Raw genomic sequence first — 72,089 nt, forward strand, 5'->3', positions numbered from 1 at the left:
CCTACCACACAGCCAAACACTGTAGCAGACACACGAATCTCTTAAACCAAACTGACTACTACCTTTCACACCCGTATCTCTTACACCCAACTCAATACTGTCTCTCACATCTGTATCTCTACCACACAGCCCATTACTGTACAAGACACACGAATCTGTTAAGCCCAACTGACTACTACCTCTCACACCCGAATCTCTTACACCCAACTCAATACTGTCTCTCACATTTGTATCTCTACCATACGGCCCGTTACTGTACCAGACACACGAATCTTTTAAACCCAACTGACTACTACCTCTCACACTTGTATGTGTTAAACCCAAACCAGTACTATCCCTCACAGCACAAATCGCGTCGCGGTGCCCGACTACTTCTGCACTGTGTCCTCGATATCCAAACGGTGCCCCGTGACTTCCAAACGGTGGCCCACGATACCTGAACAATGCCCACGATACCCAAACAGTGCTCCACGATACCCAAATGGTGCCCCGTGATACCAAAACGGTGTCACTCGATATCCACGACATCTAAACAGTGCCCACGATACCCTAACAGTGCCATGATGCCCAGACGGAGCCCCACGACACCCAGTCGGAGCCCCTCGATACCTACACGGTGCCCCACGACTATCATAACTCAAAAGGTGTCCCTCGATACTCAAACGGTGTCCCAGGATAAACGAACAATGCCTCAGAGCGGACAAACACACTGTATCGTACCCTTTAACAATGAATAATGCGACCAAGCCATTACCTGGAATAAAAGCAGTCGAACAGGTTTCAGGCTCATCTGGAATCATGGATACTTCATTTCCGAGCTGAACAGTAAATGTGACAGTGATATTACTATCTTGTCATTCAAAGTCATATTCACATTCCAGTCTAATCGTCAACCCAGATAAACCTGCTGTAACTTGACTATGTTCACTTGCTGGAAGTAACACAACACTGAAGTTTCTCGAGTACTTTATACGTATGGCATTTGGTTTGTCATAGGTCTATCCATCCTGCCGTTGTTTATTTGATGCTTGTTTTCATAACGCCCCCACAGGTAGTCTAGTTGGGTCTTGTGTGATCGCTGATATTGAGTGAATACTGAGTGTTGAATATCTTAAGTCATGTAAACACAATGTAAACACGTGACGTACTGATAGACAATGTATTACTCATTTATCGCTGCCTAGCAACATTCAAGTACGGCTGGTCATTGAGTAGCAAGGATGCTATTCACATTTGGGGGTGGGTGTATACTATTGAATAATATATTTTTCATTCGCCATAGTTGAATCCAGTGCTCAGGCAAAACAGCCTGGTGCATGGGAGACAAGCATTGTGCTGGAGTGTTTCGGTACCCTTCTTTTGACAATGTTTTATTTCACCCATACTAAACGAATATTGAATTAACTACGTCACTGCATATTCTGACGTCGATTAAATTGCCCATTTAGCACACAAAAAGTTGTATCTACTCTCCCCACCCCCCACCCCAGGGGTGTTCCCATACTTTTTGTTTGTAGTATATGTCTTAGATATAGGATTGCATTAGATTTTAACAAAATGTACATAAAACCATACTACCATGATGCCCTGTATTTGGTGCGAGTGGTAACTCGTGTCATGGGTAATGTCGGCTTGCATGACGACAAGTCTTACTCACGGACACGCCAGCATCCAGGAGACGAGTAACCGTCTCTGTAAGTCCATCTCGGGTAGCCTCATGTAACTGCTCCTCCTTGCTGCTCCACAGCCCCATGCCCTGCCCACGGGCGGCTTGGCAGGGGGCAAGTCATACACACGTGCACCCGTTGCTTCACAACTCTATTCACGGTCGCTGGGGATTCGGTATCCAGTGTCCAAATGGAAGGCTCTGTTGCCGTGTTCGTGTGTCCTGAAACGAAACGTGCATGCAAGGCGTATTTGTTACCGAGTAAATGCTGTCAAGAAATGCTGAGTCAAAAAAGAAGCTTCACAAAATGTAATTATTTAAAAATAATGAATATTTTTTTCTGATGATACATCTATGTATCAGAAATGGGATCCCTATCTTTCGACTCTAGAAAAACGATAGCAAAACCCATTCAAACCCACCCATGCGTTGTGCAAATGACATTAGTGCCAAATCAAGTTTTGCACGTGCACTCGATCACGTGATCTTCGCATCGAAGTTTTCTTCATTTGCACGTGTTTGCATTGGCCTCAAGAGCTGAAAAAAACACTTTTAAGCCGCAGTTCAAATGGTAATTTAAATGATTGTCAAATGTGCAACGTGAACGTGTCGTTGGCATGTTGCAAGCGGGAAGATGTTATTGACGTCGCATGGGATGCAGCCGTCGTACTGTGTACGACTTGGAAGGCCGTCATCAACAAACTGGCACCACGTCTGATCGCCCAAGGTCGGGTTGTCCACGTGTGACGTCACGAGCAGAAGACCGTCAAATCGTCCTAAATCACCTTCGTGACAGATTTCTGCCGGCTACACGAACCAGGGCGGAGATGTTTATAGGTCGACTGTCCTCATAGACCATTCGAAATCGGTTGCGGGCTGCCAATCACCATTCTCGACGTTCATATCGTGGGCCAATATTGACGCTACGTCAACGTCTGCGGTGGGCCTAACGTCACATCCGATAGACCCAGAGAGATTGGAATTGAGTCGTCTTTAGCGATGAATCCAGGTTTACCCTCAGATTCGCGGACGGCAGGCAGAGAGTCTGCAGACGACGTCGTGAACGGTATGCCCAATGTTGTTTACAGAAAGTCGGCAGATTTGGGGGCGGAAGTTGCATGGTGTGGAGTGTTTTCTGTGGGAACAACCGTTGACGACTTCTGGTCTTCCGTGGAAACCTCACAGCTGCTGCTGACCGCGACCAGGTGCTCACCCCTGAACTCGTTCCTTTAATGGCGGCTCATGGCCCAAGTCTGCAGTTCCAGCATGATAATGCTCGGTCGCATACCGTCATGTTGTTACGCTTCAAAACGCTAGAATCAACGTCAAGGACTGACCAGACTTTGTAGGAACAACCACGTGTTCACAAGCATCAGGCAGTCGATGAGGAGACGGTGTTTGGCAGTGGTGAATAAGTGGGGCAATGTTAAACTGAGAAATTTCACATTTTCATTCTTTTGACTTGACATTCTGTATACTCATGTTTTGGAACTACGGCGTTGCCTAACGGAACTGATTGTGGCACTGTCAGTGTATCGAGTACATCACACCCGGGAGTGTATATAGAGATTATCCCTGATCACACAGACCTCAGAAATGAAATAATAACAATTTAACCACCCCTTGTGCCCTGAAGAAAGAATGTGAAGTTTCGTTTTTGACTCAGTATATAACAGTGTATTGAGTCTTTTTCTCCTTGTAAGCCGTTGCAGTTCAGTTGAGGCCACGTATTGTCAGGGGAATCAATCAGTTGACCTTCACGATACGAACTGGGTTCTGTGTTGTTCGCTCACTCGACACAAATGAGATATTGTGTTCTTTCATCCGAGGGACACTAACACAGAGGTGTGATCGACCGCTCTACCATTCGTGTGTATTCCTTGTAAGGAATCAAATATGAAATCATCCTATTATAAAACAAATTTACCTAAAATAGAGGAACATGACTGAATATCGATGTAATTATATACTATCTGCCAATAATTAAATAGTTTTACCAGCCAAGATAATGAATGTGGAACGATCATGACGACAGGTTGATCTGTGACTTGAAGGACACACACGGTAACTTGGATCCATGACAGGCAAGTTGCAGTGAGGATGATACTGACACCCACAAAAAATTGACTCTCAGATATCCCTGCTCCATCACAGGATCTCGCTGATTCTAGACCAAGTAGGGATGCGTTAGCTTGCAGTGACTGGGTTCGACTCCAAACGCGTAAAAGGTGGAATAGTTCTGGTGGTCTTCGAGGTTGACGGAAATTTGCGGCACATTCCAGACTCAATGGTAGAATCACATTAGGAAGAGACGTCATATAAACGCACGTAAATAGAGACAGTATATCAGAATATCTTAACAGAGACAACATGTGAATATACATTAATACACTAATAATATGTTAGTATATTAATACACCAATAATACATAAAAATATTTATATGCATACGCACATGGGGTAGTCACGATCGAAGTTAATGTTTGTGGCAGTGACAAGGGTATCTGGCAGAGAATTCATACGCTTCTCAGGCTGATAGTTTATATATACTTCAAAGCATGTTGACAAGCAGGCCACTTTGAACACGAAACGCAATCAGCCTACCAGAAATATGACGTGCATGAACACGTCAAGTGTATACCCTTGGATAGAGTATTTACCAACACAGATAAACGATCGTGAGGTCAAACCAGATAACGAATGGTTGACTGAAGAGAAATGAGGAGGTGAAATGTGGACCAGTGTAGACTACAAGGAGGAGCAGTGTGGTTACACACCGGACAGAATATGTATCCAACTTATCCTGAACGGATTTATACTTTCACAATAAACATGTAATACAACATTCAGGTGGTTCATATAACGACGTCCAATGTGTGCATGTAATGATATCAAATGAGAAGCAAGTTACGTGAAAATCTACATTCAGATGTATATCCCCCTTACTCCCAATCATTATCATCTTTCATTGTTGTCCAGATCCGAATGTATTAGTGTACACAAATAACATCTGCATGATACAACAAGCGTAGAGTAGTTACTTACACATGTACGAGGCTACCGATCACGTACAAATCCCCACATTTCCCGCTGCGGCCATCCGTCCCACTGTACATGCACATGTACTGGTGTCTGGTCACCCGCTGTCTAATCCCAATAATCGTTTGTCCGTCGCGGTATGTTTATAAACAAAGCCTGGAGTGACCACAAACAAGTTTAAAACTCGCACTCGAGTCACGTAACATGTTGTACGTGACAACTCAGCACCAAGCGTTTTCAGGCGACTGAGATATACAGAGTTGGGGCCTGTCAGTGGAAAGGCGTGACCCTTTTCCAGCACGTACAGAGAGCTATCTTTAAGTAGGTCGACGTTATTCATGCGCGGTCTGGGCAAGCATTTGTGGGTGAATCAGCCCCTACTGTGAATATGTATCAGTGCAACATTTAGATGTGTGTGCTTATGTTCGTTAAGGGCTCGTTATTAATAATACATGCCCTTCATCGTGGACAGAAACAAAATGATTAAGTTCAACATGACCAACGAGTTATGAATAACGATTTCTGCCTTTCATTGTTGAACGTGTGGCAATTGGAAACAACAATGTTCTTAATCAATAAAAGGAAGAAGTCTCTCTCTGTCTGTATCGATTCAGCGAAGGTGGTGTTTGCGGTTGATTCAAACAATAATATTTGTATTCAACTATTACGGGTGGCGGACTAGCCCAGTGCTGAAAGCACTCACTCGTCACGCTGAAGACTCCGCGCAATTCGATTGATAGCATGATTGCAAAGTGTGAAGCCCATTCTGGAACCTACTGATATTGCTGGAATATTGCTATAAGGGGCGGCGTAAAACTAAATCCAGTCAGCCTCTCGACTACATTATTACACGTTGTGTTGTGAAGTAAGACTCACTTTTCATTCTGAACAGTACTTTAGATACAACACAGCAAAAGTACTTTTGTTACAGCACAGTAACAGTACTTAAGATACAGCACAAGAACAGTACTTTAGATACAGCAAGGCAACAGTACTTTAGTTACAACACAGCAACAGTACTTTAGATACAGCACAGAAACAGTACTTTAGATACAGCACAGCAACAGTACTTTAGATACAGCATGGCAACAGTACTTCAGATACAGCACAGCAACAGTACTTTAGATACTGCACAGCAACAGTACTTTAGCTACAGCACGACAAAAGTACTTTAAATTTAGTTACAGCACGGCAACGGTACTTTAGTTACAGCATGGCAACAGTACTTTAGATACAACGCAGCAAAAGTACTTTTATTACAGCACAGTAACAGTACTTTAGATACAGCACAAGAACAGTACTTTAGATACAGCACGGCAACAGTACTTTAGATACAGCACGACAACAGTACTTTAGCTGCAGCACGACAAAAGTACTTTAAATTTAGTTACAGCACGGCAACGGTACTTTAGATACAGCACAAGAACAGTACTTTAGATACAGCACGACAAAAGTACTTTAGATACAGCACGGCAACAGTACTTTAGATACAGCATGGCAACAGTACTTTAGATACAGCACGACAACAGTACTTTAGCTACAGCACGACAAAAGTACTTTAAATTTAGTTACAGCACGGCAACGGTACTTTAGTTACAGCATGGCAACAGTACTTTAGATACAGCACAAGAACAGTACTTTAGATACAGCACGACAAAAGTACTTTAGATACAGCACGGCAACAGTACTTTAGATACAGCACGACAACAGTACTTTAGCTACAGCACGACAAAAGTACTTTAAATTTAGTTACAGCACGGCAACGGTACTTTAGTTACAGCATGGCAACAGTACTTTAGATACAGCACAAGAACAGTACTTTAGATACAGCACGACAAAAGTACTTTAGATACAGCACGACAAAAGTACTTTAGATACAGCACGACAACAGTACTTTAGCTACAGCACGACAAAAGTACTTTAAATTTAGTTACAGCACGGCAACGGTACTTTAGTTACAGCATGGCAACAGTACTTTAGATACAACGCAGCAAAAGTACTTTTATTACAGCACAGTAACAGTACTTTAGATACAGCACAAGAACAGTACTTTAGATACAGCACGGCAACAGTACTTTAGATACAGCACAAGAACAGTACTTTAGATACAGCACGACAAAAGTACTTTAGATACAGCACAAGAACAGTACTTTAGATACAGCACGACAACAGTACTTTAGCTACAGCACGACAAAAGTACTTTAAATTCAGTTACAGCACGGCAACGGTACTTTAGTTACAGCATGGCAACAGTACTTTAGATACAGCACAAGAACAGTACTTTAGATACAGCACGACAAAAGTACTTTAGATACAGCACAAGAACAGTACTTTAGATACAGCACGACAACAGTACTTTAGCTACAGCACGACAAAAGTACTTTAAATTTAGTTACAGCACGGCAACGGTACTTTAGTTACAGCATGGCAACAGTACTTTAGATACAGCACAAGAACAGTACTTTAGATACAGCACGACAAAAGTACTTTAGATACAGCACAAGAACAGTACTTTAGATACAGCACGACAACAGTACTTTAGCTACAGCACGACAAAAGTACTTTAAATTTAGTTACAGCACGGCAACGGTACTTTAGTTACAGCATGGCAACAGTACTTTAGATACAGCACGGCAACAGTACTTTAGATACAGCACGATAAAAGTACTTTAGATACAGCACGGCAACAGTACTTTAGATACAGCACGGCAACAGTACTTTAGCTACAGCACGACAAAAGTACTTTAAATTTAGTTACAGCACGGCAACGGTACTTTAGTTACAGCATGGCAACAGTACTTTAGATACAGCACGACAAAAGTACTTTAGCTACAGCACGGCAACAGTACTTTAGATACAGCACGGCAACAGTACATTAGCTACAACACGGCAACAGTACTTTAGTTACAGCACTGCAACAGTACTTTAGATACAGCACGGCAACAGTACTTTATTTAAAGCACTGCAACTGTACTTTAGTTACAGCACGACAAAAGTACTTTAAATTTAGTTACAGCACGGCAACGGTACTTTAGTTACAGCATGGCAACAGTACTTTAGATACAGCACAACAAAAGTACTTTAGATACAGCACGGCAACAGTATATTAGCTACAGCACGGCAACAGTACATTAGCTACAGCACGGCAACAGTACATTAGCTACAGCATGGCAACAGTACTTTAGTTACAGCACGACAAAAGTACTTTAAATTTAGTCACAGCACGGCAACGGTACTTTAGTTACAGCATGGCAACAGTACTTTAGATACAGCACGACAAAAGTACTTTAGCTACAGCACGACAACAGTACTTTAGATACAGCACGGCAACAGTACATTAGCTACAGCACGGCAACAGTACATTAGCTACAGCATGGCAACAGTACTTTAGTTACAGCACTGCAACTGTACTTTAGGTACAGCACGGCAACAGTACTTTAGATACAACACGGCAACAGTACTTTAGTTACAACACAGCAACAGTACTTTAGTTACAGCACTGCAACTGTACTTTAGATACAGCACGGCAACAGTACTTTAGTTACAGCACGGCAACTGTACTTTAGCTACAGCACGGCAACAGTACTTTAGATACAACACGGCAACAGTACTTTAGTTACAACACAGCAACAGTACTTTAGTTACAGCACGGCAACAGTACTTTAGATACAGCACGGCAACAGTACTTTAGATACAGCACGGCAACAGTACATTAGCTACAGCACAGCAACAGTACATTAGCTACAGCACAGCAACAGTACATTAGCTACAGCACGGCAATAGTACATTAGCTACAGCATGGCAACAGTACTTTAGTTACAGCACTGCAACTGTACTTTAGGTACAGCACGGCAACAGTACTTTAGATACAACACGGCAACAGTGCTTTAGTTACAACACAGCAACAGTACTTTAGCTACAGCACTGCAACTGTACTTTAGATACAGCACGGCAACAGTACTTTAGTTACAGCACGGCAACAGTACATTAGCTACAGCACAGCAACAGTACATTAGCTACAGCACGGCAACAGTACATTAGCTACAGCACAGCAACAGTACATTAGCTACAGCACAGCAACAGTACATTAGCTACAGCACAGCAACAGTACATTAGCTACAGCACAGCAACAGTACATTAACTACAGCACGGCAACAATACTATAGATACAGCACGGCAACAGTAGTATAGAGTACTTTAGTCACAGCACAGGAACAGTCCTTTAGCTAGAACATAGCAGCACTGCTTTAGTTACAGCACAGCAAGGTCACAACGTGTCGGATTTATGTTTTGTGGCAGTGTTCCTGATTGTGTATAACGATGTTCCCAGTGTAATCATTGTAATGTGGATCCTCACTGACATTTTTTGGCTATATTGATTTTGGTTATAAATCATTGTTTGTTTCACGCCTAGTTCCGATTGATTCCGCGTCATCTGTTTATTTTCAGTCTAAGCCATCTTTCAACAGGGACGAAATGCTACAGCCCGTATAATGTGTTGACAACGCTGAAGCCTGTTAGTGTGTCGTATTCACTTAGTCCTAAGCAAAAGCATATGGCGCGAGAGCGTGTTGGGCACACTGTCTGTGGCGCCAAGATTGACCGTCTCAATAGTCCATTAAATTCTATCTCCTAACAAGTTTCAGTTTAATCGTAAATTCAAGTTTACTAACACTTCAAATTCAAATCGTAGCCTAACTCGTTGTTATAATGGTTAAGGCTGTGGATTTGTAATCATAAACTTACAGGTTCAAACCCCACTTACAACAGCCAAAAGTGTTTTAACTATTTTAGCTAGCATTCATAATGTATCAAAATTAGCCTCATTTCTAATTTATCACATGGCATCCCTTAGGAAGCACATGGTCTAAAAAAGCATGCACTTCCGTCTGTACCTGACCATCAGGAAAGTTGCCTTACCTCACTGTCTGCTAATTACTGTATGTTAAGGAGCAAATATAAGTTACTTTGAACTCATATTACTTCTACCTTTATCCCTTTATTAGTTGTAGCAAAAATGAATTATATATAATTACTGGTAAACAATTTTTGAAAAGTTCAGTGAAATGTTGTTCAAATCAGAGCTGAACAGATTTCTTCCGTGGTCATCAGTCGTGAAAGGGTCTTCATCTAAGCTAATGTATTGTTCAAGTATTCATCTGTCTGTCAACGTTTCACGGAAGGCTCATGTTTCACAGATATGTTTTTACTAAATATGAATATAAAGAAGTCTGATGCGAGTATGGAATATCTTGTTCTTGCATCTAAAATGCTAATAGTCCAGCCAGCGAGTGTAACATTCTTGCTTTATGTGATACTCTTGCAGTGATGTCACAACCCCTGGTGTACAGTTCAAAACCCTTTGCACTTTAAAGAACTCACGAATCCGTTGACCAGATGGTGGCCACATGAATATGTGCCAGCACACCGTTGCGCGTACAGCAACGTGCAGTAAACAAAGTACCTTGACTGCTCACCTAGCTGTGAATGCCATATGAACTCGGTGCGCCTATACAACTGCATTCAAGTGTAAACTTTTTTTAGTTTGAATGTAGGCACTGGGCTCTGGAAAAAGCATGTATTGTCAAGCACAAGTATTTTTAAATTATATGTCCCTTTTATCGTTCTTCTTTGAATACGTCGACGGTATAGAAATCGGCTGCTGTCACAGGTGGTCCGAATAATGTCCTAGTTGGTTGCTGTTTGGAAGTAACAAGGAAATGAAAGCAGTGGTTATGTATCTTGAACTACATTATGAAATCGCTGTAGGGCACAACAAATATTTGTTGGGAGAAGGAAGTTGTTTGACAAATCGATATTGATTACCTTTCGGGATAGACAAAATTCCGATTTCCCCTTTAGCAGTCGTTCAACACGTAGGACAATCCATTTGTGGTGAAAATGTTCAGGTGTGAGAAATGTTCCCCTCACCGTTCTACTAACCGATCTTATCTTAGATCAATCTTAACCAGTTACGCCAATTTTACAATCGACTTTTACAATCGAAGTAAGCCTGTTCCACTAACCGATCATGGTCGGTCCCGATCTTACGACCCGATCCAAATTTAGGTCCAGACTCTTTCGTGCGAGAGATAGAGAAATGCGAAGCACGACTTACCTCCCTTATCTCCTGCATCGTCTGTATTTTACAGCAGACGATGGAAGTAGTTTAGGAACCAGTTATTGTAAACGTGGAGGAAAAAACTCTAGCAAAACATGAGGGTAGTGAGCACCTTGGCTTCAGGGGCAAGTGCGTTTGAACACTTGGTATCAGGTGTAATGTGAGATGTTAACTTGTTGAAATGAGTTTGAGAGTTATACAAGAGTTGTCTCCACTAGACCGCGCTGTCTCTCGTTCGTTTGCTGAAATGCCTTTCGCATTACCCCCTTCTTCGGAGGGGACGCTGTACGTAATTATTCATGTCGACGCTAGAGCTCGCACGCAGTTTGTGAGATAGACCAACCACTCGCAGAGTGTTATTATTTGTTTGTGGTAGATGAAAATGTTTTCGCAGTTGTGCTTACATATTCTACGTTTGAGTGTATGCAATGTTTTTGGGAGGCTGAAATAATATATTTTTTATGCGAGTCAATGCACTATCATAATTGTGTTATGGAAAATGCAGTTTGCCTTCAGCCCAAGATTTGTAAATAAAGTTCCAGTTATTGTTGCTATTTTCTTGTATAGTTTAGTTTAAAATGTGAATCTGTTGGTGGTATTGAAAAAAGAATGAGGCCTGCCCTTAGAATCCCCCACCAAATAAGTGCGCTTAAAATAAAAAATATAGCAGAACTCCATCAACTAGAAAATAATAACAATGCAAAGGAATTCTGGAAGAAGACTTTTATTGCAAGTGAAAGATTCCTATGGAAGTGGACGGTGCTGATGGTGAAGTCATAACTGACCACAAAACTGTACTATATACCTGGTATAACAACTACAGCAACTTATATAACACGGCTGATGGCAAGTTTGATGAACATAATGGAATAGTATATCTCTGGGGGTACGGGTTCGAATCCCGGATGGTACTCAACCGAAAAAGTACTAGAATTTGTATTTTACTAAGAAAGTGAAATCCCAAATATGACATATATTGAAGTTTGATGAGGACTTTCACAGACATGTAGTGGAGGAAGTATCCAACTCAGAGAGTGTGTGGCAGAGTCAACTTTGTATAGAGTTACTGCTGTAGATATAATAAACATGTGGATCTTTTAAAGTATTGTGTCCTGATATTATTTTGATGAGATATGCTATCTCATTGAATAGCTTAAATCTACCTAAATGTATCAGTTGGTTTATGTTCAACGTTTTACATCTTAACCCTAGCTCTCTAAACACCAATCTAGTCTCAGTGTAATCTATTTCAGTAATAATCATGTGCACTGCATGCTTTTCTCCTCTCAGTCCCTCTTAAAACATGTCTATAGCTCAGGCTAGATTTAGGTTTGACTCACAGTACAGTGAGTTGTGTAATTGTTATGTTATCTATATCATAGTATGGCACATAGTCATTAGTTTCTATTCCACTTAAGTAAAATATGTAGCAACAATCGTCCAATCTTCCTACTATGTTACCACCCCCATCCTTACAATAAATGAATGCTTGTGTGGATTTTATGTGCGTGTGTGTGGTTAGATGTGGTTGTTTGTATTTTTACCGTAGTTGCTATTTTAGATAGTTTGTTATGCATATTATTATCTGCACATGGCATTTATTCATCCTACAGATAACGTGGGCAAGATGATGTAGATGTGTCATGTTGGCAGTAGTACAGGTGTCACCAGCCTGGTATGTCTTCGTTGTTTAAAGTACATTCTTTCTGTATATTCTTATGTCTACCATAAGTGTAATGTTTAGATTATCCGCGTCATGTGATGCAAATAATGTATTATAACGGTACTAATCATATGAATATCAGAAGTTGTCATGGTAATGTATTTATGTTTAGCAATGTATGTGCATGTGTGTGCTTACATTAGGTATTTGTAAATATGTTGTAATATATAGTAATGAGATGTGTTTTACCATGTTTCAGGCTAAATCGTCTTTATTACATTTATATAATAAAATATCCACCTCCTCACACCCCAGTGGCTTTGTGGTTTTGTCTGCATCCTAACGCTACTACAAGAGTATTAAACCCTGTCCAGCCCCAGAAGTTAACAATATGAACACAGGTATTAATTATGAAGAGGTGGAAGGTGCTGGAATGAGATTGAAGAAAGGTAAATCGTTCGTATTGATGATATACCATCAGAGGTAATTCGAAACCCCTCTGCATTATTTTTTTTACACAGAATTGTATCACACTGGTTTTAGCAATTTTGTATCACCGAAATTATGGAATGAGTGAGTGAGGGAGTTAATATTTAACGTCACATTGGCAATATTTCAGCCATATCGTGACGAGACTATTTTTTATACTGAAATGATATATGTATACATTATAAAAACCTGTCGTCAAAGGACAGTAAGACCACTAGGATATCACATTTAGAATTAAAACTAGTGAGGAGAGTTAAACCAAATACCACTATTTGGACAATACAACATAAAATACGGGCTGTAGATCGCCAAGAACTGAAGGTAGATCACCATACTAGGGACCATGGGGACTTACAGTACCTTTGCTACCTGCATGGACCCCAGATGGATTTACACAATCCCCTCAGCCATTGGCGATTATACTGAAAGTTAGCCATAATTAAAAACAACAAATATACTACGAGTAAAAGTTTGGTCGTACTAAATTTACATAGAATGTTTTGGACTTACGTACCCTCTCAGGAGGACAATAGTTTTACAATACTTCAACCCCTCTCAAGGGCACAGCCACTAACAATCTAAGTTATTAATCTAGACTACCAATAGTAAAATATTTAAGTATTTACAATTCTGATAACAAATGTATTTCTTTTAAAAATGCAATAATTAAATGAGAGCTGGTATCACCGAAATTATGGAGTTATGGTCTTATAGAACCTATTCCAAAACCCATTGCGGATGTACGTGAGCCCATGAGCTACGGCGGTATCACTATTACTTCAGGCCCCTGCAAGATATATGGGGATGTTCTAAACCAAAGGATACAGCAATGAATGCAAGATAACAAAGTTCTTGTTCACCAGCAAACTATAGGGACAGACTATTGGAGCACACTATTTCGATAACTATTGCAGTAGTTCTACTCTTACAGGTTTTATATATACACATATGCATTTCCTGTAAATGTAAGTTTCTTTTTATTGAATGGGCTTCACTGGGGAACATGTCGATAGTTCTGTCACCTTTAACGATTCCAAAGTGTTCCCAAACTCTAGATTTCCCGTTGGGATTTAAAACGATGTGGAAAGCAAGATCAAGACATTTATTACCGTATCTACAGGGGTAGATAACTAAAAACCCAAGTGGTTAATTGTCTTACTTGCACTGCGCATATTTTGACGGAGACAATCGCCTTACTATCGATGGTCATAGTAACATTCGATTTATTGACAGTAATTCACATTTTCAGTGGATTAATTGCTATTGAGACATGTGTTTGGGAGGGAGAAGAATGAAGTGTTCTCACCACTTGGTTGTCTCCCTTTAGCCGTACAAAAATGGCCTTATACCACGCCACCCATTCCGCTGGAAAATAGACACGCTGTCATAATACAAATACCACTGAAGTCGAAGGTCACTTTTTAGTGAATTGTGAATTTTGTTCAGGCCTGAAGTTTGACCTGTGGAAAGAAGCAATGGCAAAAATCCCATCTTATACAGATCATAATGAAGACATGAAGTTTACTTTCTTTATGAAATGCATTATTTTACTGCCTCGTTATTTTGCCTAAATCTGGATATATTTTCTGTACATTTTAATGTGTGTGTTTTAACATTGTCTTATACACATGCGTGACACAGAGTAAACTATTTTCTCTTTCCCTCAAACTTTCAGAACATTGCTCACTTCACGACCCGTCCACATTCTTAACCACGACGTTGATACATTGACTCCCTCGACTACGTTGAGGACAGTGGTCACACTGGCCTCACATTTCTAAGTCTTCAGTGCCGTATTTCTTTACATCAGAGAAATAAACAAATTCATTACATGGGGGCTCTAGGGATCAAAAGACATATTTTGATTTCTCTGCGATTGAGCTTCCTGATCCTAAGCTGGTCATGAGCAGCTTACACTCTGGATCTTAGCTTTGCGATCGTACATGGGTAAGATTGATTTGTGGAACGGTATGCCGACTGGAACGGTATGCCGACTGGAACGCCACGCTAAGGTTTACGATTGCTGTTGGGCTAAGGTCAGCTAATGGAGCAGCGCCCCACACAGATTAACCGGCAAGTTTCCATCTCCAGGTTTGGACAATACGGTTTTTTTTCATATTAAGTTACTTTCAAATACAATATTATGCTACATTTGGTATATTTTTGGACATTCGCATGTTACCTAATGGTTCTCTCCCCCACCCGTATATCATGAAGCTGAGTGCTGGAGATTTGAACTAAGAGGCGAAGTGGTACATGCTATATAATAATGTCAATGATGGTCCATTTATACTGCGCATTTGTCCATGCACATTTCTTGCACAAAGCGCTGACTGATCTTGGTCAACGAGTACAGAACACTCCCTGTGGCGAATACAACCGCTCGCCTTTCAGCTGCTCAAGGTTGAAATTCATCTTCCATCGTATCATACCAGGTGCCCAATTGTACTGCCGGGTGGGCAGAGGCAATTGTGAACAAACGCCCTTGCCAAGATCACATGCGTGGCATGTAATTCGTTATGGGGCAGGAATGAAGTCTTAGAAACTCTCATGAGCCACCCATCAACTGAATCTCCGTCCACAACGTTGTTTAACTTCAATTGTCACCTGAGGTCTGAGAGTGAGTGAGTGAGTTAATATTTAACATCACATCGGCAATATCTCATCCATATCGTGACGAGAACATTTAACATTTAAATGAAATATATGCATGTGGTAAAATCTGTCAACGAAGGACAGTAAAACAACTAGAATATCACAATTTGAATTAAAAGTAGCATGGGAAGTTAAAATTGATATCACTGTTTAGACAATGCAATGTAGTAACAGGCTATGGATTGCCAACAACAGAAGGTAGATCACCATACTAGGGACCATGGGGACTTACAGTACCTTTGCTACCTACATGGACCCCAATTGGATTTACACAATCTCTTCAGCTGCTGGCGATTATTAGAAAAGTTAGCGAAAATTAAAACAACATGAATTCTACGTTTAAAAAGCCTGGTAAGTTCACAGAGACCTGAACGTTTTTCGACTTACGTACCCTCTCAGGAGTATAATAATTTTACAATACTTCAACCCCCTTTGAGGATACAGCCACCAACAATTCAAGGTTACTAATCCAAAGTATCAACCATTAAAATACATCTATTTACAGAACATATCACTCATAATTCAACCAAGAAATCAATTTCCTTTAAAAAATCATTAATTAAATGAGAGCTAACAGTGTTAAAATGATCCTTAAAGTTTTTTACAGTAAAATACTTATCCCTTGTGATGGAGAATTCAACACTGTCAAGCAGGATAGAAAATGGAGGATCCTCACCAGGTATGCATGAGTATATCTAGTATGGCCAATACGACATCGTCGTAAAATACCTTTTTCAAATCTGGACTGACAGCCCAAGTAGGTGTAACCTATATTTGCTCTTATTGCTCAACACACCACTTCGGACCTTACTTCACCTAGACGGGTGGTAGAACTGGCCCAGTTCTATCAATCACCTGGTCACGCCAAGCCCTGAGCTACAACTATGTAATGCTCAAAATTTATAAAACTGTTCATTTGATTTTTCATGCTTGGCTATTTGGAGATTGTTATTTCAAAACCATCATTTTGTGTATGTTTTTGCCTAGACGGCGGTGGCTCATGGGCCAATCTGGTGGAACTATTAATCTTTTAATTTTTCTGCTGGAGTACATCATCCGGGTATCCTTGGTGCTGCAAGCTGGAGATCCGCTTGTTTTTAGCATTTTCCTTGTGATAATCCGTGGTGGGTGGGGAGCTCGGATGACGAATCATTACCACTTAGCATGGAATACCAAACCCCAAACAAAAAAAACGAAACGTCCACTTGACATTGATTATGATGAACAGCGACCTTCGAAATCTGTTGATTATTGGCCTCGTTTCCTACTCCTTGAGACTCTTGATCAAACTCCATTAAAGCTGAATCCGTTTGCTATATCAAAAGGTATCAACGGAATAGCAGGAGAAATTAAAGACGTGAAACGCTTGCGTTCAGGATCTCTGTTGCTTGAATGTAATAGAAAACAACAAGCAACCAATCTGCTGTCCACTGAAATGTTTGTTGGAGTTCCAGTTAAGGTGTCTGCACATAGAACTCTGAACACCAGTAAAGGTATTGTAAGAGATCGAGACCATATTTGCAGATATGACTGAGTTTGACATTGTATCGGAAATGAAGGGTCAAGGAGTGATAATTGTAAAAGGATTTTCAAGCCGGAAGAATAATGAGGCTGTTCCAACTAACACATACCTATTTTCGTTCTCTGCACCAAATGCGCACAAATCAATCAAGGCAGGTTACTGCAATGTTAACGTTGATTTGTACATCCCCAATCCTTTGCGGTGTTTTAAATGCCAGAAATATGGACACGGTGTAAACACTAGCACATTGTCTGTTGTGTGTGCTCACTGTGGTGAGAAAACACACGCAACAGAAGATTGTGACAGTGATTTTAAAAAATGCACCAACTGCTCAGGCGATCATTCGTCATTTTCTAAACAGTGTCCTATTTGGAAAGAGCAAATGGAGATAAACAGAATAAAGTTTACTCGAAATATCTCTTTTTCTGAGGCATAAAAACTGGTAAAGAGATCTGATCTTGGGTCAATTGCAACTCTCCACAGATGCTATACCCTGCTCCATCATCACAGACTGAGGAATCACTTCCTAGTACCTCACAGTCTTCTTCCGATCACAAATCAACATCATCTCAGTCACACTCAAAGTCTCAATCGACAGCTGATAGTCAACACACTGTTAAAAGTAAACCTAAGCCTAAGCCTGATGCTTCCAAACAACAAAGTGGCAGAGCTCCTAAAGGGTCACAAAATAAAATTCAATTGTCCAACAAATATGGATCTCTTGAAGACATGGACGTTTCTGAAAACGTCCATTCTAGGGCACATAGCTTGTCGCCCTCCAAAAGTGTGCGGGGTATATCCCCAATAAATCCCCCAAAAGATAGTTTATTCCAGTAATATTGTACAGTGGAAATGCAGAGGACTGAGGAATAACTTACATGAATTACAGCTGTTAATCAAAGATTTTACACCTTCAGCAATATGTCTGCAGGAGACGTATTTAAAACAGACAGTTACTTTTGACCTTCGTCATTACAAAGCATATCATTGCTTTTCACCTCCAGGTGATAAGGCCACGGGAGGATCTTCCATTCTAGTGAAAGAAAACATTATCCATAGCCCCGTTTCACTTAAGACTAATCTTCAGGCCGTTGCAGTGCGACTAACTTTGCACGTTGCATTTACATTATGCTCTCTTTATATCTCTCCGTCTTTGACGTTTGCCAAAACCGACCTTCAAACTCCCGAAGCCCTGTATTATAATGGGAGATCTGAATGGGAACAACCCACTCTGGGGTAGTGTAACTACAAACGCTAAAGGTAAATTGTTGGAGGACTTTTGTTCTGACAATGATTTATGTATTTATAATGATGGTTCCAACACATATTTACACCCGTGTACAGGGACTTATTCGGCTCTCGACTTGTCACTGACAAATTCAGACCTACTTCATGAATTTGAATGGTCAGTCCACGATGACATCTGTGGAAGTGACCATTTTCCCACTAAACTAAAATCTGTAACTCCAACTGATGTTCCTCCATCATCAAGGCGGAATTTTAAAAAGGCTAATTGGGCTTTATATGAAACACTGTGTGCTGAAACACTTAAACCCGAACGTTTTATTGACGTTCCTGATGCTATTAAATGTTTTTCTGATGAACTGAATTTTTATAGCTGATGAGGGTATACCAAAGTCCTCTGCAGTTCCACATATTCGAAAGCCATGGTTCAGCGATGAATGCAAACAAGCTAGGAAGGCAAGGAAAATAGCAGAACATTATTTCCGTCGCCATCCTATGGTGCATAATTGAAATAAATTTAAAATTTAAAATGCTAAAGCACGGCGTACTTTTAAACAGAACAAGCGCCAATCTTGGCAAAATTATGTATCTTAAATATATTCTCGAACACCCATGTCCAAGGTATGGAACATGGTCCACAAAATCAAAGGTAAGGGTACTAAATCTACTGTCCATCATCTTAAACATGGAGATCATTTACTTACTGATAAATCAGATATTGCGAATAAACTGGGCGAAACTCTTGCTAAACACTCTTCCTCTTCTAATTATATACCTAAATTTCAGCAATATCAAAAACAACAAGAAAAGAAAACTATTAATTTTGATTCTGATAATGGGGAAGATTATAATGAAACGTTTTCTAATCATGAACTCCATACTGCTCTTGATCAAGCTCATGACACTGCTACTGGAGCTGATAACATACATTATCAACTCCTGAAGCACTTTACCAGAATCCTGTTTAGAGACGCTCTTATCAATTTTGATGATATCTGGACTTCCGGGAAATTCCCTTCTTCATGGCGTGATGCTATAGTAGTACCAATACCTAAACCTGGACTTGATCATACCGATCCATCCAATTATAGGCCGATTTCATTAACTAGCTGTGTTTGCAAGACCATGGAACGCATGATCAATAATCGACTTGTTTGGTACTTGGAAACAAATAACCTTATCACAGATATACAATGTGGTTTCCGCAAAAACAGAAGTACTGTCGATCACTTAGTGCGTTTAGAATCATTTGTGAAAGACGCGCTGATTAATAAACAACATGCTGTGTCTATCTTTTTTATCTTGAGAAGGCATATGACACAACCTGGAAGTATAGCATTCTGAGAGATTTACATGATTTCGGTTTGCGAGGTCGTTTGCCTGAATTTGTAGCCAAATTTTTAAATAACAGACAATTTCAAGTCTGAGTGGGTTCTGCCCTGTCTGATCATTACAATCAGGATCAGGGTGTTCCACAAGGCAGTATTTTGTCAGTCACACTTTTTAGTATCAAGATAAATAGTTTATCAAAAGTTTTAAACGATTCCATTGATGGATCGTTATTTGTGGATGATTTTAATGTTTCTTGTCGTGGGAAAAATATGCGTACTATTGAACGGCAACTGCAGCTGTGTTTGAACAAAATAGATAAATGGTGTCTTGAGTGAGTGAGTGAGTGAGTTTAGTTTTACGTCGCACTTAGCAATATTCCAGCTATATGGCGACGGTCTGTAAATAATCGAGTCTGGACCAGACAATCCAGTGATCAACAACATGAGCATCGATCTGTGCAATTGGGAACCGATGACATGTGTCAACCAAGTCAGCTAGTCTGACCACCCGATCCCGTTAGTCGCCTCTTACGACAAGCATAGTCACCTTTTATGGCAAGCATGGGTTGCTGAAGGCCTATTCTACCCCGGGACCTTCACGGGTCAAATGGTGTCTTGAAAATGGCTTCAAATTTTCTAAATCAAAAACCAATTGCATACATTTCTGCCGTAAATATAAACCTCATAAAGACCCAGAACTATTTCTAAGTGGCACCCCTATCAAAGTTGTCAAGGAGGCTAAGTTCTTGGGAATTATTGTCGATTCACATTTGACCTTTTTGCCCCATATTAAATCCCTAAAAGCCAAATGCTTGAAGGCACTCGATTTATTAAAGGTTGTTTCTAATTCAACAGTGGGGAGGGGATCAGACTACCCTCCTTCCTTATATAGATCACTCATCCGCTCAAAACTTGACTATGGCTCAATCGTATATGGTGGAGCCTGCAAAAGCAACCTTAAACTACTAGATTCTGTCCATCACCAAGGTCTAAGACTTTGTCTTGGTTCCTTCAGAACTTCACCTATTGACAGTGTCTACGTTGAGGCCGATGAACCATCTCTTACACAAAGTCGTATTAAATTATCCTTACAATACATTACTAAATTACTAGCTAATGAATCTATCCCTGCATATAACTGTGTTTTCAATCCCCTTTATGAGGATTTGTACGACAAGAAGTCTTCTCTTGTTCCACCTCTAGGGCACCGAATTAAACCCTTTCTTTCTTTCTTGAGCTGAAAAACATAGCTCCCTCCCGTCTTCTTTCTTCTCCTCCTTGGCAATTGGTTAGGCCACAAGTTGACCTAACATTAACTACATTTAAAAAATCAGAAACGAATGAATTACAATATAAACAAGAATATAATCAACTAAAACATAAATATAGCAATTATAAATCCTTATTTACAGATGGATCCAAGGACGGTGGCGCCGTGGCTTGTGCCACTGTCATTGGATCCAGAACAATATCTTTTAGATTACCAGATAATAGCTCTATTTTTACAGCTGAAGCTAACGCCATATTAACAGCTCTTAAATATATTCAAAGACACCCTAAATGTAAACAATATATAATCTATTCAGACTCTCTTTCTTGCCTTCAGGCTATTAAACATTTATCATGTAAACATCCACTTTTAATTGACATTATTGAATTGTATAATAATCTTGCTACTGGCCAATACGACATCGTCTTCTGTTGGTTACCCAGCCATGTAGGCATTTCAGTTAACAAACTGGCCGATCCTGCTGCCAAGGCAGCTCTCAACAAATCTGTGACACCACTTCTTATACCATACTCTGATTATAAAGCGAGCATTAGATCTTTTATCCGTGATCTGATGCAGAAGAAGTGGGACACCCAGGTAGGCATCAATAAATTACATGAAATAAAACCTTACATTGGTTATTCCTACTTGGGTTGTCAGTCCAGATTTGAGGAGGTAATCATGCGGCGATGTCGTATTGGCCATACTAGATATACTCATTCTTACCTATTGAAAGGTGAGGATCCTCCGTTTTGCATCCCTTGTGATGAGAGAACCACGGTGAAGCATATCCTGCTTGACTGTGTTGAATTCTTCATCACAAGGGATAAATATTTCAATGTCAAAACAATTAAGGACCTTTTTAACACCGTAAGTTCTCATTTAATTCTTGGATTTTTAAAAGAAATTGATTTCATCTTTGAATTTTGATTATTATGTTCTGTAGATAGCTGCATTTTAAATCATGGTAGTTTAGATTAGTAACTTGAACTGTTAGTGGCTGTACCCTCAAAGGGGGTTGAAGTACCGTAAAATTATTGTCCTCCTGAGAGGGTACGTAAGTCCCAAAACATTTCCTGTACGTTTAGACTTCCAGTGGTTTTAATCGTAGTATATGTCTATTTTTAATTTTTGGCTAGATGTGACTAAATTGCTAACAGCTGAGGGGATGATGTAAATCCAATTAGGGTCCATGCAGGTAGCAAAAGTAATGTAAGTCCCCATGAACCCTAGTATGGTGATCTACCTTCAGTTGTTGTCAATCTATAGCTTGATTTTATGTTGTATTGTCCGAACAGTGATATTAGTTTTAACTTTCCACACTAGTTTTAATCCCAATTGTGATATTCTAGTTGTTTTACTGTCCCTCGTTGACAGGTTTTTATAGTATCCATATATTTCATTTCAGTATTTAACGTTCTCGTCACGATATGGCTGAGATATTCCCGATGTGACGTTAAATATTAACTCACTCACTCACTCACTGAACCAAGTTCCATACCTTGGACATGCGTGTCCGGGAATTTATTTTGGACACATAATTTTGACAAGATCGGCGTTTGTTTTGTTTAAAGGTGCGCCTTGCTTTAGCATTTAAAATTTAAAATTTATTTCAATTATGCACCATAGGATGGCGACGGAAATAATGTTCTGCTTTTTTTTCTTGCCTTCCTAACTTGTTTGCATTCATCGTTGAACCATGGTTTTCGAATATGTGGAACTGCAGAGGACTTTGGTATACACTCATCAGCTATGGAATTCAATTCATCGGAAAAGCATTTAATGGCATCAAGAACGTCAATACAATGTTCAGATGTAAGTTTCGTAGCATACAATGTTTCATATAAAGCCCGGTTAGCCTTTTTAAAATTCCGCCTTGATGATGGCGGAACATCAGTTGGAGATACAGATTTTAGTGTAGTAGGAAAATGGTCACTTCCACAGATGTCATCGTGGACTGACCATTCAAATTCATTTAGTAGTTCAGAATTTGTGATTGACATGTCGAGAGCAGAATAGGTCGATGTACCAGGGTGTAAATATGTGCTGGAACCATCATTATAAACAGATAAATCAGTATCAGAACAAAAGTCCTCTAGTAACTTACCTTTACCGTTTGTAGTTACACTTCCCCAGAGTGGGTTGTGCCCATTCAGATCTGCAGGTATAATACAGGGTTTCGGGAGTTGGTCATACTGAGCTTGAAGATCGGTTTTGTGATACGTCAAAGACGGAGATATATAGAGAGAGCATAATGTAAATGCAATGTGCAAAGTTAGTCGTACTGCAACGGCCTGAAGATTAATCTTAAGTGAAACGGAGCTATGGATAATGTTTTCTTTCACTAGAATGGAAGATCTTCCCGTGGCCTTATCAGCTGGAGGTGAAAAGCAAGATATGCTTTGTAATGACGAAGGTCAAAAGTAACTGTTTTAAATACGTCTCCTGCAGACAGATCGCTGAAGGTGTAAAATCTTTGATTAACAGCTGTAATCATGTAAAGTAGTCCTCAGTCCTCTGCATTTCCACTGTACAATATTGTTGGAATAAACTATCTTTTGGGGGATTTATTGGGGATCTACCCCGCACTCTTTTGGAGGACGACAAGCTATGTGCCCTAGAATGGACGTTTTCAGACACGCCCATGTCCTGCAGAATTTGTTGTGTAGCTGAATTCTATTTTCCGACCCTTTCGGGGCTCTTTCACTTAGATTTTGTAGGCATCATGCTTCAGTTTAGTTTTGCCTGTAATAGCTGGCTGGGTATCAGATGACGATTGAGATTGTGAACGCGACTGAGAGGATGGCTTAGGATCATAAGATGACTCTGACTGCTTTTGTGACTTACTAGGAAGTGATTCCGTAGATTGAGATGATGTAGTAGGATATGAAATCTGAAAATCTGGGGAGAATCACATTTGACCCAAGCCAAGTTTGTTTGACAGCTTGTGGATGAGGTAGATATTTTATGGCTTGATTCAGTTGATGTTGTATTTATAGAAGCATAACTGTCTGGAAGTTCAGATCTCTTTACAAGGTTTTTGGTATCAGAAAAACTGATATTTTGGGTAAATTTGATCTTGTGAATTTCCATGTTTTCTTTCTAATCGGACACTCCTTCAAAAAATGGTTTCCTGAACAGTTGGTGCAGTTTTTAAAGGTACTTGTACAATCTTCTGTTGTGTGTCTTCTCACCACAGTGAGCACACACAATGGACATATTTATACCATGGCCTTACTTCTGGCATTTAAAACATCTGAGCGGGTTCGGAATGAAATGAACAGAACAGAGATGAAAAGAACAGATAAGTGTTGGTTGGAACACTTTCAATGTTTTTACGGGTTGAAAAACGTTTGACGTGGAGCACACCTTGATCTTGCATTTCGTAAACGATATCAATATCTGACATTTCAGCAAATAGTCGATCGCGGTCTCTTTGCTTGTATATAAGGTCTTGTGACAGGCACCCGGTGACATCTGGTGGAGAATCTGGGTACCTGTGTCATTGGGGAATTAGTTCGGTATTAGATGAACATTACGTTGAAGAAGACAAATGAATACGTTGGTGAAGACGAAGGCATAGTTTAGTTGTTCAAACTTCTTTAGTTGGTGTCACAAGACATGACAACCAAGTATACATGAATGAGGTTAGCGGACTTCCAGGGGATGACCAATAAAGGCCAAACATGTCACATACGGTAATTAATGGGAATGACAAAGAGGAACAAGGTACCTGACAAAACAATGTACTCTGCGGTAGTGATAAAGATCAAGATTGCAGATTGAATAATAATACCTAAATATCATATAGCCTGGCTACATAGTTTTTGGTCCGTAGAAATATTTGGACATGGCTGTCCTGAAGTAGACACTATAACATTTGCTTAGAGAGAGTATCATGGTAGGTCGGTAAACTCGTGTCGCAAATCTTCTAGTGATAAAGTCAATCCTCTAGTGATAAAGTCTTCTTCCTTCGTCTGCATCTGATGACGACAATGACCACAGTAATGAGACAGAAAAGTCCAGCAACTCCGACAACAGCGACGATGATGACACGTTTACTGGACCAAGCATCAGGGGGCTGTGGAGAAGGACGCACAGAACCAAACACAGCTGTATTACATGAATATACACACATAGTTATGTCAAATTCATCTTCATAAACATGTGTTTCAACCTGACTTTAGGACAAAGTATTGATACAAGTATCTCCTTCCGTCAATAATGGTCACTTTGGAGGGCATAAAACAATCTGATGGATTTACTTTCATTGATCAAATCAAACATGCTTGACGAACCTGATTTGTTGGTTTGCATGAGTGAAATGGCTTCGCCAGTCCAGGGGCGAGATCAAACACACACTGACCGGTGTTGCTGGCGAGGTCGACAGCGATGATGTATACAAGGGTCTTACAACAGTCGCTCCTGCAGGAAAACACACTTTTTTCAATATTTATGATTAAATCACTGTTACTGGCATTGATGACTAGTGACAGATAAAACCTACTTGAAAATATCTTTAATACTGTGAAACAATCAGGACTTAGAGATGTCTTTCTATCCAATATAAAGCAGGTTGGCTATTATTTGGATGGATTTGACATGCTTACGTGATTGTAGCAGATATGGTGTCGTTGCAACCAAGAGTGAAATTGTCGTGTTGGAACGATCCTGTTGTATTAAAAGAAGAGGTCACTTGGTAGAGTCCGAAACCATCGTCTTGGATTTCAGCAGTCCCTGACCACATGTACTGGCTACACACACAAGGGTCAAGCATTGTGACGTCACAAGTACCTGTCACCGTGGTGACGTTGCAGGACGGGGCGGTGTCATCTTCTTCCTGAAAATACAGGTATCTTTCTTCCCACAACCACAACCGACATACGTCATTATTCTGTTGCGCGTGCACTGATAGAAATCTGTGCATGTACTGACAGTGATCTGTTAGTGAGTGACAATTGTCCATAGGCCCTTGCACTAATAAACATCTGTTGGTCATGACGTATTCAAACCGTCCCTGTAGGTGTGACACTTACCCTGACCACACGCTCTTCTGTGGGGACAATTACAACGCCAAACTGGAACTCGTCCCCAGTAGCGGCAGATGCAGACGCAGAAACGGTCACAGTACTGGTGAGAGTGTGAGAAGCGACATTAGTACTGGACATGTTACTTCAAAGAATAAAAACCATAACTACGCCCTAACTGTGTAAATACTGAAGTGTAATTGCACGTCATATAAATGTTGACTATCAAGAAAAACACAATTCAGTTTCTTTACATTGAAACAAACACCACGTGAATCCCTCTGTCAAACAGGTTCATAGACATACGCTGCATATTTTTAATTTAATTGATGCTTTACATTTAACCTCACTGTTGACCTGCCATCTGGTTGTTGTGTTCTGATATTGTCACGTATTGTAGGACATTTACCTGATCAGACCTGCTACCGGCCCAGCTTGCAGTGTAAACTCTCCAGTTGCATTCTGACCAGGCTGGAGCATGTACTCCACTGATCTGTTTGTCGATGCAAAGTTCTGATCGTCTTTGACAGTGACAGTAACATTGGATGCAGCGTCACCCTTGTTGACAACCAGGAATGGTAGTGCCACCTGTTCGTTGATGTACAGACGTCCTGTAACAAGACGAAGAATCAGGTTGTTCAACTGATTATCAAAACAACAAACGTTCACTGAACGTGCATAAGCATGAAATACACCAATGGTGTCATGGTTATCAAAACATCTGTCCTTCCAAGGGACAATAACTGTCACAGGAGTGATCCATGTCACTAAATAGACATTCCACGCCTGTGGTGTAATGGTGAATAATGATCTCAAAACATCAAATTCATCGGACAAATTCAAATATAATTTCACGAAGACAAAAAAAAAGATTCCGATTCCTGAGCATTCTGATTCGGCAACATCGCTGACAAACATACTTTAAAGCTGTGCCATTTATTGTCTCTTACCATTGAGGGGAAAGATTGTCAGATCGATGCTGACAGGAACAATTTTTCTTGACCGAAGACGCAGAAATTGGTGTCCCTCCATGTCAGAGCCTTCTACTGCTATTTGGAATGCCTGCATCATAACAAAAGGAGCCAACATATTTGAGGTTAAACTGTGTTGGGGAATGCACATGCAATAATGCATATTTTATGGGGTCACCGTGGAGTGAGTTAGTGAGTGAGTTAATATTTAACGTCACATCGGCAATATTGCAGCCATATCGTGACGAGAACATACATGACAAAAAGGAATATATATGCATATTATGAACACCCTGTCTACGAAGGACAGTAAAACCACAAGACTATCACAGTTAATATTAAAACTAGTGTGGAAACTTATAAAAATATAACAGTAGCATTATTTGGACAATACAATATAAAAACAGGCCATAGATCGCCAACAACAGAGGGTAGATCACCATACCAGGGACCATGGGGACTTACAGTACCTCTGCTACCTGCATGGTCCCTGGCTGGATTTACACCATCCCCTCAGCTGTTGGCGACTGTATGCTAGATTAGCCACAAATTAAAATGACACATATTCTACGATTAAAAAAGTGAAAGATTGAATCTGACTTAAATCGTTTTGGGACTTACGTACCCTCTCAGGAGGACAATAATTTTACGGTACTTCAACCCCCTTCGAGGATACAGCCACTAACAATCTCAGTTGCTAATTCAACTTCCAATAATAAAATACTTATTTATTTCCATGTCAGTCAATAAATTCAATTCTTTTAAAAATGCAATAATTAAATGAGAACTTACATTACTAAAACGGTCCTTCATAGTTCTTGATTTAAAATAATTGTCCCTTGTGATGGAATATTCAACACAGTCAAGCAAGACATGCTTGACCGTGACTATTTCATCACAAGGGACGCAGAACGGAGGATCCTCACCTTTCAAAAGATATTCATGCGTATACCTAGTGTGGCCAATACGACATCGTCGTATAATGACCTCTTCAAATCTGGACCGACATCCCAAGTAGGTGTAACCAACAAATGGTTTTATTGCATGTAATTTATTGATACCTACTTGGGTGTCCCACTTCTTCTGCATGAGATCACGAATGTAAGATCTAATGGTGGCTTTATAATCACTGTAAGGAATAAGAAGTGGTGATACAGATTTGTTGAGCGCTGCTTTAGCAGCAAGGTCAGCCAATGTGTTACCAGAGATTCCAACATGGCTGGGTAACCAACAGAAGACGATGTCGTATTGGCCAGTTGCAAGATAATTATAAAGTTCAATAATTTCTATTAAAAGTGGATGTTTACATGCTAGGTTTTTAATAGCCTGAAGGCAAGAAAGAGAGTCTGAATAGATTATGTACTGTTTATGTTTAGGATGTCTTTGGATATATTTAAGGGCTGTTAATATGGCGTTAGCTTCAGCTGTAAAAATAGAACTATTGTCTGGTAATCTAGAAGATATTGTTCTGGATCCAATGACAGTAGCACAAGCCACTGCGCCACCGTCCTTGGATCCATCTGTAAATAAGGATTTATAACCGCAATATTTATGTTTCAACTGATTATATTCTTGTTTGTATAGTAGTTCGTTAGTTTCTGATTTTTTAAATGTACTTAATGTTAGGTCAACTTGTGGCCTAACCAATTGCCAAGGAGGAGAAGAAAGAAGACGGGAGGGAGCTATGTTTTCCAGCTCAATGCCGGCCGAAGAAAGAAAGGGTTTAATTCTGTGTCCGAGAGGTGGAACAAGAGAACACTTTTTGTTGTATAAATCCTCGTAGAGAGGATTGAAAACACAGTTATATGCCGGGTTAGATTTGTTAGAGTATAGTTTTGTAGCATATTGTAAAGATAATTTTATACGTCGCTGAGTGAGAGATGGCTCATCTGCCTCGACATAGAGACTGTCAACGGGAGAAGTTCGAAAAGATCCAAGACATAATCTTAGACCTTGATGATGGATGGAATCTAACATTTTGAGACTGCTTTTACAGGCTCCACCATATACAATGGAACCATAGTCAAGTTTGGAGCGAATGAGTGATCTGTATAAGTGAAGTAGGGTGGTTTGATCGCCTCCCCATTTTGAATTGGAAACAACTTTTAACAAGTCGAGTGCCTTCAAACATTTAACTTTAAGGGATTTAATATGTGGCAAGAACGTCAAGTGGGAGTCAAATATAAGACCCAGAAACTTGGCCTCTTTAACAACTTTAATAGGTGTGCCGTTTAGATACAGTTCAGGGTCCTTATGTGGTTTGTATTTACGGCAGAAATGTATACAGTTAGTTTTTGCCGTTTTCCAAACACCATTTATTTATCTTGTTCAGACACAACTGCATTTGCCGTTCAATAGTATGCATGTTTTTACCTCGACATGAAATGTTAAAATCATCCACAAAAAGTGATCCATCAATTGAATCGTTTAAAACCTTTGATAAACTGTTTATCTTGATGCTAAAAAGTGTAACAGACAAAATACTGCCTTGTGGTACACCCTGATCCTGACTGTAATGATCAGACAGGGTAGAACCCACACGGACTTGAAATTGTCTATCATTTAAAAAGTTGGCTATAAATTGAGGCAATCGGCCTCGCAATCCGAAGTCATGTAAATCTTTTAAAATCCCATGTTTCCAAGTGGTGTCATATGCTTTTTCTAGATCAAAAAAGATCGACACAGCGTGCTGTTTGTTAATTAATGCGTTTTTTACAAATGATTCCAAACGAACTAAGTGATCGACTGTACTTCTGTTTTTACGGAAACCACACTGTATATCTGTGATAAGGTTATTAGTTTCCAAGTACCAAACAAGTCGATTATTTATCATGCGTTCCATGGTCTTGCAAACACAGCTTGTCAATGAAATCGGACGATAATTGGACGGATCCGTATGATCACGTCCAGGTTTAGGTATGGGTACCACTATTGCATCACGCCATGAAGAAGGAAATTTCCCGGAAGTCCAAATATCATCAAATATATACAAGAGCGTCTCTAAACAGGATTCTGGTAAGTGCTTCAGAAGTTGATAATGTATGTTATCAGCTCCTGTAGCAGTGTCGTGAGCTTGATCAAGAGCAGTATGGAGTTCATGAATAGAAAATGTTTCATTATAATCTTCCCCATTATCAGAATTGAAATTAATAGTTTTCTTTTCTTCTTGTTTTTGATACTGCTGGAATTTAGGTAAATACTTGGAAGAGGAAGAGTGTTTAGCAAGGGTTTCACCCAGTTTATTTGCAATATCAGATTTATCCGTAAGTAACTGATCTCCATGTTTAAGATGATGGACAGTAGATTTAGTACCTTTACCTTTGATTTTGTGGACCATGTTCCATACCTTGGACATGGGTGTTCGAGAATATATTTTGGATACATAATTTTGCCAAGATTGGCGTTTGTTCTGTTTAAAAGTACGCCGTGCTTTAGCATTTTAAATTTTAAATTTATTTCAATTATGCACCATAGGATGGCGACGGAAATAATGTTCTGCTTTTTTCCTTGCCTTCCTAGCTTGTTTGCACTCATCGTTGAACCATGGCTTTCGAATATGTGGAACTGCAGAGGACTTTGGTATACCCTCATCAGCTATGGAATTCAGTTCATCAGAGAAGCATTTAATAGCATCGGGAACGTCAATAAAAAGCCCAGGTTGAAGTTTTTCAGCACACAGTGTTTCATATAAAGCCCAGTTAGCCCTTTTAAAATTTCGCCTTGATGATGGAGGAACATCGGATGGAGTTACAGCTTTTAATACAGTAGGAAAATGGTCACTTCCACAGAGGTCATCGTGGACTGACCATTCGAATTCATTTAGTAGTTCTGAATTTGTGAGTGACAAGTCGAGAGCAGAATAGGTCCCTGTACCAGGATGTAAATATGTGCTGGAACCATCATTATAAATACATAAATCATTGTCAGAACAAAAATCCTCCAATAACTTACCTTTAGTGTTTGTAGTTACACTACCCCAGAGTGGGTTGTGTCCATTTAAATCTCCCATTATAATACAGGGCTTCGGGAGCTGGTCATATAGAGCTTGAAGATCAGTTTTGGCAAACGTCGAAGACGGTGAAATATAAAGAGAGCATAGCGTTAACGCTACATGTAAAGTAATTCTCACTGCCACAGCCTGCATATTAGTATCAAGTGAAACATGGCTTTGAACAACGTTCCGTCTGACTAGAACGGATGATCCGCCAGTGGCCCTATCACCCGGAGGTGAAAAACAATGATATGCATTAAATTGACGAAGGTCAAATGTATCTGTTTGTTTTAAATACGTCTCTTGGAGACATATCGCTGAAGGTGTAAAATCTTGGACTAATAGCTGTAATTCATGTAAATTAGTCCTCAATCCTCTGCAGTTCCACTGTATAATATTATTAGAATAAACTATCTTTTGGGGGGATTTATTGGGGATCTACCCCGCACACTTTTGGAGGGCGACAAGCTATGTGCCCTAGAATGGACGTTTTCAGAAATGTCCATGTCTTCAAGAGACCCGTATTTATTAAACAGTTGAATTTTGTTCTGTGACCCTTTAGGAGCTCTGCCACTTTGTTGTTTGGAAGCATCAGGCTTAGGCTTAGGTTTACTTTTAACAGTGTGTTGACTATCAGCTGTCGATTGAGACTTTGAGTGTGACTGAGATGATGATTTGTGATCAGAAGAAGACTTTGAGGTACTAGGAAGTGATTCCTCAGTCTGAGATGATATGGCAGGGTACAAATGCTGTGGAGAATCACAATTTACCCAAGTCAAGGTAGTTTGGCAGCCTGTGGATGATTTTGTTATTTTAGGGGTAGACTCCAATGACGTTTTTGCCACTGTAGCATAACTTTCTGGAAGATCAGACCTCTTTACCATTTTTTTTGCCTCAGAAAAGGAGATATTTTGAGTAAACTTTATTCTGTTTATCTCCATTTGCTCTTTCCAAACAGGAAAATGAGGAGTGGTCGCCTGAGCAGTTGGTGCATTTTTTGACGTTACTGTCACAATCTTCTGTTGTGTGTGTCTTTTCACTGCAGTGAGCACACACAACAGACAATGTGCAAGTATTGACACCGTGGCCGAACTTTTGGCATTTGCAACACCGAAGGGGATTCGGAATGTACTTTTCCACACTGATATTACAGTATCCAGCTTTAAGTGATGTTGGAGCACTAGGTGATGAGAAAGAAAACAGATAGGTATTGGTTTGAATAGTTGTGTTGTTTTTACGGGCTGTGAAACGTTTGACATATAATACACCCTGATCTTTCATTTCGGAAGCGATATCAAGTTCAGACATGTCTGCCAGTAAGCGATCTCGATCACGTACGATTCCCTTGCTCGTGTTCAGTGTTTTGTGGGCCGTGACAGTAACCGGAGTGCCAACGAAAGTGTCAGTGTTCAAAAGGTTCGTTGACTGTTGCCTTTTGGCGCACTCGATCAACAGTGCACCAGAACGTAATTTTCTAATGTTCTTCACATCACCGGCAATGCCTTGAATACCTTTAGACACCGCAAAAGGGTTTAACTTTAAAGGTGCATTATCTTTGGTCTCAATGACAATAAAACGTGGCCAGTAGTCAATGTGTTTAGACGTTCTGAGGTCATCAACAGGGTCATTTTCAAGAGGACGTTTACTCTTTTTAGTGGGGGTTTCGTAAGCCATGGTGAGTTATTTAGGTTTCATCATCCGAGCTCCCCACCCACCACGGAGTATCACAAGGACAATGCTAAAGCAAGCGGGCCTCCAGCCTGCAGCACCAAGGATACCCGGATGATATACTCCAGCAGAAGAATTATGAATAATTGATCCACCAGATTGGCCCATGAGCCATCGCCTTCTGGGCATACGACTCTAGGCAAAGTTTTGAACGTCAGAATTCAAATCAAACATGTTTATAAAAATATAACCAAGACCAAAATTACATCCATTTCAAATTATACTTGTGCAATGATAAATATACATAGATTCCATGCACAGGGCTTGGCATGACCAGCCGATTGGTCGAACCGGGCCCATTCGACCACCCGTCTAGGCGAAGTCAGGGCCAAAGTGGTGTATTGAGCAACAGGAACACGGTTGCAAGCTCCTATTGCCCTCAACCACCAGGATCCCTTCCTCCGCCGACACGGGCCGCAACCCACGGCAAACGGGTTGGTGGACCAAATATCCCCCCGGGTCCACTACGGGGGTGTCGGCGAGCTCTTAGCGTGACCCAGCACCCACCACGAGGAGGTGGCTCGCCACGGGTGCCGGTCACCGTGGAAGCTGTAGATCTCGGTGGTAGTAGCAAATATTCATACCAACATTGATAGCACATATCATAAATCCATCAATCTTGAACCAGTACCGTGATTGAGGAGAAAGATGACAATATCTCATGACAAGACAGATACTAATAACCTGGTGTATGTTTACCATCTGAGTTAAGATGACCTGAAGAAACATTAAGGATATGTACACAGTGAGTGAGTGGGTTCGCTGGGTTTGAGGCGTGTCAGTTTAATTGGAAAAGAAAATTAGACATAATACAAGTCTCGAGCGTTTTTCAACTTCCTGCAACCCGAAAAACATGTGTTCGGTAGAACATGATTATAGGGATATACTCAAGGAATGATACTCTTCACGGCAAAGTGTGAAACGATGGACAACAGGATTAAGCATTCCAACACTGAACATATAGCCACCAAGCAGGAAATACTCCTTCCCAAGCTAATTATATGTATGTCATGATGTGTGCATACTGATCACATACAGGGGTCTCAGTGATAACAAAAATAATCATTTATCATTAAGTGGGAATGCAGGGAGGAGTGGCTGTCACAAGGACGCCGCAGTTGGAGGTGTACAATGTTCACCTTCACAGGCAGAGAGAACGTAGTCCTATAGATCAGTGAATCAGTTCGTGACGCCAACTGTATCAGTCCGCCATGTCTTGCCAGCTCAACTCCCTCAGTGTCAGTTAAGATAACCTCATCTACTGTGCCAACATCGTCTGACGATGGAATGCCAAGGATAACTGTGGCATTTTCACCTGGTAATAAAACAGAGTCTCCAGCCAACAGTACGAATGCAATTTAGTTAAAGTTGAATGTAAATATAAATGAAGATTACTTAAAAAACAAACATATTCTGTGTCAGCTTCCCTCAATGTTTACAGGACACTAAGATGCTGGTTAAACATTTTAAATTATACTGATTATATTACCTGCGTTGTACAGTGGGTAGGGTACAGGAGGTGTAATGGACGTGGGAGGGTTTAAGGAGATGTAGGGGAAATGGGTACAAACAGAAGTAGTGGACATGGGTGGTTAAAAGAGGTGTAGTCGACTTGGGGTGGGCACAAGGAGGAATAATCGACTACTAGGGGATTCCAAGAGGTGTAGCGGAGGGGTGGGGGTCTTCAAGGAGGATAAGACATGTATCTTGTCACAGTGGTGCTTGACCACTCACAGACCTGCTATGGGTCGTCCGCTGATCTCATACTCAAAGCCAGAGTTAGGGTCCAGCTTAACAAAGGTAACAGTTATGTCCAGGGTACTCTGACCAGTCACCTCCACCTCCAACGTGTTGGAACCCTGGCGGGCTAGTCTCCACACACCCGTTGATGGGTTCTGAAAACGTCAGTGTAACGATATTTCAATATTGTACAACTTCATCTACAATCCAGTGTCATCATGAGCCATATATTATCTATTGTTCCTGCCGATCTATCAAAAAAGTATATTTTTGAACCGTTGTGTGTGTAGTTTTACAGGTACAGTTTTCTCACTCGTCGTAAATGAAACCCGATGATGTACTAGTTGCTTCACAACCAAAACATATATGTTTCAAATGTAATATAGATTTGTTGTCAGATATATCATATATGTATACATTTTTGCAATACATCATGTTGGCATTACCTTATATTTTGACTCACTCACTCATTTTGGTTGATAGATAAGTTCAGTTATAATTCGTCCAATATTGAGCTGCTCGAAAACTTTACACACCTCAATCTTGACCAGAAGTATTCCATCTCCAAGATCGGACACAGTTACGTTGGACGTAGCCTCGGTGTCTGAAATGACAATGGAGGATATCCGGAGCAGTTTTGACAACAGTGACGTGTACATGTATTCTGACCTAAAACGATTCCATCACTCAACACATTCAAGTTCGCTGACATTTACGACCATTTCTCCATACTGGAACTTTGAATGATTGCTGGAAGTACGTGATCGTACCTGCCTAAATGTCTTTTAATATTTCAAGTTACAGAATATTGCTCTCTACTGGCCAGCCAGTAACCACCCATAGTGATATGTACCTCGCTCTCCGAGTTAATATCACGCGAGTCAGTTTGCGGTTACATGACAGAGCTGTTTATCACGCAAACATCAGCGGAATTACCCTGATAACCTCCACTTCATATGTAGCTTGTGTCAGTTTGCTGTATGAACATTCTTGTGCTATCCTCAACCTGCAGAAGCCTTTTGTTCTAATCGATGTGTAGGTGATTGGAACAAGAGCAGTTTTGAATTGTTACAGAAGACAGTTATCGGATAGCATAATATTAATCCAAAAGAGAAAATCACCACCGCACATGTAAGTCAATCCACACATGGTGTACCCCACAATAGGTGCTAAAACGTCTTGTACCACTGGTCAATCTTATCATTGCACGCGCATTCGACCGCACACGTTCCCATCAAATGTACAAAGTGAGAAAACACTTCAAAGCACTATTCAAAACAGTCAATTCTTTCGCTGCCTCTCAAATTTGCTGTTGGCATACTGGAAGCATGAACGTCAGAAACATTGCAAGGACCGTCGGATTGCTTATGAGTTAAAGGCTCGACATCAGTAAACATGACCCACTGCTGCTCCCCCAGGCTTAGAGGCTGACAGGTGCTAGTCTCCACAGCTTATCCCATTCATGGCAGCACATGGTCCAGGTCTGCATTTTCATTAAGACAATGTCAGACCCCACACAGTCATCTTGGTCAGGAACTAGCTGCAGAGTGCAGGAATCAACGTTCTTGAATAACCGTCAAGGTCACCTGGTCTTAATCCAATAGAGCACATCTGGGTGGCTCTTGGTTAACGTCTGCATTTTGGCCATACAAACTACTGAACATTTGAAACATCGAATTTAATTTCCTGTAACTTAAAGCTCAGGACCACATGCAGTGCAAAACACAACTTTGAAGATTCTAATAGCTTTCGGTATGGACTTACTGAACCAAATTATCAAAGTTGCATCTTCAGCTTCGAAAGTTGAAAAATAACGCCATGAAAAACCTAAACCGGGATGCCCCCAAAAGGGTACCCGTAGGATCAAGGATCATTGCTGTGGTCAAAGATGTTTCTAATGCTTACAAGCAGTTTCCATACCTTTCTAATTCGTTCCACATCTTGCTTTTGGGGTGGGTGAGTGAGTTAAGTTTTCGCCGCACTCAGCAATATTTCAGCTATATGGCGGCGGCCTGTAAATAGTCGAGTCTGGACCAGACAATCCAGTGATTAACAACATGAGCATCGATCTCCGCAAGTAAGAACCGATGACGTGTCAACCAAGTCAGCGAGCCTGACTACCCGATCCCGTTAGTCGCCTCTTCGCCTCTTACGACAAGCATGGGTTGCTGAAGGCATATATTTATATAATATACAATATATTTACAAGCCCCTAAGCACACCTGCAAACTAAGCAGCATATGAGAGTAGTAATGTTTAAGTCGTTAGAGGGTAGTTTTGCAGGATCCAGCCGGATCCAGCCGCAGCAGATGTTGATTGGCTTATTCAAGTCACGTAATCAGATAGCATAATAATGCATGAACAGGACGTCGTCGGCGAGGGAAGGGGAATGAAAGATGATTGTTTTAATGCAGTCATGCTGAAACCCTTCGTGACTCGAGAGTGAGTGAGTTTAGTTTTCGTCGCACTCGGAAATATTCCAGCTATATGGCGGCTGTCTGCACATAATCGCGTCTGGACCAGACATTCCAGTGATCAACAACATGAGCATCCATCTGCGCAGCTGGGAACCGATGACATGTGTCAATCAGGTCAGCGAGCCTGACCACCCGTTAGTCGCATCTTACGACAAGCATAGTCGCTTTTTATGGCATACATGTGTTGCGGAAAGCCCATTCTATCCCAGGACCTTTACGGGTTTCATGACTCGAGAAAACAAAAGTAAAGTGTAATGAATAAAATAGCACTGTCATGAACAGACAGCCTAGCTAGTTCAAACGGCGAGCACAATAACGATGCAATCATGGCACCTGTATTTTCTTTAACGGTGAATGCAGTCCGATTCAAATAACCAGCGCTCGACAGAACGTGCGACCTCTTTTCCAGCCCCTATTGAAACATCAATGGAGGATGCGACTTGAAACTATTGACATCAATGTGTAAAGGAAACATTCATTCAGTCCTTTATACTTTACACACTGTCACGTGATATTAGGAAGTCAGTTATATCAGTTGTTTCTTGAAACGGGTTGATGTTGGAAGAAGCTTTGATGCGAACAGCAGGGAAACTGGCGACAAGGAAGGAAACCACAACTAACCAACAAGATGACACTGAAGGCGATGAAGAGACAGGTAGTAGACAACGTGAAAACGGTCACAACCCAGAGCAACCAAAAGACAACACACAAACCCATGAAAATACAATATATGTGAGAGATGCAAACTGTTGTGTATCGGGCAAAATCTGCTTTGAAACGAGCGGAAGCTGACTAGAAACGTCATCAGTATAAAAGAAAGCTTGAACCCTTGAGGCACAATTGACGTGACTCTCTGTCTGGACTTTGGGAAGAGATTTACACGAAAGGATAATCTATAGAGACATTGGAAGCCGATGTACCTCATCCTCTGGATAACAACGCTCCTCGTATAGGCAGCGACCCTACCTCCTCCTTAAGAAAGACACCCTCCTCCACAAGAAAAATATGTTCCTGCCAAGAGGACCAGTACCAAGAACAGTTCAGGTTTCCGATTACCTCCAATGCACTTGTTGTGGGACCCAGTGGTTGTGGAAAGTCTGTGTTTAACTCTCATGTGCTCTGACATGGCCTGATCCGACTCACACTGTTTGGTTTTATACTCAATTATATCAGGACATCAGCGAGCAGGAGCCTCAGGTGACTTTTGTGAAAGGAATTCCTTACAACATCATGGCCGAGGATTACTTTGATGCTGACCAGTGGAACATGTTGGTCCTGGATGATTTCCTGGCAGAAGCAAAGCATGACAAGAATATCTCGCAGCTGGTAACTCAAACCTTTCCATCACAAGAATGTACTGAGTTTTCTCTTTGTACAAAATCTGTTTTTGAGATGTAAAGAATCGACAGACATTGCTTAGAATGGAGGATGAGCAAATCAACATCTTATCCGGCTGGATCCAGCAACACTACCTCTTGAAAACTTAAACATTACTACTTTTGAGTGCACGCCCAACAGCTCTGACTGGGTTCCCGGCTGCTTCGTCTCGAGGGTAGTAAACTCAAGTACAAACTACTGCACTTTTGATTTGCGATTATACGGTAATAAGTTTGTTTAATTGGTTTGGGGCTTTTTTTCATAATCGTACACTATGTGTAATGAATATATGATCATTGTGTTGCATGTGTAATTATGTTTGCTTTTCGGCGTTGCATGTACGTTTTAGCTCTTTAACCATATGAAAACAATTTTGGGCATTGTGATTATTCTCAGTTCATCCTATCGCGATAACCTTAACAAATAAATGATAACCTCTCTACCATATTCTCGTAGCTTTACTTTTGCATATTATTTAATATTTAAATATTTTAATATTTAATATGATTGTGAAGTATATTTTTTACGAACGTTTAGATTTCTCTTTTCAGAGAGGTTTGTGTAACGTAACCACGGTGGCCTCGATCATGTCACGGGTTCGGAACTTTCACTGTGAACAATGTCATATGACGTCACAGTATTAATGAAATCATGACTTCCATACAGGCTGACCAGTCAAGTGGAACAAAAATGTGATTGAGCTGTTCTTACTGTCAGGTGTGTATAGTTTATACACGGGCGTCGTTCTGTCCAGTGCTATGATCTTGATTGTTGCTTGGCGAATGGTCTGATCCACAGGAAAGGTGACGTTCTTGTCAGAAGCTGGTAGTGATGTTTTGACGACAGTGACAGATGATGTTTTAACAGATTCCTGAAACAATAGTTGAACTGACTGAACAAGGTTGGATTCTACTTGTTTGAGAGTTTAAAAAGAAGAAAAGATCATATCTTACATACAATAATATAGTATAGTTCGGTTGAATGTGTTAACAGTCACTTCTGGTTCACTGCAATTCAAACTTTAGCCAGTTTTTAACGAAGTGTCCTCTAAATTCCAACACCTGACTTGCCTTTGCATGTTTGTGTGAAATCCCACGTGTGAGAAATCATGGTCTCTGACCCTTGCATGGATTATTTGTCATTGTGGACAGGGTTTTGTCCCGTGTACGTTTACTCATCGTCCAAAATTCGTCCTTAACCCTAACGTCTGATTGTACCTTTATGATCTCAGCAACCTTGGCGATGCCTGCCTTGCTTGTGACATAGACGGAACCTCCAGTAGCTGTGGCAAGTCTCCTATATAAATCCATACCCTTTGTAGAACGCTTTATCCGTTGCGTTCTGTTATCACCACCTTCTGTAAGAGTTTCAGATAGACGAAGGCAAATCTTACGTGTTAAAACATTCCCTGATATAGCTTCTATTTGAACTGCCGTGTCAATGAAAAAGAGATGTCACATGGAATGTCTTTATTGACCAGGAATCAATATTACTTTCTGAGTCTTGATATAGTCGAAATCATGCAATGGCTTTCATGTTTAGTCACTTTTTTAAAGCTGTTGTGTACAGTTTGTGTTTAATATTCAGTATTACAACATAAAATATCTAAAATAACCATAAAGAACTACTAAGAGAGCGCCTGATACTGATAAAGTATAATACTGAGCACCTGTTGACCTCTTCCGCCGAGAACAATCACCGGTTAATACAAACTCCAGTTCAGCTCCTTTCAAGACAGCCAGCGACAATACTGTGACACCTAATTGTGCATCTTTAGCAGAGGCATCCGTGAAAGTGTATATTTCGGAGTTGTAATTGCAAATAGTCAGAGCTGAAAAAAACGTTTTCTTGAAATACTGAAATCCGAATTGTAAATGTTACAAATGTCCAACACTGCAGTATCAAACTAAACTACGTATGCCCACATTTCATGCAGGCAAACCACGCAGTTAAAACGTTTTTATCTGACAATTTAGCAATAACTAAATAGATCGGGTTTAGATTAGTTTACCAAATTGCAGACCTTGGCAGAACATTGGCACAACGCCATTACACGCTGCAACTTGCACAATGTTCCGTGAGACTGATTTTGAATCAGAATACCCGACGCATTGTTGATGCACTTAACCGATATTTCTAGGTATTAGACACTCCTGGCGCCGCTGATTATATGTGACATGTATTCCTGTTAGATTCAACATTCACTGACATGGACGTCAGTAAAATGGCAAACATTTTAATCTTTGAGTAACAAAACCATTTCACCCTAAAGTGTGGACATTCGTGTAGGCATTTGTTATCATCCTGACAGCGTTATGACCTCACCGTTTATGAGTCCACTCATAGCATATTCTGGACAATCGCCGCCACCAGAGACCGAGATCTCGTCCAGATATCGCAGGGCATCATTCCCGTCAGCAGTCGTGTAAATCATGTTTAATGACACTGTTCAATAAACACATGTTTATTATACATATTTATTCACAAAAGGTTCCACGTTAAATGTTTTAAATAATATTCACTGAATATGATGTTAGGATTTTGTGGAAATATAGAAACTCCTCATGCTTACCCGGGTCATTGAACAGGGAGAAAATGAAGTTTGCTGGTTCTTCTAATGTTCCAATCTTACTCAATATGATATCCCGAGTAACAGACTTAACTCCTGCAATGTCATTGCTCATGGAACCAGTATAGTCTATGACGAATACAAGCGAGGTTCCAGATTTCAGTTGCAGTAACTCGTTGAACTTTTTTGTCCCGATGATGCCTCTGATTCCGTATTCTGGGCAGAACCAAAGTGTCAAGGAATTATACATTTTTAGCATGGTGAAATTAAGACAACATAAAAGCGCCCCTGTTGCAAAGGTTTCTACAAATGAGCTGTTTTACCTTCATCACCAAAGAAGTAAGTGGTGTGTTCAATGGCTGCCTGTGCTGCCAGCTGGTGGAGGTGACTGTGGGGGGACAGGGACTCGAGGGTGGAGTCTTTGTTGATGCCCCCTAGGGCTGCCACTGATGAACTGCTCTCGTCCCACGGGCCACCATGACTGCACTTGCCCGTTCTGAAGACACTGGGGTCTTCTAAAAATATAGTTGTAATTTGAACTGTATTACTGAAAAGGGTGTATGAATATGCAAAAATTCCACATCGTATTTAAGTGTAGACACAGAAGTAACGTTTATTCACACGTGAAGTCCACATGCAGAATTAGTAATATAAGTAAGGGACTGGTCTGATAAACGTGTCCATGCACTTCAATACAACTTCATTGCTCAGCCTTGAACAGTGGGAATTTGTTGAAAATAACAAATGTAAAACTTACTGTAAGGTTTGGTGACATCTTGTCCGCTTCTATAACCACTTGTCAGAATGAAGCCGTTCACAATCATATTCTTTTCACACTTTATGTCCAGCTGCTCACTGTAACAAAGACACTTGATTTGTTAATGTGCGAACTTTGCTAATAGCCGATATTTACACGATTCTGATATTCTGAGCAGTGAGTCTAGACAACCTGTCACCGCTACTTTTATCTGTTTGATTGGCATGTAAGTTTAAGAAATTCATGAGTAATCAGAAAAGGTAAGTGAGGCAACAAAACCTTGCGTTGTCGTCTAGAACTGCGTTATGTACAAAAATAGACATGACGTTATTTTTAGAACAGACTCGTTAGTTTAGTTCCCTCATCTCATACTAATTACGTGTTCGTTGCCCCTTGTTTGTCGTTTTCTATTTTAACTTTTCTTCGTGTTTCGTTTATATTGTCCAACTTATGGAATGCCTTACAAAACGCCCAAGGAAGGTGTCGCAGTTGTTTGTGCCACTTTCATTGGATCCAGAACAGTAGTTTGTCGATTACCAAATGACAGCTTCACACCCCATCCTCATGATTACAAGACTGTAAATATACCTTATGATCTAATGCAAGAGACAGCGAGGTAACCAAGTAGGTATAAATATGTCAAATAGAACCAACTATTGGTTATACCTATGAGGCTTGTCAGTCATGATTTGAAAGTCATTATGCGAAGACACTGTGTATTCATGAGATAGGTATTAAAAGGTGAGTATATTCCATTTTGTGTCTCTTATATATATTACGATGAGAATCACATTCAAGGGAGTTCTGCTTGACAGTGTTGAGCGTATTGATTTTTCACACCAAGGGATACATATTTAAATGTAAAAACAGTGAGGGATATTTTATAAATGGTGGTTATCATTTCATAATCGGTATTTTAAAAGAATTGCATTTTTAGACAAAATATAAATACTATGTTTTGTAAATATGATCAGTGGTATTATATAATTGGTAGATTAAACGGGTAACTGAAATTGTTAATTGCCGTATCCTCAAAGGGAAGGAGATTAAAGTACTATTGGTATTAAGTGTGGTGATTTACCTTACGTTGTTGGGATTAACAACCTCTTTTAATATTGAATATAATGTGTTATCTTTCTGCTATATAGCATCTGTAGATATCGAGAATGGTTTAATTAGTGACAGATATTTCATTTTAACATGTTAATCATTCTTGTTACTGTATCGCTGAGGTGACGCGTGGTAAAGTTGTAGTGTGATTATCTGTCATACACCCCGTCCTGTCAACCTGTTTCCGGTGTGGAAGGCCCACCTAAAAATCATCAAAATTATTCCAAGACGACCCGTTTTCAAAACAAAGCATTCATAAAGTTTGCTTTGGTGCTGCATGAATTTTGTTTCTTTCCAAGCGTGAGTATCTGATAACTGTCTGGCATGTTTCATACGTACCCACATGATCGACAGGTGTCCATTGCCAGCGGTGCTTGACCGAGGAGAGGTTTGTTTTGTATTCCTGATAAAACAATAGCGATGATGACATTTCTGTACAATACTCTTCTTTGAGTAGCATTTTCGAAGCTGTGAAGTACAAAACTGACAAACTTCATGGATCATTCGAGATCAAGGATATTTCATTCCATCTGCTGATGATGCACTACTCCACACAGCCCAATCAGTGCTATAAACATTTCCGCCTTGTTAAAGCACTTACATTTTATACAATCCAGGCCTCTATGCCCTCCCCCATTGTCGACCCACTGGCTTAAACACCTTTATACCCATCCGATGTGAATTACCTTGTTATCTTGTTTTCTTTGTTACACTCAGTAAATCTGATTTGCCACCACTGCATGTTACCAAAATATCCGTCGAAACGCCGAAGGTCTTACCCATGTTATCATTGTGATGATTCCTTGTGAGAGAAAAACGAACACAATTCCATGCAGCTTCAGAAAACAAATAAGCGCTTCCAATGCCAGTCCCTAGATAATGACAGTACTGACGGAAAACATTTGCAGAGAAATCATAAAAACAACCTGAGAGCTGGTCAAGTAACAAGCTGACAGGCGGTCAATACAACCATGGAAAACACCAACTAAAGAACATGTAACGATGCATCGATGTGTGTGTTTTGCCAGTTGTTTCCCCTTCAATAATGACCCTTAACAAGGGAAACAATTACAGATTCAACTTGCGAAAACCTCTCGTTCTGAGCCCAGCATTGTGTTTACATTTAAGGTCATAGTCATTGAACTGAGTTAGTTGTAATGGAGGATACAATACGATCCAATGCTTTAAAGGTAGGTGATGTCCATAATGTATATGCGTGTAAACGGCATTCTTTAATGACTGTGAAATATACAAAACCTAAAAACAACTGGTATAGAGATGATCTGAGTGTTTTCAACATGCCTAGGTTATAACTATTGAGTATTTTAGCCCTGTGTTGAAATACGATGCTGTTATATTTCGGAAATAAAAAGTTGAATAATTGACATTGTCAGTAATGAGAAAAAAATTACCCTTTCATGTATTTTTTCAAACAGACCACAAGGTATTACTAATAAATGGGTTCGAAAAGTACAATAATGTTATGCAAAGTCCTGTTTGGGGTAACAAAATGAAAATTTGAAATTTTCAGAGAATAATTAACAAAATCTCATATTGAGACACAAACGTATTTTGTAGCCTTATTTTAACAAATAACATAAGGTACTTGTAAGAAATGTTCTGCAAAAGTCTAAAAACTGTGTGTTTAATCCTGTTTTTGGAGTTAAATGGTAAAAAGTTTAATTTTTCAAAGAATGTTTTTCAACATTTCATTCTGAGAAACATAGATAGCTTTTATGGATATGTTCAAAGAGAACACAGGATTCTACTAAGCCTACTCGGTAGGAAAAGTCAAATACTTTTATGCTAAATCTCATTATGGGGTAAAGATCTGTAGTCAAATGTACTTTCACACGTATATTTTGAAAAGGACAGAAGGAACTATTAATACTCTGGCTAGAAAAGTCATATAATTTTAACACAACTATCGATATACTCTCTATTTTCAAGGGCAAAATCAACACAACTTCAGGAACATGCAATATAGTTCCTTTTTTTGTCTCCACAATGTTATGTTATTCTGCAAGAGGACGATCCCACATCAATGTTTGCGGTAGGTTTTATACGAGTGCGTGCACAATTAATCCTATAAATGTGTAGTCCGAAACCTTTGCTCTTCAAATATGCAACCACACCGAATCAGGTTAAAAGGTCTAAATTTATATGTTGCTGTTTTAAGGTACTTCTTAAAATTAAGTAGATCCCTTTGTCTATGTTTATAAAAAATACATATTTGCGTGTTTTTGAGTGAAAACCGAAGGTTTCTGTGTCAACGTGAACACTGCCATATCAGTACTGATAATCTGTTCTATGTCTGTCTACATTGTATAGTGTTTGTGTGTAATCTACAGCTTGTGCGTATCCAAACGCAAGTCTGTAATAATTCAGAAATTGAAATCTTAATATTTTAGATATTTAAATATTTACCTTACCATAGGTCTTATTCATATTCCCTCAAGCTTCGATTAAAAGATTGATTCGCCGTCAACTTTGTGCCTAAATTCCCCTAACAGTTAGCTGTAACGAGTGTTATAACAGCATATCTCATTGAAATATATATACCTCTTTTGCATGCTAAAAGGGCGGTGTGCCACAGGTATGCTGCTTTTACATGAGAAATGTAAACATTCTGTGACTTGATATTACTAACCCAGGCATGTGTTACATGTATCATAAACGTGTTTATTTTCTTAGTCCATGTCCCTTCTTTGACTTTAGAAATAGTCCACGCACCTGTTTCATACCTCAACACATTTTCAGAGCATGTATGAATACATCTGTTACCAAACCTAATGAGCACATAGTGATCAAATGTCGGAATGACACGCGATGTTATAGATTAGGTGCGCCAAGTTTTAGTGTCCCAGTAACTGAGAATGAGACTTACCAAGAGAGTAGTATGGAACAGCTCCGTTGAACTCGACCCAGTTTGTATTACTGTAGAACATTTGCATGATGTGCAGAAACTGCCCTATCAAAATCCTGGCCATATCAAAGTCGATATTGTTTTGTGACAAAACTAATATGGCCTGCTCTCTTAGATTGGTCATCTTCATGTTTGCTGAAAAATAAAATTCGGAGGAAGAGAATCTGAACTAGGTTCGAACATGAGACGTAAAAGTCCTGGTTAAAGTCGTTGTCTTAAGTGGCATGAATCCCTGCAATTGCAGTTCGACAATTATACGGATCACTGAACAATATATTGTGAAATTCATTTCAAAATTCTGCAATTTTGCAAATTGTTGAACCAGCAAAATGGTGTTTGAACTTGAGATTTGTATTGTCCCCTGACTCTGAGACAATTAGTAAGTTCAGGAAATCAGATTTATAGCAAATTTCTTCACATCTCAAACTTGATGCCAAACCTGCAATGAGGAAATTTCAGATTTTGAAAATTGTTTTCAATCATTATGTAGATGAGGGAGTTTTTGAGAATGATGTTTTGGAAATGGTGCCAGAGGAAGGTTCAGACCAGTTGGAAATAGAATTCAAATGGATGAAATAGAAAAAGAAATGAAAAAGTTTGGAGAAGGAAATAGAAAAAGAAATAGAAAGAGACAGAAATAGAAAGGAATTAGAATTGAAGAAATTGCAAATTGACAAAGAAATTGCTCTGAAAAAACTTGAAAACCCATCTCTGTCCTTAGATTCTTCCACTTTTGACATTGCAAGGCATGCTAGGCTTGTACCCCCTTTTAATGAGAAAGAAGTAGACAAATACTTTCTACATTTTGAGAAAGTTGCTGAAAAATCTAAAGTGACCTAGGAGTAATGGACTATGTTATTGCAAACAGTTTTGAATTGTACAGCTCAGGATGCTTATACAGCAAAGCTCAGATTATGATCTTACGAAGAGTACACTTTTGAAAGCTTATGAGTTAAGGCTTATCATCAGAAATTCAGAAATGCTCACAAAAGGGACAATGAGACTTTTGTAGAGTTTGCTAGAGAAAAGGAAACATTCTTTGATGGGTGGTGTGGGTCTAAGGAGGTCACAGATTTTGATGGTTTGAGACAGTTAGTGTTGATGGAAGATTTCAAGCAGAGTGTTCATGCTGACCTTAAGACCTATTTGGATGAACAAAAGGTTGATGACTTACGTAAGGCAGCAATGTTGGCAGATGATTATTGTTTGACTCACAAGAGTTCTTTTAGGTCTCCGGGTAATACAAAGTTTCCCCGGTTAAGACTTCAGGACATGCAAGTTACAGTGGTGTTCAAATTCTAGTGGCAAACACTCACTGCCACGCTTGATAATCGAAACCCGTCAACGCCAGACCTACATTATCTGCTGTCGCACCGATCGCTGTGTTGAGATTCTACTATAGCTGTTTTCTCTCACACCAAAACTTTGATGAGTTTGCTATATTGCATTTTGTGACCCATTGACTTAGATTTTGTCTCTCTTGAATTGTAAATTCAAAAGCATAAATCTCGAATCCCGTCAGCGCACGTAAACTCTAACATACCTTCCCTGATTGTCTCCCCGTTACAGTGCCACGCAGCCGTCCCCAAGTGATTCAGGTTCACCTGGTTATTGGCACTAGTAATGCTGTTAATAGCATCCTGGAAACGTGATTCTGACACTCCTCCTGTAACCACAGAAACATCATCTTGTATCTAAATACTTTATGTGGAAGCAGTATTTGATATTAACAATTGGATAACTTATTAAATCCTGGTCACAATTCCATATTCCTCTATTGAACTTTAGCCACCAGTAGCTGTGTTAGCGACTTGTACAGGGTACTCATGTTAGCGATGTTAGCGACTAAAGGGTACTCATGTAAGCGATTGCAGGGTGCTCATGGTGTATTCTAAGAGGTGAACATGAAATACATTTACGCACCTAAATGTTGCATAAGGCAATAATGTAAAAAATCGTTATTGCCACATTATACCCGGTAGAGAAACGTATAATGGTAACACAAAATGGGCATAAAACGTTGAACACATTTTAATCCGGCCTGGTAATCGCAACACACATGAACAACTGGTTACAGGCACCATATATACTTCAATTAATCTTCGTATTAACCTCTGCTAAGATCAAAATTTAAAGTAAATCTGCTGATATGAAATGAATCGCTTATATAATACGTGCCAATTCACCATTTCTCAAGTAAGTACACAGCTGAATGTGGACAGCTGGGTAGTTTTGGTCTGCTTTACATTGAGGTTTAATGTGCAAAGCTTCAGATTTTATGACAAACAAGAATGAATTCGAAAGGTTGGAGAATATATGACTATAGCACGGGGTAAATTGAACAATAATTATTTCAGATGTGGCAGTTTCATCACTGCTCCGTGGTAGAGGTGCACAAGCGGTAACAGTATTTGTACATGACGTCATTTACTCGGGAATGGAATTGGGTAATGAAGGTTTTAGTATGGCACGTCACCTCCGTAGTAGGCTTGGAACAGCTTCCTCGTTGTCATGTCTTCCATTTGCGTCAGATCTCCAGCTGCAAGGGTGGTGTTGGGTCTCGGGTTGGCCTCAAAGTAGGCGGCTACAGCCTTCAGAATACCGGTCTCTGTAATGTCTGCATGCGTCCATGTTCCATCTCCTATGTCTACACTTGACAGTCTGCTTGGGAAGAATGAATATACTCTTTCAAAACTGAGAATCAACAAGAAGCTGGTTACGCAACGCATGATGAAAGAGCTGTTGCTGGCCAGACGGAGATTTCTTTATATATATTCACCCAACTTCCTGGTCCGCTCTTATCACCCAGTGATAGCGCTACTCTAAATCAGAAGGGTAAAAGTTCATCTAGCATGCATTGTACACTCACTTGAGATAGTAGTATCTGTACCTACCAAGCAAACGCAGGTCATATTTATCATTTATCGTTTAAAATGGGAGATTAAAATCCAAGCTGCCTATTGGTGACGTTTTAAGGTTTCAACAGCTACTTCGCCCGCTCATCCCTTCACCGGATACCCTACCGCATGTGAACAGAGACGTAAACCTTATGCTATTATAGCTAAACTACTGACCAAAATAAAGTGAGATATCATCTTAAAATTATTTTGCCGACAATCCATTGTAACGAGGGTCTTGCGTTTGTCGCAATTCATTACGAAAGGGTCAAGACAACAAATTGATAAATTACACAAATCAGAGTTCATTCAAACTGCGGAGAAGGCCACACAATAGGACAAGGAACTGGCCTCAAGAGCAAGTGTGACACACATTGCCTCATTAACGTCGTCAGTTGTCGGATGACATCTGCTGGAATCCTGCCCCATTTGAAGAGATTCGTTTCAAGCTCCTGTCGGAGGTGGCACACACTGTCTCAGCTGTTGATCCCAGAGGTGTTCGATGGAGTTGATTGCCTGAGGAACCCGCTGGCAAGGGCAATACGTTGACGTTAACGTTGTTTAGACATTCTGAAACAGTTTGGGCAAAATGACTCCTTTTGGTTGTTGTCATATATATATATATATATATATATATATATATATATATATATATAAAGTATCCGTACTTCATATGTGCATTGTTTGGCACTCGGATTGCCACCGACCTACATTTCGTGTCCACTGCAGTCTGCATTGATAACGTAGACGGGTCAAGGCCATTCAAGAGTAGGGGTAATCGACCTGTATACCAGTGGCACCACATCGTCGATGGACTGTTTCTCTGTTGATGGCGTGTCCTTGTGCTGTGGCGGTGACGAATGTGTTCTCCGCCTCTTACAACATCATCATAAAAAATGAGGAATCTCAGCAGTAGCTGAATTTCTTTGGTCATTAGCACCAACATTGAGATAGATATTCCTTATTTCCTCCGAAATCGAAGATACAGCAGATAGTAACATATGTATGTGTATTTACAGGTTATAGAGTGTCACAGACTCAATTAGCGCAGGTATTTTAGTTGATATAACCAGGGTTTCATAGAGTTTGATATTAGTTTCATACATTTGAACCATATTTCTTGTTCAAGCTCTTGGGCATATACATTCGGTAGACCACACAGCATAAATGAGAGAAAGATGTCGTCACTACATACACTGACAAAGATGTCAACATCTAGAATATCAACTAGTGACTCGATCATGGCGGTTCTACTACTTTGTTTGAGGGAACAGTGTAGAAATACATGTTTCACAATGTCATAGGCAACTATGCCACATTCACACCCAAGAGACTGAATGCTAAGTGTGCTGATACGTAGAAGTGCAGCAATATCACAGAAACATTCTGGCATTTTGTAGCTCGAAGACCACAGTCTGTGAACATCTTTAGGATATCTTAGTGAGTGAGTTAATATTCGGCAATTAGGATATCTTATGGTAAGATATCATTCAAGGTTAAGTCTCGACTTCATTACAGAAGCATTATGTGATTCATCAGCTTTAAGTATTCTTTCTATGACCAGTACAGTCCACTCAGTCTTCGTTAAGAAGGATCTTTGGTTTACATAGTTGTACAAATGTGTATCTAGGTCATACATAGTTACAAGATTAAACATATGGAATATTGGTGATGTCTTTCTTTTTCGTTCTTTCTCCAGTGATGACGTTTGTCTGTACTGACAAAATCTATGGAAAAGCACTTTCTTAAAAACAAATTCGACATCGCTGTTACATAGTTTACCAAAAAATAGCAAAGATTTCTGGTGCATATACCACTACAAAAATGACATGGTTTCCAGAAACCTGGAAACCATCCGAAATGTGGGTAATTGCGGAATCCAGTGGGTTTCCATTCCGTGAAACTCACTGAGTTTCCAACTAGATTCCATTTTGGAATCTGTGATTTTGGTATTTCTGTAAATGGAAACCAAAATGAAACTAAGTTCGGGGGTTTCTTGTTGGTTTCCATATCTGGAATTTGCAATTCTCAGATCTCACTAAATGGAAACCAACATAAAACCAGAAAATGTAGTTTCATGTTGGTTTCCATTGCGCTGTTTTGAACTAAGTAACATAAAATGTATAATTGTTTGCCATCCTGACATCCAGTTGGTATCCATTCAGTGAAACTGGGTGACCTAGTTTCCAAATAGAATCCATAATGGATACTCTAAGCTCCGGTGATGGAAACTGACACGAAGCTATGGTCATGTGTTGGTTTCCATTCCTGACTGAAACTTAGCTTTCGCGAGGTGTTATAATTCAATCTGAATGTGCCTGGGGAAGGAATAGCAGATTCGTATCATTCCTTAGATGAAAAAGACAACAAAAGTAAATTGATGACGCATCATTCGGTGGATATCACAATATTAAATGTGGCTTCAAACTGATGATACAAGAACAAACGATACACTTTGTTCCTTCACATTATTGTTTATTCATGATGTAATGAAGCATCATATTCCAACTACCATGCACACAAACTTCACAACAACCGTACTAAACATGCAAATGGTGAAAGGACGAATGGCTATAAATGGCCTTTGTCCAGCTATGTGCACGAGGCATACTTAGTCTGGTTTCTCTAGATTGGGATGAATGAGGCATGTCCAGGTTTATCTGCTTTGTCAAACTGAGGATCAGACGCTTTCTATATCTGAAAAGAAATAATAAAACAGTGATATCTATATACAAGAATAAAAGGTGAGCTGACTCTGCATAGGAACATTGCTCAAAGTTTTATTATATATTAATTATAACTTATTGGATCATTGAGTTGTGTACGGGCTTGTATTCCTTTCAATGAATATACTGTATAAAATAAGTAAAATTAAAGCCACTTCGGCAATAGTTCAGATATATATTAATAATTGAAAGGTAAATGATGCAATATACAAAAAAACAGGCTACAGACTGCCAACTCCCGGGAATGTGAAAGAGTATAAGCATTTAGGATGATTAGTATAAGTCATTAAAACAATTGTCAGTTCGGTACTTACATGATGATATTTCTCAGCATCCAGAATATACGAGAATTATACAATAAACTGAGGCAGCGCGGCAAAGTTTAGCATTAAAAGCATTTATAGTTAAGAAAACATGTCTTTTCACAATAACGGATAAATCGTAGATCTATACACATAATGTGTATTGTAAGTAACATTCAGAAAATATATTATGGCTTTCAAAGGAGAATTTCTTCATGTCTCTGCACTCTATAATATATCAATAAGCTGTTCTGCGATTGAAACTTTGGTCACTTTTGATGTCAAATGCTCAGTTTATACTTTTTGAGCTCTTCACTTATTGGACATGGGGTTCAGTGTATTTCACCTGAAGCAATGTTTTCTTTTCTCTAGCCATGGATATCGCTGACGAATGCTTGTTTGTACTGATAGTTTGTTTTCTAAATTTCAGAAGCTGAAAAGCAGGAAGGTTGTGAAGCGATTGACTGGCCGGAGCAGAAGAAGCACACAGTTCTTCCTCTCTTGGGGAAAGAGCTAACATTTTTCAAACTAGGAGGTCAAGTGATATGGGCTGATCTACATTGATGTGTTTAAGAAAAATATTCTACACTCACTGCTAGTTATTCCCTTGCTTTTGTTTCATTTACTAACTTGAATATTCCGAATATTATTTGTTTACAAACAAATTGTTGAATATAAATAAACTTTTAATGAATTTGTGTTTTATTCTGTTATTTGTCATCCTGAAGCCTTTTACCATTATGCAGTTGTATAAAATACCTGATTTGCTACATGTGAGACATGAAACAACATCTTTTCCGGGTAAAGGGTCGGCATGAGCAAGCTTCAGTTCATGGAAACTAGGTATTAAACTAGGTTGGAAACTACAACACGGAAACCGGGTTGAAACCTACAGGAAACTCATACATGGAAACCAGGTTGAAACCTACAATAAACGCATACATGGAAACCAGGTTGAAACCTACAATAAACTCGTACATGGAAACCAACTGGATCCCGCTTGGAGGAGTGGGTAATGAAACGAACTGGAAACCATCCTGAAATGGTGCAGTTTCGGTTGCATGGAAACCACAATGAAACTATAGGAAACTCCCTGGAAAGCAACTGGAAATGTTGGTGTCCATGACGTTTCTTCTCGGTTTCAGTGTTCCGGAAACCAGCTTATTTTTGCTGCGTACCTTCGTAGTGTAACCAGGGCGAGACTATCTTTGGCTATTGTAGATGATTCACATTTTGAGGGACCTTGGATACTTACAAAACTGGTTTTGAACAGTTTCCAGCACAGCATATTCCTCTTCAGGTAAACGAGTCCAAACATTACAAGAGTACAAACTGCATGGAAGAATATTTTTTCCCAGATACGGACACAACGAAGTGGGTTAAGTCCACCAAAACACAGGCCATGATTCTTATTGGCATTAAAGAGTATCATAAACCTTTCACATACAGTTTGCGTACGTTCTATAGTTCTGCCCGATGAATGGATTTGGAGACCAGCAAATTTTACATGTGTATTGGTAGGATGGACATTCCTTTTCTCATCTCCAAATACAAGAAATAGGTTCTTTGATGCATTACATGTGTGCGCATACTTGTGTATAACATCAAGCAGGCTTTGAAGTCCACCCGGGTATGCACTTAACAAAGACAGGTCGTTAGCTAACAGTGCCCCGGGTGGACATATGCCCAGCCCAGAGTCAGCAATACTTATATATAGCGTGAAGTGAGTGAGATAGTATTTAACGTCACATCGGCAATATTTCAGCCATGTCGTGACGGGAACATAGCACTGAAATGGACTATATGTGTATTATAAAAACTGTCGACAAAGGACAGTAAAACAACTAGAATATCACAGAAACGAATGTAAAACTAGTAATTATACTTAAAACTGTTTATCTATAGAGGGCAATACTTTATAAAAATGGGCTATAAATTGCTAACAACTGAGGGTAGATCACCATACTAGGGACCATAGGGACTTACAGTACGTTTGCTACCTGCATGGACCCTAGCTGGATTTACATCATCCCCTCAGCCGTCAACAGTTTAGGAAATCTAGCCATACAGTAAAAAGGCACCTATTCTACGGTTAAAACGTGGAAAGTTTGAATTTACTTTGAATGTTTGTGGACTTACGTACCCTCTCAGGACGACAATAGTTTTACGGTACTTCAGCCCCCTTTGAGGATACAGCCACTAACAAGCACAGTTACGAAGTTAAACTTCCAGTAAGATATTTATATATACTGAACATCATTGAAAACGCACCACCTGTAAATTTTGAAATAAGGCAATAGAATCTTTTGGAAATGGAAAATTAATGGTGGGAATTTTGATAATAACACACTAGATCGTAAATAACGCTCTACAGTAAAAAACGGATCGTTCGAACACATAATCGAACACATCACATGAAAACAACAAAATTCATGCACATCACACACGAAGGGCACAAATTGCATGCAGAAAGCATGCTGTTCAGGGGTATAAATGACCTTCGGCACAAAACCGTTCTCATTTTCGCAGTACTTTCGTAAGTAAAGTTTTTTCGCCATGCCAAGATTGTCACCAGAGGAACGAGAACAGGCCTTGGGTATGTTGCAGGTCGGCGCTTCAAGCAGAAACATTGCACGACGATTTGGGTGTCATCATTCGACCATTCTGAGGCTTGCTAACAGATACCAACAAACAGGAACCAGCAGGGACCGGCAACGCCCAGGTCAGGCACGTGTTACCACCCCTCGTCAAGATCGAGACATTGTACGGCGCCATATTCGGGATCGAACCTTGCCCGCTGCCAGAACCGCCAACGCTGTCCAGGGTCGACGTGGTTTGATCAGCGCTTCCACCGTCCGACGCCGTCTCCGTGCGGCAGGGTTACGTTGTCGACGCCCTTACGTTGGACCCATCCTGACTGACAGGCATCGCCGTGAACGCCGACAATGGGCTGAACAGCATCGTGTGTGGTTGTTACGACGTTGGCATGGTGTGGTGTTCTCCGACGAGTCGCGTTTTCACTTGCGAAATGCTGACGGGCGTCTATGGGTATGGCGTCGACGGGGTGAACGTTATCATCAGGATTGTGTTGTGCAAACCGATCGGTGGGTTGGAGGCAGCATTATGGTGTGGGGAGGGATAAGTTATCACCACAGAACCGCTCTGATTGTTTGTCGTGGCAGAGTGAATGCCGTTTACTACCGTGACAACATTCTTCAGAACAACGTCGTTCCCTTCTTTCACCAGCATCAAGATCTGCACACATTTCAACATGACAATGCACGAGCCCACACTGCACGTGTTTCGATACAGTATCTGGCTAACAACAACATTCCTCTACTTCATTGGCCTGCATTGTCACCAGATTTGTCACCCATCGAACACTTGTGGGATTACATCGGCCAACGCCTCGCACGTCGTCCGTAGATCAACAACCTTGGGGAACTCGACAATGCCTTGCAGCAAGAGTGGAATGCAGTGCCTCAAGACTTTATTCAGAGACTTATCCGTTCAATGAGGAGACGTTGCACAGCTTGTGTTGCTGCTAACGGGGGTCATACACGCTACTGACTTTCCATTTTGACCCCATCTTTATTTCATTGTCAGCTGCATTAAATCTTCACTGTTTTGCTTGATTGCTTTTTGCTTCTTTTCTTTATCAAACATTGGTCTACACAAATATGTAAAATTTACATAGATTGCTCACTTCTGCTCTTAGAAATCCACAATTTTAGGGGTGGTGCGTTTTCAATGATGTTCAGTATATTTACAATTCCGTTAATAAATCTAATTCTTTTAAAAATTCAATGATTAACTGAGAACTTGTTGTTATAATTACAATTTAAGAAGTCCCCTGAGAACCAGCAAAACAGAACAATGACAAGTCGTTTACGTTCAAATTCTGCAGGCACCCGTGGCGAGCCACCTCCTCGTGGTGGGTGCTGAGTAGTGCTAAGAGCTCACCGACCTGTGTCGGTGGAGGAGGGATCCTGGTGGTTGAGGGCATGGGAGCAGGACCAGTGTTCCTATTGCTCAACACACCACTTTGGCCCTGACTTCACCTAGACGGGTGGTAGGATGGGCCCGGTTCTACCAATCGGCTGGTCATGCCAAGCACTGTGCATAGTGGGTATTGTTGCACATATTTGATACGTTATTTTATCTTGGCTTTTAGAAACTCCAATTATTTCAAGATATTATATTGCCTAGAGTCCTATGCCAGCAGGCGGTGGCTCATGGGCCAATCTAGTGATTTTGACCGCTGAATTCTATATGTTTTTTGGCACCCATGAAGAGCCACCTCCTCGTGGTGGGTGCTGGGTAACGCTAAGTGCTCTTCTCCCGTGTGGACCCGGGGCAGAATGTGTCCACAGCACCCCATTGCTTGTCGTAAGAGGCGACTAAATTGGGCAACCTGTTTGCCGTGGGTTGCATCCCGTGTCGGTGGAGGACTGGATCCTGGTGGTTGAGGGCATTTGGACTTTTAACTGCGTTCCATTGCCCAACACACCACTTTGGCCCTTACTTCACCTAGACGGGTGGTTGAATTGACCCGATTCAACCAATCGGCTGGTCATGCCAAGCTCTGTGTATGGACTGTATATGTGTCATTGCACAAATTTGATTTGGAATTGTTTTGAATTTCGGCTTTGGTACTACTTGTGATCTTTAAGTTTTTGATTCTGAATTCTAATATGAACTTTGCCTAGAGTCTTATGCCAGAAGACGATGGCTCATGGGCCAATCTGGTAGTTTAATTATTTATAATTCTTCTACTGGAGTATATCATACGGGTATGCTTGGTGCTGCAAGTTGGAGGCCCGCTTGCTTTAGCATTTTCCTTGTGATACTCCGTGGTGGGTGGGGAGCTCGGATGATGAACCATATGACACCAATCATGGCTTATGAAATACCCCCCAAAAAACCAAACGTCCACTTGAAATTGATCCCGTTGATACTTCTCATAGACCGTCTCTATCGATAGAGTATTGGCCACGTTTCCTCGTTATTGAGACTGCTGACAAGACACCATTGAAGTTGAACCCTTTCGCAGTATCTAAGGGCATTCAAGGTATTGCTGGGGATGTTAAGAACATTAGACGCTTACGTTCGGGTGCACTGCTAATTGAGTGTGGCAAGAAACAGCAAGCAACCAATCTGATGAGCACTGAATCTTTTGTGGGCATTCCGGTCACGGTCTCTGCTCACAAGACCTTGAACACAAGTAAAGGTATCGTCAGAGATCGCGATCGGTTGTTTGCTGACATGTCCGAACTTGACATAGCATACGAAATGAAGGATCAAGGCGTGCTGTATGTGAAGCGCTTTTCAACCCGAAAAAACAAAGAAACATTCCAAACGAATACCTATCTGTTTTCTTTTTCATCGCCGAATGCTCCCAAATCAGTAAAGGCGGGTTACTGCAATATCCAAGTTGAAACCTACATCCCCAACCCGCTCAGGTGTTTTAAATGCCAGAAATAAGGACACGGTGTATCTACCTGCACAATGACAGTGACTTTAAAAAATGCACTAACTGCTCAGGCGACCATTCATCTTCGTCAAAACAGTGTCAACAGCTGATAGACAACAACTTGTTAAACCTAAACCCAAACCTAAGTCTGATGCTTCCAAACAACAAAGTGGCAGAGCTCCTAAGGGGTCACAAAATAAAATTCAACTGTTTAATAAATATGGGTCTCTTGAAGATATGGACGTTTCTGAAAACGTCCATTCTAGGGCACATAGCTTGTCGCCCTGCCAAAAAGTGCGGGGTAGATCCCCAATACATCCCCCCCAAAAGATAGTTTATTCCAGTAATATTGTAGAGTGGTACTGTAGAGGATTGAGGACTAATTTACATGAATTACAGCTATTAGTCCAAGATTTCACACCTTCAGCGTTATGTCTCCAAGAGACATATTTAAAACAAACAGATACATTTGACCTTCGTCATTTCAATGCATATCATTGTTTTTCACCTCCAGGTGATAGGGCCACTGGAGGATCATCCATTCTAGTCAAACAAAACGTTATTCAAAGCCCTGTTTCACTTAATACTAATTTGCAGGTTGTTGCAGTGAGAATTACTTTACTATGTAGCGTTTACGCTATGCTCTCTTTATATTTCACCGTCTTCGGCTTTTGCCAAAACCGATCTTCAAGCTCTATATGATCAGCTCCCGAAGCCCTGTATTATAATGGGAGATTTAAATGGGCACAACCCACTCTGGGGTAGTGTAAATACAAACACTAAATGTAAATAGTTGGAGGACTTTTGTTCTGACAATGATTTATGTATTTAAAATGATGGTTCCAACACATATTTACACCCTGGGACAGGGACCTATTCTGCTCTTGACTTGTCATTGACAAATTCAGAACTACTAAATGAATTCGAATGGTCAGTCCACGATGACCTGTGTGGAAGTGACCATTTTCCTACTGTATTAAAAGCTGTACATCCATCCGATGTTCCTCCATCATCAAGACGAAATTTTAAAAAGGCTAACTAGGCTTTATATGAAACACTGTGTTCTGAAAAACGTAAACATGAACGTTTTATTGACGTTCCTGATGCTATCAAATGCTTTTCTGATGAACTGAATTCAATAGCTGATGAGTGTATACCAAAATCTTCTGTAGTTCCACATATTCGAAAACCATGGTTCAGCGATGAGTGCAAACAAGCTAGGAATGCAAGGAAAAAAGCAGAACATTATTTCCGTCCGATGGTGCATAATTTAAATACATTTAAAATTTTAAATGCTAAAGCGAGGCGTACTTTTAAACAGAACAAACGCCAATCTTGGCAAAATTATGTATCCAAAATAAATTCTCGGACACCTATGTCCAAGGTATGGAACATGGTCCATAAAATCAAAGGTAAAGGTACTAAATCTACTGTCCATCATCTTAAACTTGGAGATCAATTGCTTACTGATAAGTCAGATATTGCAAATAAACTGGGCGAAACTCTCGCTAAACATTCTTCCTCTTCGAATTATACACCTAAATTTCAGCAGTATCAAAAACAACAAGAAAAGAAAACTATTAATTTCATTTCCCATAATGGGGAAGATTATACTGAAACGTTTTCTATTCATGAACTCCATACTGCTCTTGATCAAGCTCATGACACTGCTACAGGAGCTGATAACATACATTATCAACTCCTGAAACATTTACCAGAATCCTATCTTGAAACTCCCCTAAGTATTTTTGATGATATTTGGACATCGGGTAACTTTCCTCCGTCATGGCGTGATGCCATAGTGGTACCAATACCTAAACCTGGACGTGATCATACCGATCCTTCCAATTATCGGCCGATTTCGTTAACTAGCTGTGTTTCCAAGACCATGGAACGCATGATAAATAATCGACTTGTTTGGTACTTGGAAACAAAAAACCTTATAACTGATATACAATGTGGTTTCCGTAAAAACAGCAGTACTGTCGATCACATAGTGCGTTTAGAATCATTTGTTAAAAATGCACTAATTAATAAACAACATGCTGTGTCTATTTTTTTTGATCTCGAAAAAGCATATGACACAACCTGGAAATATGGTATTTTAAGAGACTTACACGGCTTTGGTTTGCGAGGTCGTTTACCTCAATTTATAGCCAACTTTTTAAATGACAGACAGTTTCAAGTTCGAGTGGGTTCTACCCTGTCTGATCATTACAATCAGGATCAGGGTGTTCCACAAGGCAGTATTTTGTCTGTCACACTTTTTAGCATAAAGATAAATAGTTTATCAAAAGTTTTAAACGATTCAATTGAAGTAGTATAGGGAATGACAGTCCGAAAACACTTTTCAAAAACCCCCTCTAAAAAGCCTCATTTACTAAATGAGGCTTTGGTGGGACTATTAGCTCTTGCTATTATTGCCCCTACTACAAAGCTACGCCATCACGTTTACCGTGACTTGGCAGGCGGTAACACTGTGCCGTACGGTACGATCAATAATTCTTCTCTTACAAACCCCCTACCCGGCCCATCCCTCAAGTAGTACAAGTTAGGTTCGTCGGCTTTCATATCCACTTTATCTATGTTGTAAGTTTTGACTGACCATATAGGATCGGTGGCTCGCTTACGGCTATCGCCCCTATGTTATGTTTATATCGATGAAACAGTTTAATGTGAACCGCCTACGATCTCTTTGGTGTTCATAATAAAGGCTTGCTGGGCTTTTTGTATTCCCTGTGCTATGTACTTTTTTTTCTCGTCCTCGCTGATAGCAGACTTACGAGACTTGGATCGAATATCTTGTTTCATTCCGTTATATTTTTTGAGTTCAGAGAGGATTGAACTAAACTCCTCTTCTGAGATCTTACTGTCAGAGAGTGCCGTGGAAATTCGCTCACTCACTGTGTTGAGTTTTGCTTCAGCCAGAACCCTGATCTCGTCGTGTTTCAATACCTTACGATTAAGTCTGCGTGATACTAACTTAAGCGCCAACCCTACCAACCCTGTCACCCCAGCCGTTATTTCAATACCTAGCACTATAGGTGCAGCCACGATGGTGGTTAACAACCCAACGCCTGCCGCCCCTAGTCCCATGCTGGTTGCCATAAGGGTAGTGTCAGCCCCATCCACGATATTGAAAGCTCTATTATATTTTTTACATAGTGCTTTCCGCGTGTCACGGTCTTGTTCTAGTTGGCGTTTCATATCACATAACTGCCTCAAGCGGAACCCATCTACGGTTTCCAGCGTCTTAGCTACTTCCTCTACGACTGGGTACAGACCCATCCTATAATATATATTATGAAAGATATTTTAATTGGGTTTCAGTTAACTTTCTCTTAATGTATTTAAGGCTTAGAAGGTTTATACCAATAGTCAGGGTAATAGGTGAGAGTTTAATAGTCTCTCCTATTATTTCAATAGAAACCCCACTGAGGCTTGTTAAGTGTTTTATAGGTTCCGGTTGGTATCCTCGTTGTATAATAATACGGCAATATTTGGATAGGTGTTTGTAATCCCATCTTATTATCAACCCGGGTAAAATTTGGGTTACTCTCATGGTGCCACCACTCGTAAAGAAGACTTCTATGATGATTGTTAAAGGGTAGTATGATAGCTCAATACTGCCCGGGAAAGGTATATTAGTGTTAAATGTTAATTTATTGATTGACCCAACAGACCTTAACCTATTTTTTATATTACCAAACCCTACTATGACTGCTACACCACCATCCGGAATGAACTCCCCGATCCAGTCACCGTTGTTTCTAATCTTAGTGATAAGATCATCTTCTTTTAGTGTGATATAAGGTGAGGCTAATGTTAAGTTGATCAACCATCTAGGCTCTTTTAAGTTTGATAACGACACTCGTCTGTACACGTTGTCTTTGAAGTGTAGGATATAAAATTCATCTTCCTCACCAGGCTCATCGAACCCCTCAGTATCTCCTAGGTCGTTAAGAGTAGTGTTGGGATGATAATTGGTCATTGTTATAATATTATGGTATAATTTCCAACTGGTTTTTTGGTACTAGTATAGGGAGGAACTTCATACCAATAAAGTGTATGTTGTTAGGTAGGAAGATCTTAGTTAGTGATATTTTGTTTTCCACGGTCACGTTGACACCCTGCAGACTGGTGTTGGAGCCGACACCAACCCGCACGTAAACGTGGCAAACTTGATCCTTGTGTCGTCTTTCCCACCCTAGTTTGACCCCTTTCACGATCTCGACGTCATCCCCCGATGGTTCCCCTAGGTAGACTTTGATGGCCAGTGTTACGTTTGATGGTATACCATCTAATAATTTGTCCACGCCTTCGAATTCAGTCACCAACTGTAATGCCACGTTTTGTATGTTCGGTTTTCTCGATAGCATGTGGAGTGGTGAATTGTTGATTTGGCTGATGACTACGCTACGTCTCTGAGTTGGAACGTAAGCCACGAGCAGGGTTCCATTGTTCACGACTTTGTTTAGGTAGTGGTCTTTGTTATCAGTGAACACGTAGGGGGAGAAGAGATCAATATTAAGAAACCAGGTTTCGTAATCGGGTAACAACACCCACTTGTCATCTTCGGTGAAGACGAGCCTATATGGCCGGTTTTTGACGACGGTAGTGCGCTCAACATCGTCCAAGTCGAACAGTTTACCCCCGAACGATGGGTATATTCTCCAGTTGTCATCACCGGTGTTGACGAGGGCGTACTTAGTGTTGACTGTTGCTCCTGTGGTATCTATCATATCACTTAGGGTTCCACCGGAGGAGACTTCAACGCGTTTGTAAATGTTGTTTTTCAGTTGCAAGGCATACGATTTACCATCTACTCCGGGAGCGTCGAAACCGCGTGTGTCTCCGAGGTCGGAGATCCCGATATTGACACATTTTTTCACTCCGGGCCCTTGTGCGCTGGTCATGTTACGTGAAGCGTTAAGCTGAGGTATCCTATATTTACAGGATTATGATTTATATCTAACACCGATATTGTCAGTTCAGGTATGTTGCCCTGGGTTAATCTCTTATACTGCCGTGGTGAAAACGACTCGGTTCTACCGTCGTTGAATTTCTCAGTTTTCACCGGCACTGCTCTCAATATAGTGGAAGGGTGACCTCCTTGAATGTTATACGTTGTGCTCACCTGACCGAGATGAATGTACAGCTCTCGGTACGGTACTAGGTCGGGTAACTTCGTACCTGTGACGGTTGTTGTTGGTTTTATCTCGTCAGGAGACATACCGAGCATCCTTGCTAATGGTCGGCCGAGCCTCAAAGGGTTTATTCCATTGTTGATTAACACCACTGTACCGTTTGAGTCGTTCATCTTGAGTTCGGCTCCCAGGGGTTTGAAGACCTCATCGTTTAGAGAGCACACGCTGTAGTAGCCGTCAGTTATCTGACTGCGAGTTCCACTGACGAACAGCTTATTGTTGTTGATATTAATGTTAGTCCATTGCGGTAGGTAGGTGATATCGCAGAGTGCGACTTCGAGTTGACCTGACGTGTTATCGATCGCGTGCGTCAGTTGAACGGCCTCACCGCTCGTTATTCCGGGAAGTGTTATGTACATATTATAATATATGAATTATAAATTATAATATGGATTTAGCACACTTGAAAATCGTGGTGAATGCAGATGGTACGGGGTTTAAAACAACCTTTATTGATATCTTTGAAAAGTATGTCGTGTCCGTTAATAACGCGCAGGCGGTGGTAAACTGGAATCAAAACCCAATGCAGTTTTGGCAGAACCAACTCAACTTTGCTGTGTGGTGTGCGACGACAGGGTCGGGTGTGAAACCAGACTACGGTATAGACGAACTGAGTAAGGCGGTTATTTTGTTTCATATTTATTATCAAACGAGACGAATATTGAAGGAAATAAGTGCTCCTCTTCCCCAAGATAAAGCGTGGAGTATGACGAATAACCCTTATGATAGACGCGCTTATGAACGTGTTTGTGGGGAGTTTGAGATTCCAACGAATAAAGACTTTCGCCTTCCTGGTGTGAACCATGGTCTCGGTATAGTTCTCGTGTACTTCTACAGGTCCGGAAAATATTATGCCGGTTCTAAAGATGGTTCATACAACCCAAACCGGCATACATTTACAGGCCCCACAACGAATGAAAAGATCCATGTCAGCTGTATAAAGCAAACCAGTCCTGATGCAGCCACAGCCTGGACTAAAATGATCTCAAAAACATCGAAAGGATTCACTCGTGCTGGTACAATACGCTTGAACGACTCGATTCGAACGTACGTGTGGGCGCTGTTGGGTGCGCAGTCGATGACGCGTTCTAACATCCTCGGTAAGGGAACTGCTTACGACGCTCAGACACAATTCGTTTCCAACGTTGAGGATGCTATCAATTCTCCAGTTGATCTCCCGAGGGCTATCGACCGTTACCAAAACGTGTTAGAATACGCCAGATCGAAAGTCAATTACGTGTTCGGCGTGGGGTTATACATGGCTCCGAGTGATATGCAACTGAGAATAAAAAAAGTGGTGGGTTATAACAACAAAATAGTCATAGCCACGGCGGACCAAAAGTTGGGTATCAACCCCGATATTAACACCCCACATATCCCACACATCCCACCACGTGAAAAGGGTATAGTTGCGCCACCCCCGGAGCCTAAAGTTCAACCAACACCACAGGAGGTGGCCCCTCATATGCAGGCCTCCTATCAGCAGCATATTGATAATAAAACAGCCTTAGTGGTTGGTGGGGTAACTTTGGGACTTATTTGGTTAAAGATTTCTTAGCCGCTACGTACACCAGACCCGCCACGGCGACGATGGCTGCCCACAGGTTTTGACTGAACCACATGGCAGTTTTAGACAGAGCGCTCAACAACCACGAGACGATGCTACCCAGTATGCCGGGAAGGGCTTCAGCGGTTTTACCAGCCAGTTTAGCTAGGCCTTCCCCGAGTTTTTTAATCCAGTCTTTAACACCCCCACCGCCACTTGGAGTTCCGCCGCCTCCTGTAGACCCAACAGGGGTACCTCCTGTTAGTGACACCACCAGGGTTGATATGATAAAACCCAATGCAGTCAGAATGCTGGCGATGGTGATCCCTTGCTCCCGGAACAATATCCTAATCCTGTCTGCTAACGTGGTGTCTCGGTGGAGGACTTGATTGATGGTGTCCCGTATACGGTTGACCTGGGATCTAAGCTTTTCTTTGTAGCCGGACGCTGTCTCCAACCAGGTCTGCCTTTCATCTTCCAAATTACGTATTCGTTCCTCAATGGTGGTTTTTATAGACTCATCCTCAGTTTCACTGAGTTTTTTCTTTTCATAGGCGATGTGGTCGTCTATCTCACTTATTTTGGCTGTGCTTTTCCAGAGCTGACCACGAATGGTTTGCATCAACAAGTCCAACCCCCGCAGTTCCCGAACGGTAAATTCGAGCCCTGGGAATGGTTTGTTCTCGTAGTCGGCCAACACCTTTTTAATATCATAAGTCATGTTTTGATCTGATGTGGCGTCCCTGATGCCTTCCAGGCCTTGAACTAACTTCGGAGGAATCTTAGGTCGCGCGCCACCGTAATCTGTGAAGCCTAGTTCATCTTGGACAAACTTACTTCCATGTTTACCGGCCAATGTTGATAAGGCAAGCGGTTTTCTCGTGTGTTGATGCATGAGATCGATATCCGGGTGAGCCTTCAAACGCAGCGTGCCATTGCTATCGAGGGTAAAATCGGAATAGTTCCTTCCCGACGACTTGAGTTTGGATTTATTTTCAACTACGTCGTAATAACCGTCGACGGCGCCTTTAAGGAGCTCGTCACCTTGCGAGAATGAGGTCTCCTGGTCATCATCGAATGCCTGGGCACTATCGCCCCGCATATCATCCATAGGTATGTCTTCATCCATTAGTATTAAAAATATATTTCATTTATATAACAATGTACGGTAGAAAATTAGATCCTTTCAGAAGATTGAGAGAGCCATTAGGTGCCAGAGCCGTGCGACAGTCGGTGACCATCACCAACAACCCCAGCAAGATAGACCAGAATCAAACTCTGCTGGTTAGATTTCCAAACCTTGGTGAGAATGACCTCATTGTACCAGGCACTGTTCGACTGGCGTTTAATATCACGTTGACCTCCGACAACGACAAACGCGAGCTAGTGCGGAACGTGGGTCGAGCTATCATCAAGAAAACGACCGTCAAGATCAGCGGTAACGAGGTACTGAGTATCGACGACAGCGACGTGTTTCACTGCTACAAGGATCTCTGGAAAAGCGAGAGAGAACGAGTCAATGATGTGTACCAGGGTATCAGCAAATCAACCCGGGCGCGCATAGGATACGTCTTCACGACAGACCAGCAAGACAAGCTATCGGACGGTGAAAAGGCCATCGCTCTAGCATACGGGAATCGATTCTGCGTGCCGCTCGACTTCGAGTTGCTCACGGGACACGCGCCGTTTTACCAGGCCGCGCTGGGTGATAGGCTAGAATACGAGCTCACGTTTAACGACTATAGCAAAGTAGTGCGTACACCGAACGGTGATGAGGCCAGTTATGCCATAGACAACATCTCTCTGGAGTTCGACATGGTCACTAGCCCGGAGCTGGCCAGGCAGGTTCGAAGTCAGTACTCTGGGAAGATGGCTATACTGTACGATCGCGTACTGAGGCATAGATCAGTCGTGCGAGATAAGAGCGACACTGTGTGGAATATCAACCTGAACGTGCCGGCGCGATCGATGAAAGGTATCCTGGTCGTCCCCGTGGAGGATTACGATCCATTCCGGAGGGACAGCGAGAAGTTTTTCAACCCCGAGATTGAAAAGGTGGAAGTTACCATCGAGGGCGTGCCCAACCAGCTGTTCAGTCATGGTATGAGGCCACACCAGCAGTGGGATGAGATAAAAAAGCTACCAGTGGGGGATTACATAACAAAGGACCTGGACCTCGGTTCCGTGCAGATCGGTGAATACCTGACCACCAAGTACGCCCTATGGTTGGACATGCGATCCACGGATGATGATAAACTGCACGGTAGCGGGCGCCGTATAGATAACGGCAGCGAAGGGATAACCATCCAGATTAATAAGAAGGCTCAAACCGCTGGTAAGTTGAAATTATATCTGTACGTTATTATGGACGCGCAACTTAATATAGACAATGGGAGATTCGTGCAAGCCATCTACTGATGGGGGAGACCCCCTGGGGTTACCCACTGACCCACACTGCGCTATCATATGCGGGCAGACTGGCTGTGGGAAGACCGTTTTCGTGTTGGATATGTTGGAGGGTTACTACAAGGATGTGTTCGATAACATCGTTATCATGTGCCCTACTCTGGGCATGAATAAAACGTACGCGCGACCTTGGGTAATGACGGACCCTGACGTACACAAAATCGACCCTGGAACACGCCTGCAGGACTGGTTGAAAGCTCTTCACGAGAAATTTAAAGGGGAACCGACGCTGTTTATACTGGACGACTGCAGCGCTAATCGCGAGATAACAAAAAAGAGAGACATGCTATCGTACCTGGCCTTCTCCGGCCGGCATGCAAATCACAGCGTCTGGGTGCTAACGCAGAAGTTCAACTCGGTGTTGAAAGACCTCAGGGAGCAGACGCGATGGGTGGCCTTATTTCACTGCAAGGATAGGGATTCGTTTGAGGAGTGTTTGAGAGAGAACGATGTGATGAGTAAATTAGAACGGGAACGGGTGAAGAAACAGCTCGCTGAAACTAAACACGCTAAGCTCGTTCTAAAGACCGATCAACCAGTAGCATATATAGTATACTAAGCAAAGCTAAGCTAAAGCTAAGCAAAGCTAAGCAAAGCTAAGCAAAGCTAAGCAAAGCTAAGCAAAGCTAAGCAAAAGCTATGATATTTGAAGTATTTGTCGTGTGCAACTTAACTTTCATTTCTCTGTGTTTTGTCTGCATCGGGTATTATATAGTTAAAACTAAATCTTACTTGTTATATTATAAGATGGAGTGTGAGGAATTGCTCGAACAATTGTCGCCCGCAGGCCCCACTGATGACAAGCGAGAGAAACTGGTGGCGTTGGCTGTTGGCGGCAAAGCCAAACATTACTTTGGAGACTACACCCCGGATAAAATTCACAAAATGTCAGCCGAAGAAATCGATAAGCTGTACGCTAGATACGAGTCCCGGCTCGGAGCAGAAATGACAAAGACAATAGGATCGGCTATGACCCAGATATACACCGGTATTGTATCACACTTCCTTCCCATTCCACCAGAGCGCCGACTTTACCTGTGGGAGGACCTCGAGAAAGACCCTTTTATCGAACACGCCGTGAGCTCTATCAGCTGCGGGTTGTACCACAAATATGGTATGTTGTTGGCTCCAGTGACGGCGGCGATTATCACGGCAAAACATTGCCAATTTGAGAGAAAGAATAATAATAATAGTATAGATGTCCGAGGTGACGGAACCAGTGAGTCCCGAGGTGACGGTGGAGACCCCAGTGGAGGAGACCCCACCCCCAACAGTGGAGACCACTTCAACAGTAACCAGACAGAAGAATCCTAAGAGAGTAGCTGCCGGTAAAAAACGGTGGTGTAACCAACATAAAGTGACCAACCCAACCCGACTGTTGTTGGCTGTAGGTGTAACTGCTGCCTTGGCTATCTCGTGGTTATATACACGTGAGGGAAACCCTAACCGTGAGGTGGATACCCCCACGCCGCCGGCAGGCCCCACTATTGATCCGCATATCATGTTATAATTTTAATATTTTATATCATATACATAATGTCTGAGGGGAAAACGTTCGTCAACGACGCATACCACGCCACAGTGGTCGCCAGTCTAGCCGTAGGGTACGCTCGGTTGACTAAAATGGTGCTTAAACAACCAACTATCAAGCTAGATTTCAACCTGCAGGATATGGGTATGCTCATAATGAACCTTGGTATGGCGATGGCTACAAAAGACATCCTAGTAAAACAAGGAATAATACCTGATAATATAATGAAATAAATATAGGGATGGCCACGATAGCTATGATGGTCGGTGGGGCGTTAGTGAATGCCCTGGCATTTTCCGGGAGTAATTACCTCTTCTCGAAACTACGAGATGATCACGCGGCTGAAATACAGGAAGAAAGGAAGCGACACGATCTCGCTACTGAGAAATTACAAAGAGCACAGGCCGAGTACGCTAAAAAACGCCTCCAGAGGATCGATTTTATTAACGAACAACTCACGCGTGAAAACCATGCCGTTCAAACATTCAACGATGTCGATGAAGCAATGAAAGAATACTATCTACTAACTGGTAAACAATTGGAACCGCTCAATAAACCCACACTCGCTCAGTACTACACACCATCCAAGGGACAAATGAATCGTGAACTGGGCTTCATAGTGTTGGGTATAGCAGCTACTGCGTTGGTTGCGAAGCAATTAAACTAAAATACCTATATAAGTAAACATGAGACCCGCTCCATACCGATGCGAATATATACTTATGGGGAAGACCGAGGCCTGTGGTAGGAAATGCAGGAATCAGGGGTTCTGTTGTTTCCATATGGGAAGTCCTAACTACACGTGTTCTGTGTGTGGTATCGGGGTTAAAGGGCACTACTGTTTATGTAAAGCTCACGGAGCGAACGTAGTCAGACATCAACTCATATACGAGAATAAAAAAGGCTACATAAAAGAACGTAGGCGACTGCTCAAGATAGCCACTTAAGAGTTACCTCCCCTTACTGTGAACCAATTAGACATTGGTTCTCTTAGGTGTAAACACGATGTCTACTGTGCGCGAGCTCAAGCGGGTCGCAAAGCAGAGAGGTGTGATCGGGTATTCTAGAATGCGGAAGCCAGCATTGTTGAGATTACTAGGTTTAGAAGTCCCTCCTACGGTAAAACAATTAAAAGCTCAAGCAAAACAGCTTGGACACACGGGTTATTCACACCTGGGGAGAGCCGGGTTAACCGCATTGTTATCACATGCCCCCGTAGCACGTCCCACTGTAAAACAACTGAAAGCCGAGGCACACGATTTGGGTTTAGGCGGGTATTCCCGTATGAGAAAACCACAGCTTTTAGAATTATTACGACAGAATAGAGCTATTGACCTACAGTTCGAGCGCACTAAGCACGCTGTAGGCAACTATTTGGGAAGTTGGCGCATGCACGTTGATAGAAACATAGACATTACAGATATCAAGCCTCTGATAGCTGATAAGGTCAACCAGGAACTAAATAATCTAGGAAGTATCAAGTTTCAGATCACAGTGAAAATGTCGCTCGATAAGGAGGGCACCACAGGGGTCACTGAGTATTTTCAACCTTACTTCCGAGGCCAACAAGAGGTCGTCACACATACAGAGACCATTGACGCATCAATCGATAATAGTTTTCAGCAGATACGAGAATACCTAGAACGCTACATGCACATGGGGTCCGGGTGGGCTGTAGATAAAATCGATAACGTCTATCTAGACATAGCTAAATACGTGCCGTTCAGAGGCGGGTCATACCTAGCCTTGTCTCCCTACTATAAGAACAAACAAGCCATAGTAAACGTTAAGAATAGAGGAAACGATTGCCTGAGGTTAGCTATCAGGTCAGCCTTATTTCCAGCTGCCACTAATCCGAACAGGCCTTCTAATTATCCACAGGACGATGGGCTCAACTGGGATGGTATAGATGAACCCACCCCAATATCCCAGATCACTAAAGTAGAAAAACAGAATAATCTGGCTATAAATGTCTTTGGACACGAAGGTAACACAACAATAGTACACAGGGTCAGCCCGGTGAAGGATCGTCAAGTTATTAATTTATTCATGATCCAGCGAGGTGAAAAGTATCACTACACGTGGATAAAACATCTCAGCCGGTTGTTGCACGACCAGTCGAAACACGATGGGGAAAAACACTTTTGTGTACGATGCCTACATGGCTTCACCCGAGCTGATTTATTAGAATCCCACCGGGATGATTGTCAAGGTGTGGGGCAGACGGCGATACGAGTCGACATGCCTAAGGAAGGTGACAATATCCTAAAATTCAGTAACCACAAGAATCAAATGTCTGTGCCTTATATTATATACGCCGACTTCGAAGCCTTAGTTGTGGGTGGGGATTCCCCCACACCCCCTAGTGGGGGTAGCTTCACCCACAAGACACAAGAGCATAAAGCCTGTTCGTTTGGATACATTGTCGTCCGTTGTGACGGGGAAACGAAAGCTCCGGTAGTGTATAGGGGCCCTGACGCGGCTGAAAGGTTTCTAAAGTGTTTGCAGGAGGAAGAAAAAATTATTAGGAATGCATTATATAGAATCGCTCCCATGCGTATGACCCGAGCCGACAGGCTAGCTCACGCTAGTAGCACTAACTGTCACGTGTGCGACTCACCACTTAACGGTGATTCGGTGAGAGATCACTGCCACATAACTGGTAAGTATAGAGGCGCCGCTCACAACGCGTGCAACCTCAAGCTTAAAATCAACCCTAAGACAATAAACATCCCCGTTGTCTTTCACAACTTGAGAGGGTACGACTCACACTTGATCATGCAGGCCATCGCGAAAATCGATGGTAATATATCGTGCATCCCCAACAACATGGAGAGATACATCTCCTTCAGCTTAAACGGACTTAGGTTCATTGACTCGTTTCAATTCCTCCTGTCGTCACTCGACAGTCTGGTTAAGGCTAACAATACCTTCCCTATCACCGATCGATACACAGACGTCGAGACTAGACCCCTGCTTATGAGGAAGGGTGTGTACCCCTATGAGTACATGGATAGTTGGGTCAAGTTCACCGAGACCAGACTACCTCCTATTGACTGCTTTTATAGCAAGCTGAATGAGGCGTCCGTCTCACGAGATGATTACTCGCACGCGACTAACGTATGGAATAAACTGGGTTGTAAGAACCTGGGCGATTATCACGACCTGTACTTGAGGACAGATGTACTGCTGTTAGCCGACGTGTTTGAAACGTTCAGGCGGACCTGTTTAAAGCAGTATAAACTCGACCCCGCATGGTATTACACCAGCCCAGGTCTGTCGTGGGACGCCTTGCTTAGAAAGACCGGAGTTAATTTGGAATTGCTCACAGATTACGACATGCACCTATTCATTGAGAAAGGCTTGCGAGGTGGGATTTCCATGGCATCCAAACGATACGCTAAAGCAAATAATCAATACGTGAAAGGTTACGATCCTAACAAACCAACCAATCACATTCTATACCTCGACGCAAACAACCTGTACGGCTGGGCCATGAGCCAGTATCTACCTACAGGGGGATTCGAATGGGTACCCCACGTTGATGTTATGGAGGTTGCACCAGATTCGAACAAAGGTTATATCCTCGAGGTTGACTTAGAGTATCCCAAGGCATTACACGCATCGCACAACAGCTATCCCCTTGCACCTGAACGTATGAGGGTTAACCCAGACTGGATGTCTGAGTACCAACATAACTTGTCAGGTGGTCGTGTGACAGACGTTGAAAAACTCGTGCCTAACTTAATGAATAAGACCAAGTACATCGTTCACTATCGCAACCTACAGCTGTACCTGTCGTTGGGTATGAGGCTGGCCAAAATACACAGGGTGCTCATGTTCGACCAGAGCCCATGGATGGAGCCCTACATCAGAATGAACACAGACCTACGAAAAAAAGCCACCAGTGATTTCGAGAAAAATCTCTACAAGCTCATGAACAACTCGGTGTTTGGTACGACTATGGAGAACCTGAGGAAACGCGTGACCGTGAAGCTGGTTAGATCTAGTGAGGAAGACAAGCTCAGGAAATTGATAGCCAGTCCGGCATTCAACCGTAGCAAGATATTCACAGACGACCTGGCTGCCCTACACATGAAGAAAAGCCACATAAAATTCAACAGACCTGTTTACGTGGGGATGAGCATCCTCGATTTATCCAAACACCTGATGTACGACTTTTACTACAACGAGCTCAAGAAACAGTACGGCGACAGGTGCGAAGTGCTGTACACTGACACGGATTCCCTGCTGATGGAGATTCGAAC

At 41.2% G+C, this 72,089-nt stretch overlaps 2 protein-coding genes across 8 annotated transcripts in view; both read right to left on the reverse strand.

The window, feature by feature from the left end:
* LOC137273059 (serine/threonine-protein phosphatase 6 regulatory ankyrin repeat subunit B-like) overlaps positions 1-10,786 on the reverse strand; it is a 23,104-nt gene extending 12,318 nt beyond the window's left edge. The window contains exons 1-2 of one of the 6 annotated variants that reach the window (XM_067805504.1): positions 4,711-4,960; positions 1,658-1,888 (exon numbers count right to left, since the gene is read on the reverse strand). Coding sequence is in view for 3 of the 6 variants with exons in the window: in XM_067805501.1 (XP_067661602.1) it covers positions 1,658-1,753 (96 nt within the window). In the remaining 3 variants the exon portion in view is untranslated. Of the gene's footprint in view, positions 1-754; positions 837-1,657; positions 1,889-4,120; positions 4,258-4,710; positions 4,961-10,530 lie in introns of those variants that run through there. The other 5 variants (XM_067805501.1, XM_067805503.1, XM_067805502.1 and 2 more) reach the window with 5 other exon arrangements.
* Positions 10,787-24,562: 13,776 nt separating this feature from the next.
* On the reverse strand, positions 24,563-48,475 carry LOC137274677 (von Willebrand factor A domain-containing protein 7-like). Of its 2 annotated transcripts, none has more exons than XM_067808011.1 (20): positions 48,150-48,475; positions 47,217-47,339; positions 45,635-45,808; positions 43,087-43,150; positions 41,638-41,735; positions 41,204-41,395; positions 40,884-41,096; positions 40,637-40,756; positions 39,981-40,142; positions 39,529-39,668; positions 39,023-39,182; positions 34,994-35,061; positions 34,456-34,612; positions 33,857-34,032; positions 26,978-27,089; positions 26,437-26,638; positions 26,037-26,130; positions 25,611-25,840; positions 25,299-25,425; positions 24,563-25,081 (listed from the first exon to the last, which is right to left on the reverse strand). In XM_067808011.1, the coding sequence occupies exons 1-20, from the start codon at positions 48,400-48,402 to the stop codon at positions 24,944-24,946; spliced, it is 3,003 nt and encodes a 1,000-aa protein (XP_067664112.1). In that variant the 5' UTR covers positions 48,403-48,475; the 3' UTR covers positions 24,563-24,943. The 2 variants fall into 2 exon arrangements, with proteins under 2 accessions (XP_067664112.1, XP_067664113.1); XM_067808012.1 differs by having other exon boundaries at positions 24,565-25,081; positions 39,529-39,665; positions 48,150-48,473.
* Positions 48,476-72,089: the final 23,614 nt, after the last annotated feature.

This window comes from Haliotis asinina, chromosome 2 (genome assembly GCF_037392515.1).
Source record: "Haliotis asinina isolate JCU_RB_2024 chromosome 2, JCU_Hal_asi_v2, whole genome shotgun sequence".
NCBI classification, from domain to species: domain Eukaryota; kingdom Metazoa; phylum Mollusca; class Gastropoda; order Lepetellida; family Haliotidae; genus Haliotis; species Haliotis asinina.

What these genes read in the sequence shown, in the direction of transcription:
- LOC137274677 (XM_067808011.1), bottom strand. Translation starts at nt 48,402, where the DNA reads ATGCGTTGCGTAACCAGCTTCTTGTTGATTCTCAGTTTTGAAAGAGTA. An exon ending in CGGGGAGACAATCAGGGAAG is followed by an intron (nt 45,809 to 47,216) that starts GTATGTTAGAGT and finishes TTTATTTTTCAG; the next exon opens with CAAACATGAAGATGACCAAT. An exon ending in TATGAGTGGACTCATAAACG is followed by an intron (nt 40,143 to 40,636) that starts GTGAGGTCATAA and finishes CGTTTTTTTCAG; the next exon opens with CTCTGACTATTTGCAATTAC.